Consider the following 72,089-nt stretch of genomic DNA (forward strand, 5'->3'; position numbering starts at 1 on the left):
AGAAAGTGCAGCTTTATGGTTTCATGGACAAAAGAATTTGTGGCTGCGATATGACGAGCTAAATAACCGGGGCTGCACATAAGTGGTCCGCAGGTGCGCATTCGCTGTCAAAATAAAAAACGCGCACAAGATAAGAAGTTGCAACGTGTGTTTGTGTACATAAGATTTTCAGGAGGAGGACAGACATTTGTTTAGAACTCTTAAAGATGTCAAAGAAGCTCCTTTAAGCAATTACTTTGGTTTTCCTCCACCTCCAAACAAATGTCAGAAGGAGTCCGAACCACAAAAGAAGCGCGTATTCTCGGAAAAGTGGTTGCAGGAGGTGAGCTGGCTTCAAACAAATGATGAACGCACAGAGATGTGGTGCAGAATGTGCCGTGAAAATCCCACTCTAGCGGACAAAAACAGTGCTTTTTATATGGACGCAAATGCGCGTTGCAACTTCTTATCTGGTGCGTCTGGTGTGTCTTTTATTTTGACAGCGAATGCGCACATGCGGACCACGTATGTGCACCCGTGTAAATAACATAATGTTCTGCCGGGTGTGTTGTTGGTTTTCCCTCGATTTCTGAGTCGACAAGCGCCTTTGTTACTGGGACCAGTCATTTTAAGAAAGGCCTCCATTAGAACCTGTGAGAAATGCAAGAAATGCATTATTGCTCAGTCTGCAATATCTTTTCCAGAACAAACACCAATTGCAAATAACATACTAAAAATAAACCTGAAAAATCTGTTTAGAACAGCGTACTATGTTGCAAAGAGTGAACTACCACTGGCACAATTTAGCAGTCTTTGCAAACTTCAAAAAGCAAATGGCCTAGATCTTGGTTCCACTTGCCTCTTACCCAAGGCTGGACTGGGACAAAAAATCGGCCCGGGCATTTTGACTAGAGACCGGCCCACCAGGATAAAGATTGAAAATGTGACGTCATTCAGGGGTAAAACCGCAAAGGATTCTGGGAACTTGTGGCAAGAGGTACTAGCGCACGCAGGCTTTCAATTGAACTCAGTTACACAGCGATAAAAAGAAACACAAAAAATGGCAAGAAGCTGTTGTATTATTAACTGCAATAGCCGGTGTTGTGCCAAAAAGTGATTGTCTGCCAAAAACTGATTTCCGGTATTTGCCAAAAACTGATTGCTCGTATTTAAACTGGTATAAGTAACTTGTTGGCCTATAATATGTGAAACATATGTCAAATGCATCCCTCATGGATGACACAAAGTCATATTGAGCCACAAACAACATTCGTGTAACAAGGTAGAAGCCGCAATCAGTTTTTGGCAGCGACTTTTATAGAACCTTTATTTATGCAGTTAAAAAAAATCTCATTAACATTAAAAATGTCTTTTGTAAGAGTAAGACAGCAGAAATGGCAGCAAATATTACAATAGTTCTGTAAAAATATTGTAAGTGGGGAAAAAGGACCGGATTGGTTATAATGTGAGTACAATAACACAGAGTTATAAAGATACTTGAAAAAACAGATAATCTTTTAATTCTATATATAACCCCTTTGTAAACGCTGTTCACCGAAGTCTATTTACCAACATACGTAAAGATATTACACATAAAAAATACACGGAAACATTGGAAATCACTTTTTGGCAGGCAATCACTTTTTGGCACAACACCAGTCGCATGACAGCCACGGGAAGCCGACGGGTAAAGAGATCGTTTTTTTTTTTTTATCGGATTACGTCGTTGAAGAGAAATTTTTTTAAGCCATGTTTCCGAAGTAAGAGCCGACGGATGGTCTGGATATACCAAATATAACGTCCCAGAACACTCCAGCTCACAGGTTAGTCTGCTCCAAGCATTCCCACAAAGGTCAGTCTGCTGTTAATGCGTCATTTTCATAACATAATTGGTGATATAGGTTACAAGCACGTCTGGCGCTGAACAGAAATTGTCGCGCTATGCTCCTTTGTTTATTGTGCATAAATAGTGAATTGTCCTGACACAATATTGCGTTTCGCTTGTTATTACCATGGTACATTGACAAAAACATAAACTTTTATTCACAGGATAAAACTGTTGTTTTGTATCACTAATTGTCCAGTGCGATTACAGCATACAATATTATTGTCACTGCTACATTTCTGTAATGCTACCAGAAATTATTTCCACTACTAATTAATTACCATTGAGCTCAAAGGTTATATTAATAAACGGTTAACGAATGTGTATTTATGACAATGATATGTGAGACTGGTAAACTTACCTTTGTTCGTACGATGGTCTTTCGTTCTACACGGTGCATTTCAAGGTCCTGCACCCATCCGTCGGTAAACTGTACCTGGTCTTGTTGCAGTGACCTGAAGTTACTAAACTTCATGAGTGTATGCACTCACTCAAAGAACCGTATAATTATAAATATGAGCGTGGTGAAAGTTGGGCAGCACGCTAACGTCTTTTGTCCACTCTGTGTGCACGTAAGGGTCTGACCCTTTCACTCCTTTGATTTTTTTCCTCGTATCTTTTCTTTGTCTTTTCGTCGCGTCTGTCTTTGTACGGACCGGCATTGTTCTCCTTTTGTTTTGTACATTCCTTTTTTGTGCGGCAAAGAAAAAACAAGAAGGTATTGGAATCGGAGAATGAACGTTTTGCGGTGCTGCAAATGCTTGCATTTGATGCGGTACTTGGATTGTTTTGCCACGAGTTCCCGGCATGCAATGCGCGAAAATCACATGATTGCTAAACAAGGGGGAGGGTGCATCCGGCCTCCTCGGCTGTAATTGGTCCAGCCCAGAGTCGATCATGACCAATTGGCCAATCCAACACCTTTCATTATATATACCCTTCCTAAAAAAATATTAATTAATTAATTAAAAAAAAAAAATCCATCGGCCCATAAAAACAAAAAATCGCCAGCGGCCCACCGGGCAAGTGCCCGGTATGCCCGATGGCCAGTCCAGCTATGCTCTTACCCGTGACTTCAGTGGAAATTTCAAATTCAGGATCTGACACAGACTGATTCATGTTCTACACAGTTTTTACAAGTTCATAGAAATTTCTGTTCAATTAGAACCAAGTATTTGAGTTGATGATTGTAATTTTTATACAATGTTGTAATTTGTGTTTCAACAATTTTTTGATTAATGTTTTGTTTCCGTTACAATACTATACTTTAATGTATAATATTGTAACAGAAACAAAACAGGAAACAAAACATCAATCAAAAAATTGCTCTTTTTTATTCGGGCTACTTAAATTTATTTTGGGCTACCAAAAACTGAAGAGTCTCTGCCCAAAGGGCCACCAGGGATTTTGAAATTTTGCGAGCCCTGCATGGTGATCAGTGATGGACATTATACCAAGTGTAAAAGTGGAGTTGTGACAGTAATGAACATTTTACATGTACTTAATGAAGACAATGTTGGAAAAAGGGCAGGAAATGTTAATAAGGTTGGACTGCTCCCGATATTCACAGATATATGATAACAAACATAGTGAAACTTCATCAAACTTACTCCACAATTCCTCTTTCTCTACTGCCCAACTGGTGAGACATTCCTGATCATGTCTAACACCTCCACAACAGCACTGACATACTCATCCTTCAAGATTATCCATACACTGTTTCTCTTCCTACCTACACTGTGGTAGAACAGCTTTAAGCTACCTCTGATGGTCATAGTTGTGCTTCCTTGCTATGTTTTTTTTAATGCATACACAACTCATTTACCTATACTCTCTCAATAATATCAGCACTTTACCAGTCATAGCTGCTACATTTAGTCTGTATTCTCATCTCCACATGGATGCCTCTCCTTATCTCTCACTGTGCTTGAACATGCCTTCCCCCTCCCTTCTTCCCCAGGCTTGAGGTCAGCACTAGGAGGGGACTGGATTGTGACCCTCCTAGTGGCTGCATTTGTCCCACGTAGAGAACGTTATCTGAAACTCAGTTTGTAGAGCAATCTGTAGTCTGAACTTTGAGCTCACAGGGATTACATACACTAACCTTATTATTTAAAAATGAACATTCACAAGGTGAACAATAGGAGATATTTGACAGGAAAGAAGGAAAAGCAGAAAAAGTCCACTTTAAACATAATGAAAAGTGAATTTGAAATAAAATCATTTTCTTTTCTTTCTCACTCAGAGTGCAGACATGTCTGCTGCCAGCTGTCTTCTATCGAAAGATCGGTTTCTGTGCTCCATCTGTCTGGATGTCTTCACTGATCCAGTCTCCACACCATGTGGACACAACTTCTGCAAAAGCTGCATCAGTCAACACTGGGATATCAGTGACAGGTGTCAGTGTCCTTTGTGTAAAAAGGTCTTTCAGACCAGACCTGAGCTGCACATCAACACTTTCATCTCTGAGATGGTTTCTCAGTTCAGACATGAAGCTCAGCAGAAAGTCAGCAGCAGCAGCTCAGAGCAACAAGCTGCCAAACCAGGAGAAGTTCTCTGTGACATCTGCACTGGAACCAAACTGAAGGCTCTGAAGTCCTGCCTGGTGTGTCTGGCCTCCTACTGTCAGACTCACCTGGAGCCTCATCTGACAATGAAAGGTTTGAAAAGACATCAGCTGATTGATCCTGAGGAGAACCTGGAAAGCAGGATGTGTATGAAGCATGATAAACCTCTGGAGCTGTTCTGTAAGACCGATCAGACATGTGTCTGCATGCTCTGCTGTGTTTTTGACCACAAGACTCATGAGTTTGTTCCTCTGAGAGAAGAATATGAAGTAAAGAAGGCAGAGCTGGTCAAGACTGAAGCTGAAATTCAACAGATGATCATAAAGAGACTACTTAAGATTCGAAAGATCAAAAAGTCAGTGAAGATGAGCAAAGATGCTGCAGACAGAAAGAAAGCAGAAGGTGTTCAGGTCTTCACTGCTCTGAAGGAGTCTGTTGACAAACGTATGAATGAGTTCATAAAGGAGATCGAAGATAAACAAGAATCAACAAAGAAACAGGCTGAAGGTTTCATCACAGATCTGGAACAGGAAATTTCTGAGTTGATGAAGAGAAGCTCTGAGGTGGAGCAGCTCTCACGCTCTAAAGATCACCTCCATCTCCTCCAAAGCTTCTCATCCCTGAAAGCTGCTCCAACCACCAAGGACTGGACAGAGGTCAGTATCCATCCACCATCATATGAGGGGACTGTGGTGAGAGCTGGGGTGAGAGCTGTTAGTCAACTGAAGGAGACACTCAATAAAGAAATGAAGAAGTTGTTTGAAGCTGAGTTGAAGAGGGTCCAGCAGTATGCAGTGGATGTGACTCTTGATCCTGATACAGCACATCCTAAACTCATCCTGTCTGATGATGGGAAACAAGTACACTGTGGTGAAGAGGAGAATGATCTTCCAGACAACCCAGAGAGATTTTCTGAATTTCTCATTGTTTTAGGAAAGCAGAGTTTGTCATCAGGCAGATTTTACTTTGAAGTTCAAGTAAAATACAAGACCAAATTGATGTTAGGAGTGGTCACAGAGTCAGTCAACAGGAAGGAAAAATTCACGGTTGAACTGAACCGAACGAAAGGTTACTGGATTGTAGGAGTATATAAAAATAATTATATAGCTCTGGAGGGTCTTCCAGTCTGTCTCTCCCTTCAGTCAGATCCTGAGAAGGTGGGGGTGTTTGTGGATTATGAGGAGGGTCTGGTCTCCTTTCATGATGTAGATGATGCAGCTCTTATCTACTCCTTTACTGGCTGCTCCTTCACCGGGAAACTCTACCCATTCTTCTGTCCCTGGAATGTTGATGATGATGGTAAAAACTCTGCACCTCTGATCATCTGTCCTGTGATGATAGGTGATGGTGATGGTGATGAGGATGATGATGATGACCATGATAATTGATCATCACCTGTTCTGTCAATCAGTCAATCAGATATTGGAGTGCAAAACTAACACCAATGGAAGATGGACAAGGAAAGGTCAAAGCCATGATAATAGACAGTGGGCAGACAGTGTTCAGCACAATATTAATTAGACATTAATTGGAAGAGGTGTATTGCTGATTTGTCTCCTTTACGAATTATAATGGCTGTTTGTTAGCCGTTTGCATACTATGCATACTCTCTTTCTGTGTGTGTGTGTTTGTTTATCTGTTTAAATTCAGTATAGTTCCGACAACAGTTATCACAATAAAATATGTTAATGCGCAATCCTTAATATGTTTTATATGTGTGTGTGTGTGTGTGTGTGTGTGTGTGTGTGTGTGTGTGTGTGTGTGTGTGAGGGGGAGGTGGGGGACGCACCAGAGGGAGTGTTCACCCAGGGCACCAAACAGGCTAGGACCGTCCCTGTGTGGAAGCATATTAATGTCAAAAGTCACGCCACAAAAACATAATCATGAGCAAATAACTTCATGTCACCACATTTTCAGATTATCTGGCATTTTAGAATAATTGGTGTTGGTCAAACAGATATGCTTTTCAGGAGCCGCAGACAAACCAGGAAACAAACACTGGATATATCTGTGACATTTGTGTGGTTCAAATACAGTCTGTCAGTTTAGGTTATCGAGAATCTTGCTGTCTTCATCATTATTCTTCTAAAATTTTATTACTCTGATCTGATTTCAGCATTGTTGCCTGCGGACTAAAGCATGGACTTTACAGTGTCTGCACTCAAAGTGAGTCCAGTCCACTAGTGCCGCCTGTGGCCATGTGTCATAGCCTACAAGCAGAGTAACTTGTGACACATCTGCACCTGGCTCTGTCAGCACATTGAGTGGAGGCTGAGTGGCTGCACTCACACCTGAAGCATTCAAATCAACCCACAAACATGTTTAAATATTCAATGCCAGTACATTGAATTATCAAGACTAAAATCAGTCATTAAGCATGAATCATTTATTTCTGTTTATTTAAAATGTGTCATAGTTAATCGCCTTCTGCAATCCGGTCTTTAAGTGATGACGTGATGAATCCTGCTTCCGGTCCCAAAGTAGTCTGCATTTAATAAGGCTGTAGTGTTTTTAACATGTTTTAATGCTTTTTATCTAGTTCTATTTAATCTCAACAAGCCCCTAAAAACAGCCAGTGGTCACTCTCAGCTTCTCTCGGTTTTTATTACCGCTAATCACTTTAAAGCTCAGTTTTTAAATCCTTACGATGTAACTACAGCCCAGCCCATGCAGCAGTATATTAATAACTAACCTCATATTGTGGATGGATTATCTCGGTGGTTCTTCTGACTGATGATTGGTCCGTTTACAGCATCCTGCCATGCGATTGCATTTGTCCCTAACCATTGGGAACCCTCACATAAACTTTTATCGAGTGGAAAAAAGTCCTCCGTTTGTTAGCGTTCGTCCTCCAGCTTTACTGTTTATGTTATGCTAACATAGCTTTGTCGCGCTAGCGATCACTTAGCACATAATATACCAGCTAGCCCAACTTCAGTAACCCTACAAACGTCACTGCTGTTTACTTTCCTGTCTTCATTTATGTTGGAAGTGATAGCAGAGCTGTATGTCTTAATTTGTTTCTTAAATCCCTCATTCTGAACATGGTATATTATATTTAGAGGGAAGCAAGCGAGCTAACTCCCTGCTAACTTCTAACTCGGTTAAATGTCATAAATTCTATTTTCATGGATGCCTGGATGTTAAATTTAATTGTTACACCTGGTAGAGCAGCCACAGTGATCATTTTATTACAGATGAAAGAATTTAGACGGTTTTTCAACTCTCAGTAATGCTGAAGTGATCATTTGACTTAGGGACCTGCAGCAGAGTTTGGGCCCAGACATGGCTAATAACGTCAGAATTAAAGACCGGATAGAGAAGTCCATGCACACTGTGTGGGTCTTGTGTGGGACTTTCCACAGCAGATGCATTCAATCTGAAGAGAGAAACATTTAATGTTGTCAGTCATTCATTTAAAGTCAGTTTGTTTAATGAACCAACTAAAGATGTGTAAATGTTCAGTTACCTCAGAATTCTGTGCTTCAGTCTTAGGTCTGGATTTCATTATCTTACCCACTCATCAGTTTCTGCACCAGAGCTTCTCTCAACACAGCAGAGCTGGTAAAGATGATCTGAAAATATATGCAACAGTGAGGATATGCATATAAATATTTTAAATTAATATTGAGAGAGCCGTTTCTGAAGCATACCTGAGAGAGCACATGTCCAGTCTTAGCCTGGCAATCCCCTCTTGGTCAACAGGAAACTATTGTTGTATGTGATAGGAGCTGAGCATTTCATGTTAATTAAAGTTTGTGCTTATTCAAGTGCAATACATCATGACCATTATAGCTACCTTGCATACAAAGACACCGCAGGATGTAACATCCTGCTCTTCGAGATGGGCAACAGTTGAGTATTTCAATTTTCCAAGGGTTGGAATTTTCCTCCTAACCAGAGCTCTGTACAGAAACAGATACTACAGTTTTTGAACTTAACTCAATGCAAGAGCCAAGTCACCTTGTACCTTTAATCTTGCCCCTTTTTTTAAAATTTGCAACAGGGCCTTTATCTGTTTTAGATACAAAGTCTTCAAAAAGTGAAAACTATTAAACCCAGGAATTTAATTTACAGGTTTCATGGGTGTGTCCAGATTGCTGTGACGGACTTAGTTGAAAAGCAGGATCAGTCCCAGGAATTATTATGAAAAGAGGGGTTTCCTTTATTTAATCCTAAAAATTACATTCACCAAAATAATAAATGTCAATCTAAAAAAAGAGGTCAAAGAAACCAGACTGAATTCAGGCAAACAAAATGAGGACTCCACATCCCAAATGACTGCCCAAACAAACTAAACTGACCTAACCAGGGAGATAAGGTTATATATAATGGTTGATAGACCACTATGAAATAACAGGGGTAGTTAAACACAACACAATCACAAAACACAAAAAAACAATCCAATCCAGTCCAGTTTTTTAAACAGTAAAAAAGAAAAAAACAAACCTCTAAACTTGAATCAAATGGTGAGTCCCAGATTTAAGCCCTGTGGGAGTATCCCCCCAAGAGGACCCCCTAATGACAGAATACAGTTACTCATATTTTGTATTTTAAATACATAACACCGGTACATGTATTCCATTACTCCCCAACACTGGCTCAGTTCAGACATGAAGCGCAGCAGAAAGTCAGCAGCAGCAGCTCAGAGCAACAAGCTGCCAAACCAGGAGAAGTTCCCTGTGACATCTGCACTGCAACCAAACTGAAGGCCCTGAAGTCCTGCTTGGTGTGTCTTGCCTCCTACTGTCAGACTCACCTGCAGCCTCACCTGGCTGCTTCAAGTCTAAAACAACATCAGCTGATTCTGATCCTGAGGAGAACCTGAAAAACAAGACCGATCAGACATGTGTCTGCATGCTCTGCTTTGTTGTTGACCACAAGACTCATGAGTTTCTTCCTCTGAGAGAAGAATATGAAGGACCGAAGTCAGAACTGGGGAAGACTGAGGCTGAAATTCAACAGATGATCCAGAAGACATGGCTGAAGATTCAGGAGATCAAAGAGTCAGTGAAGATGAGTAAAGATGCTGCAGACAGAGAGAAAGCAGAAGGAGTCTGTTGCCAGATGCCTGAATGAACTGATAAAGGAGATTGAAGACAAACAGGAAACAACAGACAAACAGGCTGAAGGTTTCATCACAGATCTGGAACAAGAAATCTCTGAGCTGATGAAGAGAAGCTCTGAGGTGGGCCAGCTTTCACGCGCTAAAGATCACCTCCACCTCCTCCAAAGCTTCTCATCCCTGAAAGCTGTTCCAACCACCAAGGACTGGACAGAGGTCAGTATCCATCCACCATTATATGAGGGGACTGTGGTGGGAGCTGTGGATCAGCTGAAAGAGATATTCAGTAAAGACATGAAGAAGCTGTTTGAGGCTGAGCTGAAGAGGGTCCAGCAGTATGCAGTGGATGTGACTCTTGATCCTGATACAGCACATCCTAAACTCATCCTGTCTGATGATGGAAAACAAGTACACTGTGGTGATAAGAAGAAATGTCCAGACAACCCAGAGAGATTTTCTGAAGAGATTGTTGTTTCCGGAAAGCAGAGTTTCTCTTCAGGCAGATTTTACTTTGAAGTTCTGGTTAAAGGGAAGACCGAATGGGCTTTAGGAGTGGTCACAGAGTCAGTCAACAGGAAGAAAAAAATCACACCGAGTCCTGAGAAAGGTTACTGGACTGTAGGAGTATATGAAAACATTTGTGTAGCGTTTGAGGATCCTGAAGTCCGTCTCCCTCTTCAGTCTTATCCTGACAAGGTCGGGGTGTTTGTGGATTATGAGGAGGGTCTGGTCTCCTTTTTTGATGCAGATCATGCAGCTCTTATCTATTCCTTTACTGGCTGCTCCTTCACCGGGAAACTCTACCCATTCTTCTGTCCTGGTGTTAATGATGATGATAACTCTGCACCTCTGATCATCTGTCCTGTCAATCAGTCAGTCCGATCTTTCTCCATGAGGAAATCAGATCAAAATCAGGTTAATCTCATCATTTAAGCCAACATAGAGAAGAAGTCCTAAAAACAGAGCTGCGCAAACTGCACCTGCTGTTGGAGACCAGGTTATATGGTTAGACTTTGCAGAACAAGCTACAGTGGGGCAAAAAAGTATTTAGTCAGCCACCGATTGTGCAAGTTCCCCCACTTAAAATGATGACAGAGGTCAGTAATTTGCACCAGAGGTACACTTCAACTGTGAGAGACAGAATGTGAAAAAAAAATCCATGAATCCACATGGTAGGATTTGTAAAGAATTTATTTGTAAATCAGGGTGGAAAATAAGTATTTGGTCACCTCAAACATGGAAAATCTCTGGCTCTCACAGACCTGTAACGTCTTCTGTAAGAAGCTTTTCTGTCCCCCACTCGTTACCTGTATGAATGGCACCTGTTTGAACTCATCATCTGTATAAAAGACACCTGTCCACAGCCTCAAACAGTCAGACTCCAAACTCCGCCATGGCCAAGACCAAAGAGCTTTCGAAGGACACCAGGAAAAGTATTGTAGACCTGCACCAGACTGGGAAGAGTGAATCTACAATAGGCAAGCAGCTTGGTGTGAAAAAATCAACTGTGGGAGCAATCATCAGAAAATGGAAGACATACAAGACCACTGATAATCTCCCTCGATCTGGGGCTCCACGCAAGATCTCATCCCGTGGGGTCAAAATGATCATGAGAACGGTGAGCAAAGATCCCAGAACCACATGGGGGGACCTGGTGAATGACCTGCAGAGAGCTGGGACCAAAGTAACAAAGGTCACCATCAGTAACACACTTCAACGGCAGGGAATCAAATCCCGCAGTGCCAGACGTGTTCCGTTGCTGAAGCCAGTGCATGTCCAGGCCCGTCTGAAGTTTGCCAGAGAGCACATGGATGATACAGCAGAGGATTGGGAGAATGTCATGTGGTCAGATGAAACCAAAGTAGAACTTTTTGGTATAAACTCAACTCGTCGTGTTTGGAGGAAGAAGAATACTGAGTTGCATCCCAAGAACACCATACCTACTGTGAAGCATGGGGGTGGAAACATCATGCTATGGGGCTGTTTTTCTGCCAAGGGGACAGGACGACTGATCCGTGTTAAGGACAGAATGAATGGGGCCATGTATCGTGAGATTTTGAGCCAAAACCTCCTTCCATCAGTGAGAACTTTGAAGATGAAACGAGGCTGGGTCTTCCAACATGACAATGATCCAAAACACACCGCCCAGGCAACAAAGGCGTGGCTCCGTAAGAAGCATTTGAAAGTCCTGGAGTGGCCTAGCCAGTCTCCAGACCTCAACCCCATAGAAAATCTGTGGCGGGAGTTGAAAGTCCGTGTTGCTCGGCGACAGCCCCAAAACATCACTGCTCTCGAGAAGATCTGCATGGAGGAATGGGCCAAAATACCAGCTACTGTGTGTGCAAACCTGGTAAAGACCTATAGTAAACGTTTGACCTCTGTTATTGCCAACAAAGGTTATGTTACAAAGTATTGAGTTGTATTTTTGTTATTGACCAAATACTTATTTTCCACCCTGATTTACGAATAAATTCTTTACAAGTCCTACCATGTGGATTCATGGATTTTTTTTTTCACATTCTGTCTCTCACAGTTGAAGTGTACCTCTGGTGCAAATTACTGACCTCTGTCATCATTTTAGGTGGGGGAACTTGCACAATCAGTGGCTGACTAAATACTTTTTTGCCCCACTGTAATAACCTGACCTGTATTTCATTTTTTTGTTAAACTGCTTATACTGTTTACCCAAAAAGTCCAATCTGTCTTTCTCTCAAACTCTCCTTTTCTCTTCTTTCAGTGTTTAAAGACAAATATCCTGATTGTTAATTTTTGCTTCAATCACCTGCACTACTTAGAAACGTGCACACATAAATTTAAAAGAATGTTAGATGGCCAGTTGCAGACACGATAACTGGCACCTGATATCAGTCATGACCACTTTTTAGCAATTCCTGCAATACAAGCAGCTTCTCTCCACCAGTTTTAACCAGTCAAATAGATGCACGCTCTCATATAAAACTCTGTGAAGTGCTAAGAAATGTTACTCTCTTTTGGGAAGTTGGCTGCAGCTGATTGCTCACAGAGTGTAGCTTCCTGAACATTGGGGGGTCCATGTACATGTTCATATCTGATCACCCAACTTTTTATGTGACATTTATATGAACAAGATTGCTTTTTATGCAGCACTGTTTAGGCTAAAATCAAGGTTGATGTTTGAATTGTTGTAGTGACATGAAATAATTTCCCTTGAAGTCAAAGTAACCAAAAGGGGGCTGGTGACACAGGACACCTATTAAAGGCTTGCTGTTGCCAGCCTGTGGAGCAGGAGCAGCCTCCTCAAGGCCAGAACCGACTGATGGGTCGGCCAAGCTGATGGGTGTTTCTCAGCCTGTGGCACAGCAACATCAAGGCTCACTGACTGGTGGCAGCGGACCCACTGTTGCGTCCCTGCTGGGAGCCCCCCACAAACCACTTAAAGAAAATCAGATTCAGAAGCCCTTCCACTTTGTGTGACTGTAGCCATCTGGCCACTGCATCACTCAACCACCTGGCGCATGTAATGTGGTTATCCTCCAACCCCATCCAACCCCCTGGAAGCGTCAGCATTAGTCCTTGAGCACAAGGTCCGGGTGGTCCATTATTGCCTGGTTGACATCCTCAAGATGGGCCATCACCACTTTGGGCAGATTGAGGTCGGTTGCCTAGGCTAGCCCCAACAGCAGAAGCATCCATCCGGTGAAGCATCATCACCACTGTAGCTGAGTGAAGCAGCTTATCTGGTGCTCAGCCTGGTCCCATAGCCAGTTGAACTGATCTTGATGCACCACCCCCAGCTCCCGGAGCATGGCGGCTAGCTCCACCAGCATCGTCCAGTACTCCTACTGGCTGCACTGGTCATGGATCTGTCATCCTACAACTCAGTTTTAGGCACCATTGTGACACAAAGTCCCCGACACATACACATTGTTACAGGGCTCATGACATTTATTTACAGCATTCTCTTGTTCAGGTTGCTTTGTGCAGCTTTCTAGCTGACTTATTTCTGGCACAGCCCTCCCTTCGGTCCCAGCTGGCTACTGAACTAGCAAGTACAAGACGAACCAAACAGCCCTGGTTGCTCTGCCAGCCTCCTGGCACTGCGCTGAGTCCACTGCACCATCAGTCTGTCCACACTCCCACCACAAAGCTGATAGAACTATGAAAATGCTTGAAAATTGTCTCACTGATGCTCAGCAGAGAAAGCTGCATGGCGTGGCATTCTGTAATTCATCCAATTTTCAATAAAATTGATCACTATTCCTTTTAGAGTGAAAATGTTTGGAAAGATTCTGATATATCGAGATCTCAATGAGCAGTCTGAATCACGACATAAAAATACTGTCGTTTTAAACTGTAATGAACATGTAATGGCAGCACACTAAGATGTGTAAAAACTAAGATATACTGTTCATCCGGTTCATCTCAGGTTGTCCTTCATCTGTTTTGTGACATGACTGATCTTTAAATAAGACTTTCTACTATTTCAAGGAAGATAAATAAAGGCGTGTCTTTTACTTTGGGCTCCTGGTTTCAGCTTTTTAAAAATCTTGGTTGTGGCTCAGGTGAACATTTCCAGATTGAACTTGTTGACTGGCTGTTTGTAGCCTGTGAGCTAAAAAAGATTTGACACTTCGACCTAAAACTGTTTCCTGTCATCTGCAGACTGAGGGATCTTACAGGGATGGTGATGCTGTTTTCAAGAGATATGATTTTTCAATAGGCACTGGTTTCTGGTCCGGAGGAGTTTAATGTTCTGACACATTGAAGGATCTGTCAGGTCACAAATTTTGAAGCCAATACGATAACCTTATCCCACCAACGCTGTGGAGGTCAAGCTTCCTCCAGACTCATAATGATTCTCTGGAAAAGAGTAGAATTCTTAGAACAGAGTTTATTAAACATTGTCATATGAACAGCAGAACAGTACATTTAAAAGCAGAAATAACACATAAAAAGCAAGCAAACGAAAAGTGAAGCAACTCTGGGGTGCAGAGCCTTAAAACACAAAAAGAAAACACACACAAAAGACAGACAGGAAAGAAGCAGCAGAGAAAAGCTACTCAATGCATATCAGACTCATGTTATATAGGGATAGTGATTCCCCCCTCCCATCATTGGGTACCCTTTCATACTTTGTTTTTCTTTTCATCTTCCACTTATGATATAAACAACCCTACACCATAACTTCTTGCAAACCAGCATTTCAGCCATCATTGCATTGGGTTCTTTTGTCAGTTTTATGGCCAAAGTGAGTCTAAAAGTCTGCAGAAAGGCTGTTAATCAGTAAATCCATTCAACAATTTTGTTGGGTGCGCATGCCAGACATAAAGTGCTATCCATGCTGAGTAAGGGTTTACTTCTTCACCTTCTGGTGTTTGAGACGAGAACCAGAGTCCCAGGTGCATGCCCTGCAAAGGCCAGGTTATTTACTTATAGAGATATTGAAAGGGCTGTACTTCTGCTTTACAGTCATTTAAAGAGTTGCCTGCTTTGGCTTTACAGTCATTCACAGAGCTGTATGCTTTTGTCTTGCACCCGTTTAAGGGGCCATACGCTTTTATCTTACAGCCCCAGAAAGGGCCACAGTCATTTGCTTTACAGCCTTTACAGGGTCCTATGTGCATACTTTAGCAGTGTCAAGCTGAATTAACCTTTTGTTGGACCAGTAACAGTTGGCCATAACACTATCAAAGGTTTCTTACTGATCCTCATTGTTACAATTTTAAACAGTATTAATCTGCATGTGTTCAGAGAACAAATAGCAAAAAATTTTCTTAATATAATGGTAGATATATTTAACCTAAATAAATGGGCCATGTGATGTGAGCATGCAAGTTAAATGCTTAACCCTTGTGTGGTGTTCGTATTTTTGTTACTCAGCCAATGTTCATGGGTCTGGTGGACCCGCTAGAGTTTTGGCTTTCCAAATTAACACTATCAAACAATTTTATGTTAAATTACTCAACAGATGTTTACTTCATCCCAATTACAAGACATATGAACAGCAAACATGGTTAATTTTTTCCCTTTACCTTTGTTAGATCACATTTATGAATTAATGTGCTTCTCGTTTTTCTTTTATATAAAATGTTATAAATAAATCAGTTATAATCAAGTGGAGTGAGTGGAAAGACACAACACATTTACACGTGAAAAAATAATTGTTTAATTTTTCTTTTGAAAAAAACTGAACACGGGTCTCACAGACCCGAACACCATACAAGGGTTAACACAGTGACTCCACTATAAACACTTTATTGTGAGTATGCACAGTGTCATGAACCAAAGTTCCGTGCGCAAGTTGGACCCAGAAGCAGAACTCACACACCAGGGTAGGAGAGAATAAAGAAACCAAATTTTATTATAACTAAAGGTGTCCCGTGAGGGTAGCCGGAAAAAACAACGTGTGGAACAAGAAAACACCGAAGGACCGGGGAGGTGAGTCGCGCAGGGAACGCCGAGAGCAGGGCTGTGGGAGGCTGCAAAAAAAAAAAAAGGAGAAACAAGATTACTGGGGTGCGGAAAAATGGCAGCATACGAGGGAAGGGGGAGTATGCATCTTACGGTGATAGCCGGGCAGAGTGAACCAGAGGGGGGGCTCCAAAAGGGGTCGAGGCGGCGGGGCTGATCGTGATCCAAATCTCAGGCGGGCAGGTGGACAGGCAGACAGGCAGGTGGCTCACAAAAAACGCCGAGTTGTGATCGCTGAGAGACGACTACGGACTGGCGTGGAGCAGCAGGTAGGGCAGGATTAAATAGTCCACCTGGTGATCGCCTGGGATGGGATGCAGGTGTGGGGTTAGCAGCCACGCCCGTGGGCGTGGGCATCCCATCAGCACCCCGGACGCCGGGCCGCGGACCATGACACACAGTATACATGAGTATATATGATTACACACATTTTATGAGAGTAACTATGATTACATGTCTAGTGTGTAGAGATATATATGTCATAATAGAATCCACAACAGACCAGAGCTAAATAATAAGCCTGTTCATCTGTTATTCTGTAAAACTTTAATAATATACAATATTTCCACATGATCTGATTCTTTTTCTGCTGTTCAGGTTTCGTTCCTGCTGTTCGAACATCTTTTTAAAAACTACTACTAATAATTTCTGACAGTGTAACCCAGTGTTAGTCATCTGATATGTGATGTATACTATGCAGTTCCATTCAGTTCTATGCAATACTAAAGTATTATGATATCACTGATTTATGACTGTCACCACAACATATGAGCTCACATTTAGCTTTGAGAGAGCAGACTTGTGTGAGTCTACTGCAGGAAATATGACTGTAACGCTGCTGAAACCAGTGTGTTTTCACATTTTTTAAAGGGATGAAATGAGAGTTGATTTAATAGCGGCACTGATCAGACTACATTTATTTGCTGCTCCCCCTAAAATATTAATAACAATCCATGAAGCAGTCAGGTAATAGATCCTGGATCATTAATTCAAACCAAACATATGATGTAAGTGATGTTCTTGTAAGTGACGGATATACCAGGGATGTTGAAGTGAGACAACATACATAATTCTTATATGAAGTTCAGTTTTATTTATACAGGCGCCAAATCACAACAACAGTCGCCTTAAGGCGCTTTAAACTATAAGGCAGACCCTACAATAATACATAGAGAGAAAAAACCCAACAATCATATGACCCCTTATGAGCATGACTCATAAGGGGTCAGTGGGAAGGAAAAACTCCCTTTTAACAGGAAAAAATCTCCAGCAGAACCAGGCTCAGAGAGGGGCGGCCATCTGCTGTGACTGGTTGGGTGAGAGAAGGAAGACAGGATAAAAGACATGCCGTGGAAGAGAGCCAGAAATTAATAACATATGATTAAATGCAGAGGTTTATTAGCACATAGTGAGTAAGAAAGGTGACTGAAGAAGAAATGCTCAATGCATCATGGGAATCCCCAGCAGCCTACACCTGTTGCAGCATTACTAAGGGAGGATTCAGGGTCACCTGATCCAGCCCTAACTATATGATTGAGCAAAAAGGAAAGTTTTAAGCCTAATCTTAAAAGTAAAGATAGTGTCTGTCTCCCAAATCCAAAGTAGAAGCTGGTTCCATAGAAGCTGGCCTGAAAACTGAAGGACTTGCATCCCATTCTACTTTTAAATACTCTAGGAACAGCAAGTATGTCTGATGTGCGAGAACAAAGTGCTAGAGTTGTACTATAGGTCATTAAGATAAGATGGGGCCTGATTATTTAAGACCTTGTATGTGAGGTGCAGGCTTTTGAATTAATTTTTGGATTTAACAGGGAGCCAATGAAGGGAAGCCAATACAGGAGAAATATGCTCTCTTTCTAGTCCCTGTCAGTACTCTTGCTGCAGCATCTTGGATGACTTAGAGAGATAGGTTGATCATATGCATATGTAATGTAAGGTGTTATGATGACATCAAAGGAAGCTTCAACTAAACCAGATTTACGGTGCTGTGCAAAAGTTTTAGCCAAGTGTCGAAAAAATGCTGTAAACAAAGAATGCTTTCAAAAATTGAAGTGTTAATCATTTATTTTTATCAATCAACAAAATGCATTGCATGTGTTACGGGTCCCAGATGTGAAGACCACAATAACAAAAAGAATACAAATCTGTAAAAATAAAGGTAGAGTCTCAGAGAAAGAATCACAGGAGCACTCGTGTCTTTTCCCGAATTGCATCTCTTATTTCAGATCAACAAATATAATTTACATCCAGTGCTTTCACTTGTCAGATATGCTCAATAACTGTAAAAGGTAAATAAAAGGCATTTGGCAAATATATGCATCTATGGTCATTACATTTCTCCAGTTTACACTGTTAACCTCACTATTCCTTCACTCATTTACATCAGCAGTGCAGATAGCATATAATGCCTTAAACGTCTTATTGCTCTTTCTCACATATAGGGCAAACTCAAAATAGCTTATCCACAAATCTGATATAAGTGCATAAATCTTACTAGATTAGACAAAACACACCTGGATGTATTACTTTGCAATGTAACAACATAAATGTACATTCATTCTTAGCTTATTCTTAACATTTCCACATCACTTGAACCATAAAGTATATATAAGATATTTTAATCTCGAATAATCTGATGTCAGGGCCTTTACAGTTAAATTGGAGCACCACACACACATATTTGCTTGTTAAATGGAGTTTACCAAGTTTAAATACATCCCGCGGGCTGGCGAACTCTCGCGGGAACTCTCGCGGGAACTCTCGCGATAACTCGCGGTAACTCTCGCGAGACTTGGGGCTGCGCGGCTCGGCTTTACCACCGCTGCGGTGCCGCGCTTCAGTAATTTTCAACTAAACCCCACTTAAGGTTACATCGGCGGTGTCAACATAACTCTCAGTAAACACCGAAGTAGAACAAGGCACAAAACCCTCATACACTGTATTTTTAAGACGATACTGACCTGTAAAAATAAAGGTAGAGTCTCAGAGAAAGAATCACAGGAGCACTCGTGTCTTTTCCCGAATTGCATCTGAGAGGACAGGAAGTTGGTCCGCTCTAGGCAACCGCGGGCGAACGACTACAGTGTCAACAGTTCCGCTTATTATTTCTCACTTTTACTCTCCTCAATTGTTATGGACTACACGTAATGAATGTAAAATAATAATTGTCTTAATTGCTGACATATGTTTTTCTTAAAAATAATAAAATTTCCCAAAATGTGGTAGCACATTTGTGTTCACCACACATGAACACAAGAGAAATCTAAATCAAATCAATATTTGGTGTGACCACCCTTTGCCTTCAGCACAGCATCAGCTCTTCTAGGTACACTTGCAAACATATTTTAAGGAACTCAGCTGGAGAACTAATCCTTCTGTCTCTTCATGTAATCCCAAACACACTAGATGATGTTGAGATCAGGGCTCTGTGGGGGCCATACCATCACTTCCACTACTACTTGTTCTTCTTTAAGCTGAAGATAGTTCTTAATGATTTTGGATGTATGTTTGGGGCCGTTGTCCTGCTGCAGAACACATTTGGGGCCAATAAACAATGATTTATATTTCTGAAAGCATTCTTTGTTTACAGACTTTTTTCCACACCTGCCTAAAACTTTTGCACAGTACTGTATATCATATCCTTGACTCAGCATAACACTACATGATGTCAGAGGACATCTGAAGATGGTGAAATTCCCATCTGCCGAAGCCTTTGATTTCTCAAGGCTGAAGCAGTGGCCTGTGTTGCTACGAAGCTCAGCCTAGTGGAAGGTGATGTCCGGGTCGCTACACTGCTATATTCACTTGGGAAAGAAGCAGAGCAAGTGTTAAAGACCCTCACATTTGAAGAAGGGGAAGATGAAGGTGAGCATGAGACAACTATTTCATCCCCAAAGTGAACACAATACATGAAAGAGCTTGTTTTCATCAGCACACTCAAAGGTTGGGGGAAACCACAGAGAAATACATAAGAACACCCCATGTGTTAGCAGACACCTGTAATTTTGGCTGTGTTAAAGAAGAAAATACCCTTGAATGATTGGTCATTGGAATACTCAACAAAAAGATATCAGACAAGCTGAAAAAGATGCCTGATTTAACCCTCAATAAAACAGTGGAGCTTGTGAGACAGCGAGGGGCTAGTGCTTGTGCAAACCTAAGTTAAGTTGCTTACAAAACCCAGCTACACAGGGACAAGCAGAAGCACAGTAAAAGCCATGCAAACAAAGCACAGAACACAGGAGTCAAAGTGAAACAGTACCAAAATGTGAATAAATGTCACAAATGTACAAGATATAGTTGAGTACATCCAAAGAACGATAAACGTCAGGGCAGAAATGTGAAACGTGGTAGCTGTAAAAAGCTGGGCCATTTCACGTTTGCTAGTCGCTCCCGTGTGGTCAATAAAGTGTTTGCACCACACAAGAAAGTGAAAGTAATGCGACCTACTTTCTACGAGGAATCACAGATGTGGAAGATTCTACAAAGGGATGGACTGTAAAACTACTAATACAAGGTTCTCAAATAATCTTTAAGATTGACTCAGAGATTGATAGTGTTATACCAACAGACAGCATCTGATAAACTTGCCTGTAAGCCAAAACTAAGAAATAAAAAACCAGTGAAGCAGTTATACAGCCCTGGAAGCAAACTGAACTGTGTAGGTAGTTTATTTTATAGCCACCACAATGAGGAAGGAGAAAAGAATGAGGTTTAAAGTCAACATGAATAAAGCTTCACAAGGCATTCACCTCTCAAGTCACAATGTTGCAGCTACCATGGGCCTGATAAAACTCATGGAAGAAATAGGAGCTTCAGAACAAATCTGTGAGGGGAGGTTGAAATCAAACCCATCAGGATCACACTCCGAGAGCGTGCACTTCCTTACAGTGTGATGACTGCAAGGATAATGTCAGTATCCATGTTACCAAAAGTGAAGAAAGAACTGGATCATTTGGCAAACTGTGGTGTGATTCAACCAATTCCAGAGCCAACTGAGTGATGTGCTCCGATAAATTTCTGTTGGAAACAAGAAACAGATCAGAATCCGTGTTGATTTGTAAGAGCTGAATAAGGCACCATAAAAAGAAAAATATGTTTTACCAACTTTTGATGACATTTTGCCTAAACTTGCAGGTGCCAAAGTATTTTTTCTGTTAGATGCTGCAAGCAGGTTCTGGCCAATACCACTTTATATGGACAGCACCAAACTGACAACTTTTATAACCCCATTTGACAGATACTACTTCAGCAGGCTACCATTTGGTATTCCCAGCACCCCAGAAATCTTCCAGCGCGAGGGGACAGAACTCTTGAAAGGACGTGAAGGAGTAGCGGTCTATCCTGTCAATATACTGATATATGTGATATAAAGTGACCACAAGTGTGTTGTGTTTCCACAGTATTTAACCGTCTTCCCAAATACATCGCACACAACATACTGTCTATATGCTGAACGTAAACTCAGTTATGATCTGTGAACAAAGTCAAGATTGCGTGTTTTGTGGTCTAATGTTTTGTGCCTCGGATTTCTCATTGGCTCGCACTCTTGCAGAGCATAGTACACACATAAATGAGAGGCGATTGTAGTTCCTATTAATAGTGTATTACTGACTATCCTGCTAACTGGCGAGTTTGCTTTTGTCTGTATGTCATATTTACAATTAAAAATAAAAAAGTTACAAATTAAAAAGTTTAATCAAATTGGATATTGATATTTTCATATGGGAATTGATCCTGCAACATGAAAGGCTGGTAATGGAAATATAGATATTTCAGGATCGCTCCTCACATCACTACCCCTCAGTAAGTGAATGCGATGGTAGACAGCAGTGAGGAGGAGAGTGTGAGTGCGTTGCAAAATATGACTGACACCCATAAATGAAGCAGCATCTGACTGCAGTTAAAAGAAGAAGAAGCAGATACTGTCATGATCGGAGGCAATAAGACGCAGGGTTCTCAAGCATGAACCGCTTTTATTGAATTGTAGCAGCAGTGTACGTGGCTACATCAATTTCTGAAAAACATATACACACCAGTATTCTAGTGACCTCTAGTGGCTGCCCCCATGGTAGCCTTACTAGGACAACATAAACAGATTTCGCAACACTAACTAAGAGGAGGAACCGCATCAGCCTATCAAAGCTGAGGCATTTGATTTTTCTGAATGTTAACCTGCACTGAGGACATACTGTTTGGCTACTGAGTTTGGTTCTGCTTTTGTTCTGTGGATTTGTTTACAGTGTTTGTTTTTGTGTTAAATTAGAATTCAAAGTTTGATTAAAATATTAACGAGCCCACTGAGCCCAGCCCATCAGTCTGAGGATGGTAGATGCTAGTCCGAATAGATTTAATGCCCAGTAATTCTTACAGCTCAAAGTGCGAGACATGAACGATGTGCCCTGGTTAGTCAGTATTTCTTTCGGAATACCGACCCGGGAGATGACCTGACGGCTAACCGCCGGATTTAACCTATGCGTTTTGCCCCTAAATTTTAGCAGCAGCGACGCTACCGGATTCTTGTGAATATCCCCGTGCACACATCTCACCTCCACCCACTCTGCTTCCAACAATGCCCCGGGACGAACCAGGCTCTTGTGCACCAGGGTCTCCGTGCAGCCCGTGTCGACCAAGGCATGGCTTATACACCCTTGACACCTTACCGGTATGTGGTATGTCCCTCCTGAACCGGGGCGGGTGCTGGAGTCCCAGCGACCAGGAACACCTGCCTGACCTCCTTAAGCAGACACTCCCGGCGCAGATGCCCTGGCCACCCGCACTTCCAGCACTCCGGCCCCGGCGTCTGTGCGGGTCCTCTTGGCTCCAGGGCGGCACCAGCCGCTACTGGAGTCCCAGCTGGAAGCAGCGGTAGGAATGGGTTTCTAGAGCTCCACCTTGTGTTCCTTTCCGCCGCGGCCGCCATCCCCCCCTCCAACCTGCCACCCCGGGCAGCCGCTATGACGGGCCCCGGCTGTTCTGCCGTGGCTCCTCCCGTGCAAGTCCTGGGACCGCTGCTAGATGGTCCTCCGCCAGCGTGACCACCGCCGTCAGAGTCGCCGGGCGGTGGCAGCGGACCCAGTGAGCCGTAGCCTCCGGCAACCCCTCCAGGAACTGCTCGAGGACAACCAGATTGAGCAGCTGAGCTTCCTCTGGTGAAGTCCCGGCCGCACCCACCTAGCTGCTGCATCCTCCAGCTGACGAGCCTAAGCAAATGGCCGCTCCCCTCCTGTCATCCTGCTGGCTCGGAACCACCGCCGAGAGGCCCAAACAGTCCAGGCCCATTCATCCTCCGGCCATTGGCAGGCCAACGCCGTGGCCTGGAAAGCTTAGACCAGCAGGTCTTGCCCCTCCACCATCCGGTTTAACGGCCACAGTCCCCAAGAGCTGCCCCGGGGCCGCGGTCTGCTGCTCCGATTGTTGGCATAGCATCGCCAACTGCTGACCCTGAGTCGCAGCCTGACGAGCCACCATCGCCGCCATGTCCTGCATGATCTGGCCCAGCATCTGTAGCGGTTGGGCAGGCGGCTGGGGCGCCGGAGGAGCAGGCGGGTTGGGCTGGAGATGCGACATTGCGGCCTGAGTTTCGGCACCACTGTGATGTCAGACCCCAACACATGCAAACAGACCGTGGGTATGGTGACAGCACACTTATTTTATTATCACTGTTGTTCACTGTGGTTTCAGCTTACTACACGGGACACAGACACTCCCGCTCAGCGGTCACTCCGCTCTCCCTCCTCGACTGTCACTGAAACATAAAAAGAGTCACAATCAGTCACTTGTCCCCAACACCTGTTCAGCCCCGCCTCCATGCCGCCCCGGGAGCTCACCGTGCCACCCCTCCTCTGCAGCCAGCCAGAGACCACACCCATGCCACAAAGTTAAAGCTTGATCAGCTGTTTTTTGAATTTATTTAATATTACTTTCTAATATCAACTGATGTTTGCTGGAGCCACAACTGTAAAACCTGCTGGTCATGATATCGGTTTGGATATGTGGTGAGAGGGAAACATGAAGATGAAACCAGGAGATGTCCTTACTGAATCATCAGAGCTGAAGAGGTGATGGAGAAACACGTTTACCTTTTAGGTGACATGAATGGGTTGAAGGGAAGCTATGAACTGTTTCTGAGAGACAAATAACACCAGCTGACAGGTGGTAACTGTGCAGGGGCGGCTCTAGCAAAGTTTTGCCAGGGGGCCAGGTAGACAGGGAAAGGGGGGCACAAAGAAATACTTTTCTTTCTTATTCTTATTTAAAATGTCTAGCTTTTACCAAAGTGGTCATCTGATGTAAAATGTATAGAAATCATATATATATATATCCCAACAAGACAGTGTACATCACTGTCACAACAGCGTTTGTTTTCATTTAAAGGCTTTATGGCTTTTCCTATAATACCTGGTGGGCTGGTCTCTAGGCATGCTAGGCGGGTTTTTTGCCCCAGTCCAGCCCTGGTATTTCCACACACATTTCTACCCTGTGCTAAATTATTTTTTATAAAAATATGAACATTTACCTTCTTCTGATTTATTTATGTATTTTTAGTGCATATTTATGTCAAAAGTCACGTGAAAAAAAATATTATCACAAGCAAATATTTTTTTATGTCACCGGTACAGATATTCATTGTTACTCATGTAAATAAATTCTTTGTGCCTATTCTGGTTGTGTAAAGTTTAATGAGTCAACATTTTCATGGAGTTTGAAGTAAATTTTAATGCAAACCAATTAATAACTCAATAAAAACATGAGGCTGAAATTAAAATAAAAATGGTTTTAAAGCCTAATTTCACTGAAAAAATAATCATAAACTGTGTGAAACTGAGTGTTTAGAGCTGTCTGAAGTCTGAACTTAGAGCGCACAAGGATCAGTTTCAAAAACACTCACCTCATTATTTGAAACTTTGGTCATGTTTAACATGAACATTCAAAATTGGAATTGTTAATAAAATCATTTTCTTTTCTTTCTCACTCAGAGTGCAGACATGTCTGCTGCCAGCTGTCTTCTACCTGAAATTTAAGGCTGTGGCAGTGTAGACTTCGTGGCCCAACATATCCCAGAATGCATAGCGCGGCGATGGGTGTGGATAAATTTGCAGAAAAAAACGGCGGATGAGGGGCGGCCGAAGAGTACACTTTAAGTACGGAATATTATGTCACTTATTTATGTGCAAATGTTTAATAACAAAGAACATTAAACATTACTGTTGGCCACATGTCGGCAAAGTTATGTGACATTAGTGATGTTTGTACTAACTTGGTTTTAAAGCCTTTACTTTAAAATATACGCCGTTCAATAGCTGACCTTAATCTTACAGAGAATGATCAAAGCTCATGTAGCACGAAACAAACAAATGAACAGAAGATTTTCTCCTTCATTTCTGTCAAACAAAGCTGTACGACACGTTTCCAGTGGTTAGTATCATGGTTGCTAGGCAACCTGGGCAGTGCAACAGAGGCTTTTTTTTCTTTCTTTTTTTTAAAACTTTATTGACAAACAACAGTATCAGCGCAACGGAGGATAGGCCGTCCCATTACACAAGCCTCGCACTTCCGGCCTTAGCGGTCTTTGAGTACGCGGCCCTTCAGGATCGTTGAGGCTGCGTACTTTAAGGCTGCAGACCCTGAATTGGGAGACAGCCCTTTTCTTTACTCTTCACTGCTTCTTCCGGTTTTCTCCTGCTCTCCACCTATGTGAGCGTGGTCTTCGGAGCGTCCTATTGTCTTTTCTTTTCTTGGCAATGAAGACGTTGCTTTTTTCTCAATTTCTTAAAAGATACAATAATAGTTGACTGAACACGAACTGTGATCACGTCCATCAATACGCATCCACGCACTGCTGAGCCACCGCCTCTCAGAGGCGGAGCAACATGCTTCAGCGTCAGAGTCCAGAAGTGAAACTCACAGTAAAGACAGCAAAACTTGTTTCTCTTCACAGGAGCGTCAAACTGAGCTCTACAGCCTTTCTGAGCAGCACAGCAGAGCGTCTTCCAACACGGGTAAGTACAGATGATCACGATCACACTGTTTTAAAGTCCACATGTTAAGCCTCCTCTTTGTAACCTGCAAATACGGTGCAGTTCACCTGCTGGTTGGGGTATTTCCACACACGTCTCTACATTTCTCTCCTCTTATAAATTCTTTTTATAAAAATATGCAAATTCACCCTGTTCTGATTTTTAGCGCAGTGCAAACAAATGGTAAACTTTCACTTTCAGTAATCCTGATCTGCAGAGATGATGCTGCGTCATCTCTGCTGCAAACACTGTGCGATTTTTTTCAGTCGCGCGATTCAGCTCCTGCTCAAACTGCACGATTGACTCGCAGGGGTTAGAAGTTGGTAGGTCACGATGCAGGGTCTCACACTATACCGCCCGATGCTCTGATGCGACCTGAGTGCTCACACTGTGCGTCCATAAAAATGAAGGTTATAACAGAAATTCTGTCGCTCGCTCTCCCTCTCTGTCTTTCACTCACACAGACACGCCACCACCATCAACTTTGCTAAATTTCTAATGAAAAATATTGATCAGGCAGCTGTGATTGAGCAGCAGTATAGATCCAACTATTTTCACGGTTGTTGTGGTCGTGATAATTTTGTGAGGCCACACCGAAAAGGCTCGGATGAGCTTTCCAAAGCTCTACAAGTTGTGCCTCCATCGCTTGTGTCCAGATCACACGCTGCACAGCCGTGCTGCTCCGTGTTTTTCGCTGACATTTGTCTTTGCGCGTGCGCAGTGTGACAAACTACGGTGACACCCTCACGACTCTCAATCGATTGATGATCGGGAGCGGGTCGTGAGGTGTCAATCGCTTCTCGTTACCCCACGTATACTACACGATGCACGACGCACGATGAAGGCCAAAATCGGGCCGATCGCCAAAACGGTCGCACGACTCAAAAATCGGCTCAAAATGGGCCAAAAATCGCACAGTGTGAGCCCAGCATTAGATGTGGGGACGATCCGGAGCTGTGGAAGCAAATTTATGCCAAAACTCAGGCGACAAAAACATAATCATTAGCAAATAATTTCATGTCAAAGGTGTTTTAGATTTAATGATGTTTCACATTAACTGGTGTTCAAACAGATGTGTCGCAGATTCGCTTTTCCGGAGCCGCTACAGACAAAGCAGGAAATAAACACTGAAAAGGATGTCAGTGACAGTTAGTTCAAACCCAGTCTGTCATTGTTGTTGCTCTTGACCAAAAAAATATTTAACATGCCCTTAAGTTTATCTGGTAATAATCCCGTGCACGAGGCGACTGTGAAAACTGCAAACAAAACCAAACCGATGCTGTTCAGAATACCATGAAAGTTACCAAGAATCTTGTTGTTTTTGTTATCAGTTTTACCATATTTTATTACTCCCATGTGATTTCCTCGTTGTTGCCTGTCTGCACTCAAATGTGGCCCAGTCCACTAATGCCACCTGTGTCCAAGTGCCATAGCCTACAATCAGATTAACTTGTGATACATCTGCGTCTGACTCTATCAACACATTGAGTAGAAGCTGATTGCACTCACACTTGAAGCATTTAAATCGACCCACAAACATCATTTTCAAAGATGGTTTGTTAAGACTGAAATCAGTCATTAAGCAAACAACAACAAGGATCATTTATTTCTGTTTATTTAAAATGTGTAACATCTGTAATCGCTCTCTGCACAGGGGAAGTCCACGTGGTTTCACTTTCCACAGCAGGTCCATTCAATCATTCCATTAAAAGACGCAACAAATGAAAAACTTCATAACGAGGATCAGGAAAGGAAGTGTGCCTCAGGACCTGGCAATTATAATTTGGCCAAAATACCTTCACCCATGAAATATAATTATTTGCTTGTATTCATTTTTTTCCTCGCATGCACGATGAGGCTAACTAATAATAAAAAAGGATTAATTAAAAAAGTTAGTATTTTAAAAAAGGCTTCACAGCCTAATGTCATTGAAATAAATTATTATAAACTGTGTTTAGAGCTGTAAGAACTTTGACCTCAGTATTTGAAACTTGGGTCATGTTTAACCTAAACATCCACCAGTGGAATTAATAAAATCAGTTTCTCTTCTTTCTCACTCAGAGTGCAGACATGTCTGCTGCCAGCTGTCTTCTATCTGAAGATCAGTTTCTGTGCTCCATCTGTCTGGATGTCTTCACTGATCCAGTCTCCACACCATGTGGGCACAACTTCTGCAAAAACTGCATCAGTAAAAACTGGGATATCAGCTACAGGTGTCAGTGTCCCATGTGTAAAAAGGTGTTCAGGATGAGACCTGAGCTGCACATCAACACTTTCATCTCTGAGATGGTTTCTCAGTTCAGACATGAAGCTCAGCAGAAAGTCAGCAGCTGCAGCTCAGAGCAACAAGCTGCCAAACCAGGAGAAGTTCCCTGTGACATCTGCACTGGAACCAAACTGAAGGCCCTGAAGTCCTGTCTGGTGTGTCTGGTCTCCTACTGTCAGACTCACCTGGAGCCTCATCTGACAGCTTCACGGCTGAAAAGACATCAGCTGATTGATCCTGAGGAGAACCTGGAAAGCAGGATGTGTATGAAGCATGATAAACCTCTGGAGCTGTTCTGTAAGAACGATCAGACATGTGTCTGCATGCTCTGCTGTGTTTTTGACCACAAGACTCATGAGTTTGTTCCTCTGAGAGAAGAATATGAAGGAAAGAAGGCAGAGCTGGGGAAGACTGAGGCTGAAATTCAACAGATGATCCAGAAGACATGGCTGAAGATTCAGGGGATCAAAGAGTCAGTGAAGATGAGTAAAGATGCTGCAGACAGAAAGAAAGCAGAAGGTGTTCAGGTCTTCACTGCTCTGAAGGAGTCTGTTGCCAGACGTCTGAACGAGCTCATAAAGGAGATTGAAGATAAACAGGAAACAACAGAGAAACAGGCTGAAGGTTTCATCAAAGATCTGGAACAGGAAATCTCTGAGCTGATGAAGAGAAGCTCTGAGGTGGAGCAGCTCTCACGCTCTAAAGATCACCTCCACCTCCTCCAAAGCTTCTCCTCTCTCAAAGATGCTCTAACCACCAAGGACTGGAAAGAGGTCAGTATCCATCCACCATCATATGAGGGGACTGTGGTGAGAGCTGTGGATCAGCTGAAGGAAACACTCAATGAAGAGTTTGAAGACTTGTTTGAGGCTGAGCTGAAGAGGGTCCAGCAGTATGCAGTGGATGTGAGTCTTGATCCTGATACAGCACATCCTGAACTCGTTGTGTGTGACGATGGAAAACAAGTACAACGTAGTGACAATAGGAAGAAATGTCCACACAACCCAAAGAGATTTTCGAAGTTTGTTTGCGTTTTAGGAAAGCAGAGTTTCTCTTCAGGCAGATTTTACTTTGAGGTTCAGATTAAATACTTGACCAAATGGATATTAGGAGTGGTCAGAGAGTCAGTCAACAGGAAGGAAGCCATCACACCGAGTCCTGATGAAGGTTACTGGACTGTAGCGGAACATAAAAACATTTGTGTAGCTCTTGATAAACCTCAAGTCTGTCTTTCTCTTCAGTCTGTTCCTGAGAAGGTGGGGGTGTTTGTGGATTATGAGGAGGGTCTGGTCTCCTTCCATAATGTAGATCATGCAACTCTTATCTACTCCTTTACTGGCTGCTCCTTTATGGAAAAACTCTGCCCACTCTTCTATCCCGGTGTTAATGATGATGGTAAAAACTCTGGACGTCTGATCATCTGTCCTGTGATGGTGGGTGATGGCATCAGTGATGATGATGAGGATGATGATAACTGATCATCAGTCAGTCAGTCTGATCTTTTTTCATGAAGAGATTGCATCAATTAAAGATTAATCGTAACATTAAACCAACACAGAGAAGAAGTCCTAAGAACAGAACTGAGCAACTCAAACCTGCTGATGAAAACCATGATATTCAGTCAGAACCGGCAGGTCAAGTCAGCACGCTGAACTTTAATTGATTTGTTTGTTTTACTGTTTTCAACCTGATAACAGTATAACCCATTTGTGTAATTTCAGTTTGAAAAAGACCTTTCCTTAATTTTCTTCCAGTGTTTTAAGGCACAGATGTTGTGAAATATCAAACAACAGGATTCAGAAACTCTTCTGCTGTTTTAAGGTGTGCACTTAAATAAAAATAAAAAATAAAAATCTGAACTTTTGTTTTCTCCTTTCATGTTTTTTGATGATAATCAGCTGCTGAACTCTAGTCTTCTTCCCTGTAATGTGGCAGCAGCATATGAGGTGAACAGTTTGGGAACAGGTTCGTGTCTCTGTTCTCATGGAGAAAATGATCCATTTGAGGAAATTTCATTCTGAGAATGCCGAAACTCTCTTCTTCTTTCAGTTTTTACGAGTGCAAACATTCAAACATATACTGTTCACAAATATGAGTACAAATGTTAATATTTAATTATTTTCAGGCCTGCAGTCAAACAGATTCATGTCTTTGTTCTCCTCGTCAAATTCCAAATCATCATTAATGAAGCAGATTTAAACGTTACATTTAAATGGGAAAAAATAGCTTCTAACTGTTAGTTCAGGTTTTATCAGGTGGCACCAACACATTCGTCTGAAACACATTGACGTGTTTATGATTTGTTCCTGTAAATCTGTATTTCTTATTGATGCTCAGATCAGACAAGCCCTACAGGATAGCTTTCTATATTTCATCCAATATTTCAATAAAATTGATCTCTGTTCATTTTAAAGTGGTAATGTTTGGAAAGTTTGAGATATTTCCTAATGTTGATGAACAGTTTGAGTCTTGAAGACATAAAACTATTGTAGTTATAAACTGTAATGAATGTTTAATGGCAGCAGAATCAGATGTGTAAAAACTAAGATGTACTGTTCATCTGAAGATATCTCAGACTGTTCTTCATCTGTTTTGTAAATAAGACTTTCTACTGTCTGCTCTGTTTCAAGGAAGATAAATAAAGACTCGTCTTTCACTTTGGGCTGCTGGTTTCAGATTTTTAAAATCTGCTACTGTGATGCTACTTTCCAGAAATCTGATTAGTGAGTTGGTCTGGTTTCTGCTCTGGAGCAGGTTAGGTCCACCGTATAGGGATTAAATCTGAATTTAGGGTAAATGGAGAAAAATCCCACACGTCTGATATGTTTTTACAATATCTTTTTATTAACTCCAGTTGCGATTTATTATCAAGAAGTGTCAGTAAACTAATGAATGTACTAACCAATTAAAAATTAATTCAAGTCCAGTTTAGTTGACTGTCTTCATTAGAATAAATGTGTATTGAGTCTCAGTCACTGAATAAGGTGACTCCCTTTAACGTAAAAGATTAATAAAGTTTAAAATGCAGAGGGAAGCCCGGTGTCGGCGTGCTGATGCCGCGCCCGATCGTTTTTTTCTGACCTGGTGAAAAACCAAAACGAATGACTCGAGACAGACTTCTTCAATTCAGTCAACTTCTTTATTTCAACCCCTGCACAGGAGGGAATCAGGTCAGCATAAAGTCTCTTGCAGATTCAAAGGGCAGTCCTTCTAACTGTTACATTTATATTATTCCAAAGTTCCTTATTTACCTCCCACCTTTCCTGTTATTCTGATATCACGTTCACCTATACGACATACACAGTTTTGATCAAAACAACTTCTTCCTCATCTGTCGTCTTCTACCTTTCCTTTTAAGGTCTTGCATCTTTAACCCCATTCTTAAATGCATGTCTTAATTGTTTATGTGTGTGTGTGATGTACATGTCTGATCTGCAATGTGTGTGTGTGCGGGTCATGTCAAGTGTCTTGAGTGTGCGCTTTGTAGGTGTTAAGTGTGTTGCGCCCGGGGTTTACGCTCTCCTCCTTAGTTCTGCTTTTCTAGTCTATACTTATCCAAAGTGTTAGACTGTTCTTAACGCTGCCCTTTGTCCCCCCCCTCCCGTTATCTACTGCAACTTCTGTACTATTTCTTAGTATCTCGCCTATGCATCTTTTTCCTGTGATGTTGTTTCAACTATTGTTGCTCCTAAGGTCACACAGGGGCCTGCTTAAAAGTATAATGTTTAAACAGCATAATGCTAAAAAGCTATATAATGCTACAGTGGGGCAAAAAAGTATTTAGTCAGCCACCGATTGTGCAAGTTCCCCCACCTAAAATGATGACAGAGGTCAGTAATTTGCACCAGAGGTACACTTCAACTGTGAGAGACAGAATGTGAAAAAAAAAATCCATGAATCCACATGGTAGGATTTGTAAAGAATTTATTCGTAAATCAGGGTGGAAAATAAGTCAGCCGGAGAGGCACTCTGTGTGCGTTTGTTCTCCTTACATTTGAGGCATTAGTGACACAAACATTTGAAAAGTTATGTCTGTAAGTGGGCAGAAGGGATGTTATGTGGTCATTCGCGGCTCAAGAGTTGGCAGTTCGTCTTGTAATCAGAAGGTTGCCTGTTCGAGCCCCGGCTCCGACAGTCTTGGTCGTTGTGTCCTTGGACGCCAGTGTCCGGCAGCCTCGCCTCTGTCAGTGCGCCCGGGGGTGGTCTGATGAATTTGTGAGACCACACCCCCACACCCCCCCCCCCCCCCCACCCAAAAAAAACAAACAAAAACAAAAACTGCTCAACATAACTGAACTACCAAAGAAACACATAAAATCAGATCTGTAGGGAGAGGCAGAAACTCACATGCGTAAGAAAACACCTGACTTGTTCCTGGCTGATAATCACATTAAAAGTCTCTGCTTAGCCACCAGCTCTCACCTGCTGACAGAGGCAGAACGAAACCTGAAAAAAACTGAACTTTAGGGTCAGAATTCAAAAAGTGAAACTGAAAGAAATTTAAAATCTTTCTTTTAAACAAGAATCAAACTGAGCTCATCCAGCCGTTCTCAACAGCACGTCCAAATGTTCAGTTGTTGGGTATTTTTTAAATGACATATATACCTGTACACACTGGACATATACTCACATATATAATATAATCATATATACTCGTAACCATTATATATATACCTACACTGGAGAGGTTTTTTCTTTTAAATAGAATCACTGTGATAAGCAGCTAACCTACATGTTCAAAATCACAAGACCCACAAATATTATCCACAAATCTTATTCACAATTATATTAATGAAGTTTGTGCCCCTGTTGTACGAGCAGATGTTGATCAGTACTGTTTGAAATGTAATAATTAGGATCAATAAGTAACCTCTGATTGTGTTATGACCAACGGTGACAAGTCCAAACATATAGGGTTAATTCAGCTTGGCACAGCTACGTGTGCACCTGGGACTCTTTCTCTCTCTGCGCTCATTTTCATTTCCTGTCTGTCATTTTGTGTGTCTCTGCTGTGTGTGCTTAAAGTTATCTACACCCTGGGGTTACCTTTGCTTCACTTCGCTTGCTTTCTATGTGTTGTTTTATTGTAAATGCACAGGGCATGTTCATATGACACTGTTTAATCAACTCAGTTCCAAGAATTCTACTCTTTTCCAGAGGACCTTTTTCAGTGATTTAATTTTAATTGAATCTGAAAAGCTGGACTTCCACAGCGTTGGTGGGATAAGGTTATCTGTCGGGGGAAAACTCTGTAAAAAACCCAGGAGAAATAAAGACACAATGAGACAAAGTTACTTTCTTTATCAAACGTGTACACGGGTGAGCTGCTAAGAACAACTCACACCATGCACAGTGGCTTGGTAATTTTTATAGGAAAGACAGTGAGAACAGGATAAGAAAATACAAAACAAATAAAATAAACAACTCCATATGTGGCGCTAGTCTCGTCAGCAGAGAGCTGGGAGAAGGCTGTGAGAGATAAAACAATCTAAAACAATATGTCCCAAAACAGTATGTCTTTGCTGAGAAAGTCTAAAAAGATAATTCTAAACTAATCTAACCATAGACAAAAGGGCATGCTTGCACATTTAAAAGAAGGTAAAGAAACATAGAAACATTTTTCCTGTAACATTCCCTCCTGTTTTAACTTATTTTAAATGTATACAACAATTGTCTGTGAAGGTTATTTATTAAGTATCTTAAGCAATGTTTAAATTTTCAAAATGTCAGCATAGCAGAAATGGAAGTCATTTGGTCTAAAGAATAAAACAAAAGAAAATAATACAAAGAAAAACATAGTAAATGAAAGTCATAGTAAATGAAATAACAAGTGGAATAAACAAGAAAAAATAATAAAACTAAAACTACAAAAAATAAAGGATAAAAACCTTATATTTTAAAACGAAAACTTACAAAAAATAAAAGGGTGAAAAGTAAAATGAAAACTTTATATTTAAAAATGATGAAAACCTAATATGTAAAATGAAAACTTCAAAAAATACAAGGATGAAAACCTTATATTATAAAATGAAAACTTCAAATACAAGCATGAAACCTTATACTTAAAATGATGCAAACCTTAAATTGAAAACTTTATATTTAAAATGAAAAACTTTATGTTTAAAAGTCAAGACTTCAAAAAAAATAAAAGCATGAAAACTTGCATAACCTACTAATGTTTTAATCAGTGCATGATCACTTGACAAGTCATTTTTAATCACCACGTCATTTATTAGCAGCTAGTACAAGTTCTCCTCTAACAGAATTGCAACGGGATGTTGTTCTTCTTCAGGCACGGCAACATAAGCAGTCATTGTAGTTGTTATCATCTGTGAAATCATTACTCTTAGGCATGGCAACACACACAACACTAATATGAGCAGTGCTATCATGATGAGACCTAGAAGGAAAAATGGCTTTGCTACAACAGCCAGCCATGAACCGCTGAACAGCCAGTCCAGCCAGCCTTGTGCTGTAGCTGCTCCAGGTGTGTGTTCAGTGACATATTTTTGCAGAGCGGTCAAATTCTGCAAAGCTTCATAAATGTCTCCTCCAGTTTCGTATCCATCAGGGATAAAAGTGCAACATGTTTCCCCGATCAGCTTGCAAACTCCTCCTTGTGATGCTGTTAGCAGGTCTAGTGTCAGTCTGTTCTGCAGCACCATCGTTCTGATGGCCTGCTGTTCTCCTGCTAAGGCCGTTCCCAGGGCCTTAGTTAAGTTGATGTGTCGTAGCAGAGCATATCGGTTGATTTCCACGTGATCCCGCACCTCGGCAACTCCAATGCCGGGGATCAAGCTCTGTAAGAATTTCACTCTTCCTCCCCAGATGCGAAACTCTCCCGGCACTCCAGTGTCCACAGTAATGCCGAAAGAATTGGGGGAGGTGATGTCCACTTCACGTCTCTGCCGGCTGCTTGGGTGATGTGCAACACTTTGCATGAAGAAAACGTGATCTGATAATTGCACCAGGGCGCACAGACCCCCCCAACCTTCAGGGAGTGACAGATAAGCCTTGTTGCCACATAGGAAGTACCAGTCAGCCAAAACTCTGGTTCCTCTGCTGCTGGGTGCCGTCCGTGCACATCCTGTCTGGTACTGAGTCTTTGTTTGTAGTGGCATTCGGTAGCTGTAGTCGGAGCGACAGTTTAGGCCCATCAGCGTCGTGTTACTGGCACAGGTGGCGTTGATTGAACAGGTCATACACTTCCTCTCGTTCCTTGGTGGGCAGAAAGTGTATATGTATTTGCATAGCAGTCAGTTTTATTATTCAAGTAAGCTGTAGTGTTCATAAACTGCCACCAGAAATTAGTGGCATAGCCATGGGGAAACTTGGTGTACTTTCCTTTGTCATACAGTGTCTGCCTTTTCTTCATATAGCGTGACTTATTGTCCCTCACGGAAGCAAAGGTGAGGAGCCCGGCCATGGTCAGGGCCGCTGCAGTTGTTAAGAGCCACCACCTCATGACGACGGGACACACCCTCCTGTCGCGAGTAGACCCCCCGGCCAGGAAAGCTGACCCCTCCACCGGGCGAGATCACAACAAGTGGGCAAGCCTGCTGTCAGCTGTGTTTAGATGGCTTCACTTACTGGCTCTGATGGATGCAAGATGGTCGTTCCGCTATTTTGCAAGCTCCAGTTTTTCCTTTGGAGCACTTTGATCAGAACCCAGTCACCGGGCTGTGATCTGCAAGACACTTGATAGACATCATTACATTCTTCGTCATTTACAATCATCTCTTTATTTTCCTACAACTTAGACATACATTTTGCTACTGAAATTGCCTTTTTCACTGGGTAGATTTCTGGCCACTTTGAGAATACATCTATAACCACTAGGGTGTATTTTTACCCTTGGCATTCATTTAGCTCAATAAAGTCCATATGGATTGTGTGGTCTCAGGTTTCCCTGAGCATTATATTTTTGACACGTCATGCACGTTCTGACAAATTGTTTTGCTGAGGTTTCAAAATTTACAGTGTAGAATTTACAGTGTAGAATTTACAGTGTAGAAATGAGAGTTGACAATACTGGTCAGTCCCCCCGTTGACAAATGCGTACAGCCATGAGTCACTAATGCCGCCATTTTGTGGAGGAATTTTGGCAACACTGGCTTGCCATAACACATCATTAAGTCGTTTGTCAGAACTGCACCGTGTTTTAGCCATTTTGCCTGCTCTGCTGTGCTTGCTGCTTTTGTTCATTTTTCAACACATCCAGTGGAATCTGATGTGTGTTTACTGCCATCAATGTGATGTTTGTGTTTTGTGCCGCCTATTTTGCTGCTCTGTCGGCAAAGTTGTTGCCTGTAGTAATGAAAGAGTCAGTAGGCGTTGTAAGAGGTTGGCATGCTGAACCAGGTTTCCAGTTGGTGTAATCATCCCTCTGTTATGCCAAATTTTTTGCAAAATGATGTACAGCAGAGAAAACATACTGGCTGTCTGTATGTATATTTATTAGTTTGTCTTTGTGTATTTCACTTTCGCGTATCACAGCTATCAGCTCAGCGCTCTGTGCAGAACACGAAGAAGAAAGGGGTTTTGCTTCTATTATTTTACTATCTGTGGTTACTGCGTAACCTACACAATTTCGGCCTGTGCTGTAAGGTCAAATGCTGTTCTCCTAGCTTCCACACTTGCTGATCATAAGGTGGATCTGGGTCTGGAGTTTGTTTAAATCTCAGAATGTTGTGATACTCGGTCGGTTTCTGGAAAGTGGATGTGGCGGGTGTCATTTAGCATGCACTCAGGTTTAATACCAGAAAAGAATGGCATGACTGCTATCTTAAGTTTTGTCAGAGCGTCTCTACCTAGCAAATTTACTGGACACGACGGGTCATATGCATTTAATAAAGCACCTGCGGCCACTTGCTGTGTGTACTAGTTCTAAAAGGGCAGTTAATTGTTGTACAGTTGTGTGGCCTGAAGCTGACTTTACAACTAATTTGTCCTCTACTCCTACAATCTCGTGGGAAGTGACCTTCCTCTCCACGGTTCTAGCAGGCGTTGTCTCTATGTTATCTGCTGTTTCTGCATGGCTGTCTGCGGCCTTGGTGTTTGTGACTTTGCTCGCCTCTCTGTTCCTGATAGCCACCTGCGGATTAGTGTTTTAGTCTATTGTCAACAGTCAGCCTTATTTTGAAGTTACAGAAAGCTTCTTCTTTTTTGTTTGTCTTGGTTTGGGAGAATAGATGCAACACTACATTTTCACTTAAGGCAGTTTTGAATAATTTCTAGTTTTTCAAACAATGCATGGATCTCACACATTTCAAACTTTCAAGTTAGGGTTGTTTCCCATTTATACATATATATATATATATATTTAACTTTGCATTGCTCACAGCTCATAGCTCACAGCTCTAAACCTAGGCATTTTTCAATCATATGCCTAATCACTATGTGTCACTGTGATTCTCAAGTATTGTCACAAGTTCGTTTAAATTCGTTTCCAAAACCAACAAAATAATCAAACAAAAACAAAAAACATAAACGTGTCAGGACACAAAAGAAAAAAGAAAAATGCTGCCACCCGAACAAGGCAGAAGTCTCCATATGTTGGCTTGTAATAGCATGCAGCTTGTAACATGGTAGACTAATGTGCCTGTGTTAATTCAGCTCCATATTATTGTGTGAAGTTGCACTGGGTTGGGAGTGGTTTTGTGTGTGTCACATTTTTGGTGAGCCAATGGCTGGAATGGGGTTGGACTAATTAGAGGCAGGTGTACTTGATTGCACTGATACACTGGTGTTCTTATAGCCCACACTACAAACACTGCTGTGTTGTTTTGTCTCTCTGTGCAGGCCAGGGCCTATTATATGCCACAGCCTAAAGGCAGTAGGGTTGCAGAGGCTTGAGTGACCACTGACTATATGCTTGCAGGGTGGTGGGTCTCCAAGGACAACTTCTAACCCTGTTAAAGGCAACATGTGGAGTGCAACTTGGCCGTGTGGCATAGCTGGCTCTGGCCTTGGGACTGTGTGTTTTTATACAATTCATAAGTGGGACACTGGACTGTTTTGTCTTTTATCTCTTGATATATTTTTCGTCAATAAATTATCTTTTAGAATTTTATTGACTGTCATCTTTTTGCCCACGACTGAGACGGTTGGTCAGACCTAGAGTCTTTCTTTGGGTGTGTTACAGCAGCTTCTGCTCTAAAAGAAACAAAAAAGAAAAAGAAAAGAAAATGTGGAACATGCTCATCAGCTTAGCAGTGTCTACATATTTAATTCAGCTTCTCAATCCTGTAGTTTTAGCTGTTGTCTACAGGGTTTTGCTTATTGGTTGTTATTATAGGTGTGCTCTATATCTCAGCAATGTGTCATTCTAGGATGATAGGTTTCAAGCTGGTCAAGTGCCTCTATGCACTTCATTAGTTTAGTTATTCTCTGTATTGTCTTCATCTCACATGTCATTACACTGAGTTTCAGCAAACCTTAAGCTTGATGCAGACTACTGCTTAACAATTATCCACCTCACATCATAACCGATTAAGGTGCCTCTTCATATTAATATTATGTCATTGTTAATATTATCCTCTTTGTCTTATATAACAGCAATAGCATATTATAATGTTTTATTAGTGTGTACCATTATACTACTCCTGAGCCAATTTGTTAGTTAGGATCATCTTATTCAGCAAACAGATAATTTTGAATTCATCCAATCTGCGGTCACATTTGTTCTCTCTGTTGCATGGCGGACCAGGCAGTTCTATTATAATATATTATTTATATTTTATTTTGTATCCATCAAGGGCTTCAGATGACCTGCAGAATCATCCTTTTCCCAAGGTGGAGACAGTTACCTTTTCACACACTCTCCTTGGCTGAACAATGACACAGCCTTAATATACCTTATTTATTTTATTAAAATATTTTCGTGTGAATTATTTGCTTTATATTCATTTTATACATGCTGGGCATGGTCATCATGCCAACTGTGTTTCATTGTTAATATCACTTTACAGGTTGTTATCCTTGCTATTATTAATTTCAAATACTCTAAAGATAATTTCTACTGTAATTTTCCCTTTGTTTATCTTTATTTCGTACTTTTTATATTTATATCTACTCAGTGGGGTCTGTTTTCAACCCTTTTAAACTACTTCAAACTACTGTGATCTCTAGTTTTCACTTAATAAGGGATTATTATGTTCTTCCTGATATGGGTGTTGCTGCAGATGCGGCTGCAGGAGTGAGTGATGGTTTACTAAAAGGATTGTGGGAACTGCACAGTGTCTCGTCTTCTGGTTTTACTAAACTGGCAGTTGAGTTCTGTTCTTCTGACTGTTTATATTTTGTTTTCTTAAATCTCTCAGTTTACAGACACTGTTTTTGTCCGGCGTCTGGACTTTTCTTTTCTCACCACTGCTCGTCAGCAGGAGTGAGTTTTAATTTCACTTGCTTGATTACCCATCTTATTTATGTATTTACTTATTTTTGTTTAAGTAATATATACACAATACAGCTGCTATCACCTTCGCTGGTATTAGAGACGAGAGTGGTTGCTCACACGCCCTTCTACTTTCGGACTATTTCCAAAAGCGGTGTGAACTTTACGAGACGGAACTCGACCGTTCTCTCAACTCACCAGCACGTCAGTGAATAGCAGTAAAAGAAAAACACAGTAGGAGCAGCTCAGTCTCTTATTGGACCGTGAAAATTCAGCTTGCTCCGTTAATTAAAACAATACACACACACATTCACATTCACACCTATTCGCGCGATCGGAACCCTTATAATAAGGGGAGCTGCCAGTCTTTCTGTAGACGAGCTACTTATTCCCTTGACCCAGCTGGGGGAGCTACCCAGAGCTCCAAACCTAACCCACAAGAGTGGGGAGCTTCCAGTCGACGAGCTCCAAGCTACCAGCCGACGAGCTACTTTAAACCCACAGAAGTGGGGAGCTTCCAGTCGCGACGAGCTACTTTCGCTATTTTAAATTCCCTGAATTTAAAATACGTTTTTACGCAAGATTGTGTCAGTGTGTCTGTATCTACCTGGTCAGTGTCGCCGGGTCTGGTCCACCTCGATCGGGCCCCACCACCGTGGGTCGCTTTCTAAGAACGTTGGCCAAGACTCGAATTTAACGCCCTTGGTCTTTGACCACACACCTAGTGTGTGGGCTGTCGACAGACGAACAACGTGGACTGGTCACGGAGATGGGACACGATGGAGGCGCTCCGGCTCCGAAGGACCAAGAAATGTCGGGGGAAAACTCTGTAAAAAACCCAGGAGAAATAAAGACACAATGAGACAAAGTTACTTTCTTTATCAAACGTGTACACGGGTGAGCTGCTAAGAACAACTCACACCATGCACAGTGGCTTGGTAATTTTTATAGGAAAGACAGTGAGAACAGGATAAGAAAATACAAAACAAATAAAATAAACAACTCCATATGTGGCGCTAGTCTCGTCAGCAGAGAGCTGGGAGAAGGCTGTGAGAGATAAAACAATCTAAAACAATATGTCCCAAAACAGTATGTCTTTGCTGAGAAAGTCTAAAAAGATAATTCTAAACTAATCTAACCATAGACAAAAGGGCATGCTTGCACATTTAAAAGAAGGTAAAGAAACATAGAAACATTTTTCCTGTAACATTATCATATTGACTTCAAAGTTCGCGACCCCACACAGTCTCATCTCTTTATGACGTGGATTACTTCTACATGAACACTGGATTACAGACTAGGAGTAAAAACAAACAAACATAAAGGCTAACCACAATTTGCTGCTTTGACAACTGTGACTCTTCTAATTAAAAAAAAAAAAGAATTAAGATTTAATAAAAAAATAAGAGTTTCTTATTTTTTCTGGAGCTTTGATTGGGAGAAAAAACATCTTCTGTTCTTTGGCTGTTGAACCCTTTAAGACATGATGCAGTGCATGCTAAATGTTGGACTGAAGTTCTGAATCTCTTATTTTAACTTTTGCATTAAAATAAAACTCCAACTGTTTCTGAGAAGGAATCCAACCTGACAACAAAGAAGCAGAACAAAAGTCTGGATGGATCGCATTCCAGCATTTATCAGATGAAACTTTTTGTTTCACAGCTGATTCAGTGGGGAAAAAATCAGTCTGTCCTCAAAGGAACCTTAAACTGAGCTCATCCAGCCTTTTTCAACAGCACAGCAGAGCTTCTATCCAACACTGGTGAGTTCAAAGCATCACAGTCACTCTGTTTTAAATTTAAACTCTCTCTGTGTCAGGAAACATAATTATAACACTGCTGAAGCTGGTGTGTTTTCATATCACCACTCTCTCCCACTGGGGACACTCTCTGCTATTTCATCCAAGTTACTCCAGACTTCCTCTTTCTCTTCTAACTGACATCCAACCTGTGAGGCATTCACACTGACAACATTCAACATGACTCCTTTGATTTCTAGTTTCAAACTCATGATGCCGTCTAACACAAGATGGCTGGTATTGTCATCAAACTTGGAGTAAATAACCTGTGAAACAGTGTTCAGAGCACACTGAAATGTGAACTTTGGGCTCACAAGGACTACTTTCACATACACTGACCTACTTATGAGTATGAATGTGTATGAATATTAGATAGAAAGCACTTAAACAGAAAGAGCATCGAAAAAATACTTGTATGAATGGGGGAATGAGGCAAGTTGTGTAGTGCTTTAATTACTATATGAGTACTATCTGGTTGTTAAGTGATGACGTGATTATCTCAGTTGTTCTCCTGATTGAAGTTTGGTCTGTTTACAGCGTCCTGCAATGCAGTTGCATTTGTCCCTAACCACTGGGAACCCCTGCGTTAACTTTTATTGAGTGGAAAAACGTTTGCGTTCATCCTTCTTCTTCATGTGTTTACATTATGCTTGTCACGGTCAGTGGGAGCTGACTGTATGTAGAGTGAATAGTGGGACCCAATTGCAGACATGGAAGGAGACGTAACTTATGTTAAACACAAGGCGAGCCATTTATTGAGGCTGAAAAACATGAAACAGAAAACAAGGCTCAACCAGGGGAAAACTAAACTGAAACCTAGACAGGGAGAAACTATGGTTAACTATGACACGGTGACATGAACACGAGTATGCGAGAAACTATGAGGAGGTAACAAGAACAAGAAACATGAAACCTGAGCTGAGTCATGAAAGACTTAATCCTGACATGACGTGGTGGGAGGTAACACAGACGACCAGACAAAGACTGAACAAAAACATGTAGACTAAATACACACAGGAGGTGATTAGGGGAAGTGGAAACACAACCATTCCCAACCATTTGGAGCCACTGCACATATTTCACATTAGAAAAATTACAGGGCACACCACCAAACAAAAATGTCACAAAAAGGCTATTGATAATTTCCCCCCACGCACCAGATATAGTGGGATTGGCTCAGTTTGTCCCCAGTATACCGTTTTTTGCTTTCTTCTGACCACTACTCATGCTAGGGCCTTCATCTGGATTGGAATTTTCATAATCATAATCTTAATTCTAACCAATATAGAAATTATCTATTAGATTACATTAGTCTTGATACAGCCTCTGCCACCACATCAGATCAATTGCTCTGGGCTCCTTTGATCAGCTCCATCACCTAGTGGGGGTGGGGGGTCATAGTTTGGTCCCGCCTTCACTGTTGTGATTGGTGTGGGGGTAGGGACAGGCTTAGGGCGTCGGGGGGTTCCCCGGAGGCATTTTCCTTGGGGGGCTCAACCCGGGGTAGCGGTCATGTCCGGTTAGGGGCTCTGTTGGCTCTCAGGTGACTGTTTCCTCGCGGCTGCGTGCAGCGGGACTAGGGGAGGGTCTGTGCTGACGGACGTGGGTTACTGACCTGGTAACCTGGCTGCCCCTGGGTGGGTCCGGGATGGGCGTGAGGTTCTGGGGGCGCTCCGTCTCTGGGCTGGGGCCCGGGCCGGGCCTCGGGGGCTTGGGTCCTGGTTGGTGTGTTGCCGGGGTTGTGGGCGGGTGGGTGCATGGGGGCCCAGCCCTGGAGCAGGGTGCCGCCGGTGCATCGAGCCACCTGGGGAGCTCTTCAACTGGTGGGGAAGATTGTCACATCTTGCAGGAGCTTTCCTCTCCTCAGGGGCTCTCTCTACTGGAGGGGGAGATACAGGAGAGGTGGAGGAAGATCTCAGCCTGGGTGTTTATTGTCTTATGTAGTCTGGAAGAAGAGTGGATGGTGGGGTGGGTGCAGTTTTCTCTGTGGTGGGGTTGGGAGGACTGTCCTGGGCTCTGTGGGGCCGGGCGGCGCTGCTGCGCTGGGCCCCGGTCTGGATGGGCCTGGGCCCCCTTTCCCTGGCGGGTCGCGGAGTATGGGGGTGCCTACTGGGGTCAGCGGGGGAGCTGGCCCCAGGGAGGGGTCACTTGCCCCTCCCTTCCTTCCCTCCCCATCTCCAGCTGCCTCCCTCTTCCCGCTCCACCACAACCACCCACACATGCAGGACCTTGGAGTAGGGGTATGTCACCAGGGTGCAGAGGAGGCAAGGCGCTCCACAGAAAATCTCTCTGCGGCCTGCTGGAGCGGGAGGGCTAGTAGGAGGAGTTGGCCGTCCGACTGCGGTCTGGGGTGTGGGGCCTCCCTGCTGCTGCGGAGTCGGGGTGGTCTGCCTCTCCCCACCGCAGGGAAAAGGGTAACACCACCTGGGTCTGGGTGCAATTCCCCCCTCCAGGGGCAAGGGTACCTAGACCCGGTTTGTAGAGTACGCTTGGGGAGTGTGATCGTGTGTACAGCGTCTCTTTATGTCTGTCTCCACGTTGGTTGAGTGTGGAGTAAGTGTATATGAGAGCATGAGGCTGGGAATGGATGTTTGTATATGTGTGTGCCTGTATGTCTGTGTCTATATGTCAGGTTGGGTGTCAGGCGCCACCTCTCTGGGGACATCTTAGGCCCTCCAAGGTATGGAGGCCTATCTCCCCCTACCACCACTTCCCCTGCCAGTGGCGGACTCCCTCAGACATCGGTGCGTTGGTGGTTCTTTGTGTCCGGGGGTGGGCGTCCAGGTACACACCGGCTCACTCCTTGGCGGCCGCTTATCGGGGCCTGGAGCCTGGGGCTTGCTCGGGCCACCTCGGAGGTGGGGTGCCCCCGGCCTCTCGGCCTGGGGCTCGGTCACTCAGGCACGGCTGGCTGCTGGCGGAGCTCACGGGCGCGTCACTGCAACTCCCCCTGGCTTCTGCTCCGCGGCTGCTGAGTGAGCCCTCATCTGGGACTCTCCTCAGCTCTTTCTGGGACAGTGGCGCGGCTGCCCCTCTGTTGGTCTTCCTTGGTCTCTTGTGTTCTGGGGGCCTCTGGATGTCTGGAGTTTTGATCTCCTCCATACCTGCTTCATGCCCTGGAGGACGGGGCTGAGGCCCCCCCACACCCTCTAGCAGATCATTACATGAAGGAACCTTTTAAAAAACAACAACAAGCGCGTCCATGCTCAGAGATGTACACACGGGTGATCACACCCACAAACTACACCCTTTTTGGCTCCTACCTCAAAGCACACTGTGTTCTGTTGATCTTATGTGCTGCACAATAATGTTTAACATTTAGTATTTACTGTCATATTCCCATATATCATTGTGATGTTGTTTATTCTATTACTCTTGTTCTCTTCTGCTTGTTTTCTGTTTTCTTTCTCAGCAGGTGACCCAGGTGATTGATATATGCATTTTTTTTCTTCTTTTTTTTCTTTTTCTGCTCATTCTGTTGGTTTTTGGTTTTTGCCCTTCTCCCCCGTCCCTCTTCTCAGCTGTTTCTCTTTCCCTCTTTCTTTCTCTCCTTCTTTCCCCCAGTCAAGTCTGTCCCATATTCAGTAAGTGAAAATAAAATAAACAATAAAAGGTGAATCAAATGGACCATTATGGCAAGGCTGGGATGGTCAATTTGGTAAAGTAAATCCGTTGGGCATCTTTCTTTGCCTTTAGACAACAATTCTGATGGCAAAAGAGCCAAACGGGACAGGCAAAAAAAAAAAAAAAAAAAATGGATTGGAATTTTCTCCAGGACCCGGGTCAGGATGGCTACTTTTTCTTTTCAAATATTTATCTATTGCTATTACACGCTGTGTTGTCTGACTCGAAGAAAGACTATTATGTAATTTCTTCTTCATCTTCTTCTGTTTCACTGGCAGGTGGCAGCTCATTTAATTAGAGCAGGTAGTTACTGCCCCCTAGTGGAGAATGTAATTGTTTTGCCAGTTACTCATGCCTGTCACTTAGAGCAGCGGTCCCCAACCCCTGGGCCTCGGACTGGTACTGGTCCGTGAGTCGTTTGGTACCGGGCCACGAGAGTTGAGGTTCAGGTGTGAAATTTATGGTTTTCAGGGTTTTTATCGGTTTTCAGCGTTATTTTGTTATCGTTTTTATCGTTAACTCTATTTTCCTGGGTCTTTTCACATGTGTTATGAATAAATCTTCTTTTTTTCAGTACCGGTACTAGTTTTATTTTGTTGTATTTATCCGCGACACCTTAAAGGCCGGTCCGTGAAAATATTGTCGGGCATAAACTGGTCCATGGCGCAAAAAAGGTTGGGGACCGCTGACTTAGAGTGCTAATCAAACGGAACCAGATAATCTTCCAAGACACAGCTGATCATTTCTTACAGCACACCAGGTCGCAGTGGTTGGAAAACACTGACAAAGGGAAACAGCTGACACAAATGAACCTCATGATACCACAGAGAAAAGTAACAGGAAACATGGAAAGACGTAGACATAACATCACTGGCTTGACAACATGAAACACACAGACAAGAAATACCTGACATACTGACACAGGAGACAAGAACAGATTTACACATGAAAACCTAAACTGCAATAAAAATTCAACTAAATCCTAACCAATAATACCAACACAAGAACTTTTCATACTTTCAATATAATATAAGAAATTAGAAATACAAAATGAACTCAAAATGCTCAGTCATAGACCCAGCCCATGACAATACTAACCATAGCTGTGTAGCTAGCCACATTTCTATATACCAGCTAGCCCAACTTCAGTAACCCTACAAACGTCACTACTGTTTAGTTTTCTGTCTTCATTTATGTCGGAAGTGGTAGCAGAGCTGTACGTTTTAATTTTTCAGAAATCCCTCAGTCAGAACATGCTGTATTATGTTTAGGTGTAAGCTAGCGAGCAAACTCTCTACTGACTTTGAAGTCCATTAAACTTCATAAATTCTGTTTTCATGGATGCCTGGATGTTAAACTTAGTGGTTACACCTGGTAGAGCAGCCACACTAATCACTTTATTTAAGATGAAAGAATTTAGACAGTTCATAGCTCTCAGTGATGTTGCAGTGTTCTTTTGACTTTGGGACCTGAAGTGGAGTTTGAACCCGGAAACAGCTAACGACATCAGACTTAAAGACCGGATATATAGCTGTATAAAAACAGGTACATTTACAATTATTTGAAACTCTGGTCATTTTTAGCGCGAAAATCCACCACTGGAAAGGGAGATATGTGACAGAAGAGAAAGAAAAGCAAAATAGGTTCATTTTAAATGTGACTGCGATTTAAAATAAAATCATTTTCTTTTCTTTCTCACTCAGGGTGCAGACATGTCTGCTGCCAGCTGTCTTCTATCGAAAGATCGGTTTCTGTGCTTCATCTGTCTGAATGTCTTCACTGATCCAGTCTCCACACCATGTGGACACAACTTCTGCAAAAACTGCATCAGTCAACACTGGGATATCAGTGAGAGGTGTCAGTGTCCTTTATGTAAAAAGGCATTTGAAGTCAGACCTGAGCTGCACATCAACACTTTCATCTCTGAGATGGTTTCTCAGTTCAGACATGAAACTCAGCAGAAAGTCAGCAGCAGCAGCTCAGAGCAACAAGCTGCCAAACCAGGAGAAGTTCCCTGTGACATCTGCACTGGAACCAAACTGAAGGCCCTGAAGTCCTGCCTGGTGTGTCTGGCCTCCTACTGTCAGACTCACCTGGAGCCTCATCTGACAGCTTCACGGCTGAAAAGACATCAGCTGATTGATCCTGAGGAGAACCTGGAAAGCAGGATGTGTATGAAGCATGATAAACCTCTGGAGCTGTTCTGTAAGACCGATCAGACATGTGTCTGCATGCTCTGCTGTGTTTTTGACCACAATACTCATGAGTTTGTTCCTCTGAGAGAAGAATATGAAGGAAAGAAGGCAGAACTGGGGAAGACTGAGGCTGAAATTCAACAGATGATCCAGAAGAGACGACTGAAGATTCAGGAGATCAAAGAGTCAGTGAAGATGAGTAAAGATGCTGCAGACAGAGAGAAAGCAGAAGGTGTTCAGGTCTTCACTGCTCTGAGGAAGACTCTCAGGAGATGTTTGAAAAAGTTCATAAAGGAGATTGAAGATAAACAGGAAACAACAGAGAAACAGGCTGAAGGTTTCATCACAGATCTGGAACAGGAAATCTCTGAGCTGATGACAGAGGTCAGTATCCATCCACCATCATATGAGGGGACTGTGGTGAGAGCTGTGGGTCGGCTGAAGGAGACTCTCAGTAAAGACATGAAGAAGCTGTTTGAGGCTGAGCTGAAGAGGGTCCAGCAGTATGCAGTGGATATGACTCTTGATCCTGATACAGCACATCCTTATCTCATCCTGTCTGATGATGGAAAACAAGTACACTGTGGTGAAGAGGAGAATGATCTTCCAGACAACCCAGAGAGATTTTCTGTGGAGCGTCTTGTTTTAGGAAAGCAGAGTTTCTCTTCAGGCAGATTTTACTTTGAGGTTCAGGTTAAAGAAAAGCCTGACTGGGTTTTAGGAGTGGTCAGAGAGTCAGTCAACAGGAAGGAAGTCATCACACCGAGTCCTGCGAATGGTCTCTGGACAGTAGGAGCATATGAAAACATTTGTGGAGCTCTTGAAGATCCCACAGTCCCACTCTCTCTTCAGCGTGGTTCTGAGAAGGTGGGGGTGTTTGTGGATTATGAGGAGGGTCTGGTCTCCTTTTATGATGTAGATGATGTAGATGTGATCTACTCCTTTACTGGCTGGTCCTTCACTGAGAAACTCTACCCATTGTTCTGTCCCAAAGTTAATGTTGATAATGATGATGAGAACAGTTGTGGTAAAAAAATTAAACCTCTGATCATCTGTCCTGTCAATCAGTCAGTCTGATAGTTTACCATGTGGAAACTGGACCATATACAGAATCATCTCAACCTTTCAGCTGACACAGAAAAGAAGTCATAAAAAACATAACTGAGAAAACTGCAGCTGCTGATCATGATCATGATATACAGTTAGAAGCTGCAGATTCGAGTCAGTTGAGTTTTTGTTAAACTGTTTTCAAGTTGAAAAAAAGATTACAACATAACAAAATAGAAACTCTCCTTTTCTTTTGCTTTCAGTGTTCAAAGGCACAGACATTAAAGCATATACTGTACACACGTTTGAGGAAACATGTTAATATTTTATTATTTTCATTCACCTTTTCTTAAATATCAAAATCAGGGTTTCTGAAAATATTTTTTTAATATGTACACCATGCTTTTTCAGAATACAATAAATACAATTCTAAACTTTTATTTCTTCTTTGATGATTGTTAAGGTTCACATATTGAGGAAGGAGAGTACAAACAACTATGGTCCAGAGCTTGGTCAAACAATTGATTTTAATGAATGCATGCGTGGGAAAACCAGTCTGTACGCAGACAGGGATTGATCTTCGACTTAATCAAAGCATACACAGATTTTTATAGCATCAGGGTTTGAATTAATGACGCCCATTCATACGTCACAGACAGAATATATACATACGTCCAATTAAAACCACAATGCCTTTTAACACGGTTTAAAAGAACATCGTCTGGAACATGAGCCCCACATCCTGCCAGACGCTGTTCCTCTTTCCAGAGACAAACATGACCAACTTCTCACCTATAAATGAGTCTAACTAATGTATGTGTGTGTATGTGTTGACCTTACATGCTCTCTCATCTCACCCGTTGCACTTCTGACCTTTCACCAGAACAGAGGCTCATCCTTATGTGTAACAACCTAACTGAAACTATATGTACTATATTGAATAAATGTTTTAATCAAGAACCTCTACTAAAAGCTTAATAAAAGAATATAAACGTATAACAGACAGTTTGAATAACCCAGTAATTCAAATAGCCTCGTCTAACCTGCTCCTCAGAATAACTTAGACTCTGCTTTCACTTCTGCAAACTCTCTGCAACTTCCTGTCAACTCCTGCCTGCAACTTAGTCTTTCTGAAAGACACACACTGTTTAAACCTCTGAATGCAATATCAATGAAAGACATCATTTTACAAACTATAGACCAGTGTCAATACTCTCCCAGTTCTCTAAGATACTGGAAAAACTCTTCATAAAAAGATTTGACAGTTTTGTGGAAAAATATGAATTAATGACAGATAGTCAGTATGGGTTCAGAAACAACAGATCAACAGCTTTGGCACTGATAGATTTAATGGAAAAGATAACGGAATGTATGGATAATAAGAGGTATGCGCTCGGAGTTTTCTTAGATCTAAAGAAGGCGTTTGATACTGTTAATCATGAAATTCTATTAAAAAAACTGGAAAAGTACGGGTTTAGGGGAGTGGTTTTGGAATGGTTAAAAAGCTATGTAGGGAATAGGCAACAATATGTACAAATAAATGAATATAAATCTAATTTGATGGATATAGCTTGTGGAGTACCTCAAGGTTCAGTACTGGGTCCAAAAATGTTTATTATGTACTTTTAAAGTTTGTAATATTTGCAGATGACACAAATATACTGTGTTCAGGTGTGGAGTTGCCACAGGTTTTGGAAATGATCACACAGGAATTAACGATATTAAAGAAGTGGTTTGATATAAATAAATTATCACTGAATCTCGATAAAACCAAATTTATGTTGTTTGGAAACCAAAAGAAAAATATCGAAGTAGAAATATGTGTTGACAATGTATATTTAGAAAGAGTAAATGAAATAAAATTTCTTGGGGTGATCATTGACCACAAGCTCTGTTGGAAGCCACACATTACTTATGTTCGGGGGAAATTGGCACGGGGCATTGCCGTCCTGGGGAAAGCAAAGCATATGTTGGATCAGAAAGCACTGCACATTTTATACTGTGCTTTACTACTGCCATATATGAGCTACTGTGTAGAGGTCTGGGGAAACACATACAAAAGTAACACACAAACAATAACTATAATACAGAAAAGGGCCATTAGATTAATAAATAATGTAGGGTACAGGGACCATACAAATGCACTCTTTGTCAAAATGCAAGCTATCAAATTCCAAGACTTGGTGAAGCTTAAAACAGCGCAGATAATGTATAAAGTAAGAAATAAACTGCTTCCCAAAGAAATCTGTAAATTGTTCATAGAAAGAGAAGGTGGGTATAACTTAAGAGGGAGATGGAATTTAAAAATACAAAGTGCTAGAACAACTTTAAGAACTATGTCTATCTCAATTGCAGGAGTTAAATTATGGAACAGTCTAACAGAAGAAATAAAAGACAGTCAAAACATAAAACAGTTTAAAGTAAAATATAAAAACCTAATTTTAAATAAGTACAAGAATGAAGAAAACGGGGTTAACCCAGGACGGTAATGTTGCTGGAAATGGTGTTGCGGTTCTTTTTTGTTTGTTTTTTTGTTTTGTTTTGGTTTGTTGTTTTTCCATAACTTGTGTATATGCAAATATACACATTCTGTATTTTTTATATGAAAGAAACTATACTGTGGTGGGGCTTGCTAATTTCTTGTTTTGATTTATGTATGTTATGTTTTGTTTTACTTCATATGTTTCATATGTTTCATATGTTGTTTGTTTAATTTAAGACAAAAAAAAAATTAAATGAATGAGAGGTAAAACTTGAGGGGGTAGGGACAAATAAGTAAATACTTCAGCCTACTCCTTTTCAAACAAATAATGGAATGATATTTTGTAATGATTGTGAAGGCACATGTTTGAAATGTTTGAAATAAAAATGAACTGAACTGAACTGAATGCTGCAGATTATATTATTAATACAATAGTAATGATGATGATTATTTACCAATAGCAGTAAAATAATTTCCCTGATCCACATGATAATCAGCCGGTGAACTTCAGCCTTTTTACCTCTGAAGTGACAGCAAGACCAGTTCTTTTAGAAAGACCCACATTTACGCCAGTAGCATGAAATCTATCATACATGTCATAAATAAATTTGGAAAATGCAATTCTTTAGTTGCATCTAGTCAGCTAAGTTTTCATTATTTTTTCTCTCTGATGTTCAGCCCGGATTAAGATGACAAAAATGCAGCACTTTAAGTGAAAATGCAGCAGAGGGCGCTCTTAGCCAGGCCCAGTTCTTTATTTAAAACATTTAAATCATTGTGTGTGTTTGATTAGTGATGATTCAGCTCATCAGAGCTGCTTCAGTGTTTCACTCTGTTTTTTCTTTATTCCAGCTTCACTGTGCAGCACATGTTGGCTTTATTTTGGAATTATTTTCTCTTCTCCTCTAAGACATCTTTGAACTAATTTTTGTGTTTGTCATGGTTTATGTCCTAGTTCTATATTAGTTTTTCTTCAGCTCAGTTTTCCACAGTATAGTCTCTGTCTTTCAGCCTTCCCGGTCACAAACCCATGACTGTCTGTTTTCTCCCTAGTCCCAGTGTCAATCCCACGTGTCTTAGTCATGCTCTCAGTGTTTGTACTTCCTGCTTTGTTAATCTTCTATCTCATGTGTATCCGGTTGTTCAGTGATGACGCGACGAATCCTACTTCCGGGTCTAAAGTAGTCTGCGTCTAATATGGCTTTTGTGTTGTTAACATGTTTAATGTTATGTATTTTCTTCTATTTGATCTCAAAAAGCTCCTAAAACAGTCAGTGATCCCTGTTGACCTCCCTCGGCGTTTATTACCGCTAATCATTTATTTAAGCTCAGTTTTTAAAGCCTTAGGATGTAACTACAGCCCAGCCATGCAGCAGTATATGAATGACTAACCTCGTATTGTGGATGGATTATCTCAGTTGTTCTCCTGGCTGAAGTTTGGTCCTTTTACAGCATCCTGCCATGCGATTACATTTGTTCCTGACCACCGAGAACACTCACGTTAACTTTTATTGAGTGGGAAAAAAAGTTCGCTTGTTTATATTATGCTAACATAGCTGTGTCGCTAGCGGTCACGTAGCACATCATTATATACCAGCTAGCCCAACTTCAGTAACCCTACAAACGTCACTGCTGTTTAGTTTTCTGTCTTCATTTATGCTGGAAGTGATAACAGAGCTGTACGTTTGAATTTGTTTCCAAAACCTTGCAGTCAGGACATGTTATATTGTATTTAGATAGAAGCTAGCGAGCTAACTTCCTGCTAACTTCTAACTCCGTTAAATGTCATAAATTCCGTTTTCATGGATGCCTGGATGTTAAACTCAATTATTACACCTGGTAGAGCAGAACGCTGATCATTTTATTAAAGATGAAAGACTTTAGACAGTTTTTCAACTCTCAGTAATGCCATAGTGATCGTTTGATATATGGACCTGCAGCGGAGTTTAGACCCAGACACGGCTAGTGACGTCAGCCTGAACAATCGGATTCTGTTCAGTTTTGCTTCCCCTGCGCCATCATTCAGTTTAGTGTCAGCTGTGTTCCCACCTGTGGCCTGTTCCCTTGTAGTCCTCTTTGTGTGTATATTGTCTGCATTTCTCTCTGTTGTGTTCTCACTCATGCATGTGTTCTCTCTTTCAGTATGTGTTTCATGATATCACAAAAACATGACTGGTTAACCTACAGGTTGATGTAAGAGAACAACCACAAGTGAGATTGTTCGGCAATCAGCTGAGCCAGCTTCATATTTTGCTGGACCAACTGGACCTGAGAATTAAATAAGTTACTAACTTAAATATTTGAGTCATCAAAATTTCTGTCAGCTGAATATTTTGAATCGTGAACATGGTACAAAAAAATAAATTTAAAGTTCCATTAATGTAATCGTTTTGCACCCCCCACCAACCCCTGTTTTTTCCCTTTTACTTTCACTTCCACCAATCCTGATCTGTGACAGCAGAGATAAGGCTGGTTGGGGGGAAGGTCTGAAACCGCTCAATTGCAGCTGTTTCACAGTAGCAAGTGTCGTTAAATAAATAAACGAGAAATAGACTTCAAGAATCAAGAGACTCAGAAAAAAAAGACAACAAAATAGAAACAATCCTACTGTGTGTCAAACACTTCCTTAGCTTCTGCATTCAACGTGTAGAATTGCAGCTCTGCACCTAGGCTGCCACAATCTGTAGAATGAAGAAAGTGCATGCATGGTTCGCTGGCTTTGCAGCTGATTTCGGATCAACCGTGATCCGTTGCACCTCTAATATCTGAGGTGCTTCTGCGCTACCACAGGGACACGACTTCATCAAACCTCTTTAGCAGTTTTTAAAGGCTCTGACTTTTTAAATAAAGGCTGAAATATCTCCATCATTGAATCCTGCTATTGCACAGAACAGAAATTTATAATTTAATACATCTAGCAGTAACATATGGTCAACTTATGCTATGCAGGTAGTGCTGCTTCTCTGTGAGGATGCGTCTGTGTGCGTTTGGTCTTCTTACATTTGAGGAAATAGTGACACAAACATTTGAAAAATTATGGCTTTAAGTGAGCAGAAAGGATGTTATGTGTAGTTTTATACATTTGTACGCAGAGAAAGTTTAATGAAAGAGAAAATTATCAGATTTGTGAAGATGAACTTAATAAATTGTGTGTAACTGATCAGTGTTTATTTGGGTTTGGATGTATACATTTGTAAAAGAAGTTTTGCATGTGCTCAAATTGCTTTGCATTTATGTGTGGATTTAAGCATGTGTGAGAATCCTCTAAAGTTAAACACACATCACTGCAGTCATTTGTCTTAGTTTACACTCATACTTATTTGTAACACTGTTGAGACAAATTTTGCTATAAAAAAAATCCAGGTTTAGTGTTTCTAAGGTCTTTTTGCTCTCCGACATCTCGTGTAAAGATTTGAGGAAATGATTAGTTGCACAAATCATGAGAGAATCTGTTTGGTTTCTTGACATGATGGTGCAGCTTTAGAGCTGAACAACATTTGAGAAGTCAAAACAAACAGAAAATGTGACAGCAAAAATTTCCCTTCACGTTTGAAAAACAACCCAAACAAAGCTGCTCAACATGACTGAAATATCAAAGGAACACATGAAGTCAGATCTGTGTGAGAGGCAGAAACTCACATGCGTAAGAAAACATCTGAATGTTTCTGGCTGATAATCACATTAAAAGTCTCTGCTTAGCCACCAGCTCTCACCTGCTGACAGAGGCAGAACAAAACCTGAAAAACCAGAACTTCAGGATCAGAATTCGAAAAGTGAAACTGAAAGAACTTTAAAATCTGTTTCTTTTAAACAAGAATCAAACTGAGCTCATCCAGCCGTTCTCAACAGCACAGTAGAGATTCTGTCCAACACTGGTGAGTACAGACGATCACACTGTTTTAAAATCCAGATGTTCAGTCTCATCTCTTTATGACTTAGAATACTTCTGCATCAACACAGGATTACGGACTAGGAGTAAAAACAAACAAATATAAAGACAGTAAGTGAAAGTAAATTTTTGTTTCACAGCAGTTTCACTGCGGAAAATCTGTTTCTCCTCAAAGGAACCTTAAACTGAGCTCATCCAGCCTTTCTGAGCAGCACAGCAGAGCTTCTGTCCAACACTGGTGAGTACAGATGATCACGATCACACTGTTTTAAATTTAAACTCTCTCTGTGTCAGGAAAAATAACTGTAACACTGCTGCAGCTGGTGTGTTTCACATTTTTTCTAAATGATGACATAGGAGCTGATTTAATAGCAGCACTGAACAGATTACATTTGTTGTACAGAGAAAAAGAAGTTTACATTTAAAACCTTTCATCTCTAATGTCAGGGTCTGAAGAGCTCACTGCTTTGTGCCTGACACACCTGCAGGGAGAGGCGGAGATTCAACTGAGTCTATCAGGTTTTCCTCAACAACACAACAAACAGCAGTGAGTGCAGCTGATCACGTTCATGATTCAATGCTCTGTTCATGTCATTCTGACTCTTTTTGTTAGAGCCATCGTCTCCAAGCTTCTTCTTGTACATGGTCACCACAGCCATTTCCATCCTTTTGGCAAAATGCTTCACCATCTGTCCTTCCTCGTTTCTCTCATTAACACCATACCTGCCCAACACCTGATAACCTCTGCCTCCTTCACCTACATGTCAATTAAAGTCTGCTCTAAACACCACTCTCCTCCCCACTGAGGACACTCTCTGCCACTTTATCCAAGTTACTCCAGAATGTCTCTAACTGACATCGAACCTGTGGGGCACTCACGCTGACAACATTCAACATCACCCATTTGATTTCTTGTTTCAAACTAATGATCCTGTCTAACACAGATGGCTGGTATTGTCCTCATATGGATCTAAGAGTAAAAAAACCCTGTGAAACTGAGTGTTGGTCGTGTTTAACATGACCATCCACCACCGGAAGAGGAGACATGAGACAGAAGGAAGTAAAAGCAGAACAAGTCCACTTTAAATATGAGTAAAACTGAATTGTGCATAAAATAATTTCATTTTCTTTCTTTCAGACATGTCTGCTGCCTGCTGTCTTCAATCTGAAGATCGGTTTCTGTGCTCCATCTGTCTGGATCTCTTCACTGATCCAGTCTCCACACCATGTGGACACAACTTCTGCAAAAACTGCATCAGTCAACACTGGGATATCAGTGAGAGGTGTCAGTGTCCTGTGTGTAAAACGGTGTTTGAGATCAGACATGAGCTGGGGGAAATCTCTGAGCTGATGAAGAGAAGCTCTGAGGTGGAGCAGCTCTCACTCTCTAAAGATCACCTCCACCTCATTCAAAGCTTCTCATGCCTACAAGTTGCTCCAACCAGCAATGACTGGACAGAGGTCAGTATCCATCCACTATCATATGAGCTGTTTGAGGCTGAGCTGAAGAGGATCCAGCAGTATGCAGTGGATATGACTCTTGATCCTGATACAGCACATCCGAAACTCATCCTGTCTGATGATGGAAAACAAGTACACTGTGGTGATAGAAGGAAGCAACATCCAGACAACCCAGAGACATTTTTTAAAGGTGTTTGTGTTTTAGCAAAGCAGAGTCTCTCTTCAGGCAGATTATACTTTGAAATTCAGGTTAAAGAAAAGACCAAATGGTTTTTAGGGGTGGTCAGAGAGTCAATCAACAGGAAGGAAGACCCCAATCCGAGTCCTGCGAATGGTTACTGGACAGTAATTTTAGGTAAAAATAGTTTTATAGCTCTTGACAACCTTCCAGTCCATCTTCCTCTTCACCGTCCTGAGAAGGTGGGAGTGTTTGTGGATTATGAGGAGGGTCTGGTCTCCTTTTATGACGTAGATCACGCAGCTCTTATCTACTCCTTTACTGGCTGCTCCTTTACCGAGAAACTCTACCCATTCTTCTGTCCCGGTAATAATGATGATGGTAACAACTCTGCGCCGCTGATCATCTGTCCTGTCAATCAGCCAGTCTGATCTTTTTACATGAGGAAATTGGATCAATTATAGGTTAAGCTCATTATTTTAACTAACACAAAGAAGAAGTCCTATAAACAGAACTTGGCAAACTGCACCTTCTGAAGATTATGAGATTCACTCAGAAGCTGCAGAAGTTCAACGTTAGTTGATTTCTATTTATTTTTTAATCTGTTTACAAGTTGAAGAAAATGATCCATTTGAGGAAATCCAGTGTGAGTAAATAGAAACTCTCCTTTTCTTTTTCTTTTTTCAATGTTTAAAGGCACACGTATGAGTACAAATGTTAACATTGTATTATTTTAATTGACCTGGTGTTATATCAATATCAAAGTCAGGATGGAGACACTGTTCCTCTGTTCTACTACAACACACTTGTTCATAATCACATAAATATAAATCTGAACTTTTATCGTCTCCTTTGATGATCATCAGCTGCTGAACTTTAGTCATCTTACCTCTGAAGTAACAGGACTATGAGCTGCTGTTTTGAATCAGTAATATTATTTTAACTATCATACACGTCATAAATGCATTTGTACCATCATTTTTATGTTTCGTTTCAAGACTGCGATACTTGATCAGCACACAATGACACCCACGGCCCACTCGTCCTTTTTCCTTCTCAACCCTGTCCTTCGTTCATGATGCTAATGTAAAGTTGTGGTATTGGTACTTAAACATTTAGCTAGCTAAGTCTTAAATCATTACTCTTTCTCTCTGGTGTTCAGCCTAAATGTAAATGTTAATGCAGCAGTTGGAGTAAAAATCCAGCAGAGGGCGCTCTGAGCCAGGGCAGCACTGTCACTGCTGCTGTGCATTATTTAAACCATTAAACTCATGCGTGTATTTGATTAATGATTATTCAGGTCATCAGAGCTGTTGCTGTGTTTCACTCTGAATAAGATGATGCCCTCTAAATTAAAAGCATAATAAAGTTTAAAATGCAGAGGGAAGCCCGACCTGCTCTCTGTTTTCAGACATTAGTTTTGTTTCAGTGGAGAATAATGAAATAGTTGCTGTAGTTCTTTTCTGCTGTTGCTGTTAGCGCTCTCATTTCTCACTGAGGCCCTGACTGTTAAATACACTGAATGAAACAGCACCTCAGTAAATACTGTGTGTATAATAAGTGGTGAAACGCAGTACTGTCTGAGAGTCGATGCTGAGTTTGTCTCAAAGCTGTTTCAGCTCATTTTAAATGCTGTCATCGATGTTCTGACACCCCGAAAGATGAAAACCAAACCAATAACTCTGTTAATCTCTTATTGTGTAAAACTTAATTAATAAAATATTTCCACGTGATCTAATTCAGTTTCTCTTGTTTAATACTAACAATTATATTGGTGTTTTGTGGGGGAAAAAGAAAAATTAAAAGAAGAAATTCATGGTCTTTGGTTAGATTAAAAGTCTTTGACAGTCAAAATTATCATACACTTACAAGAGACAGTTTGTAGTAGATGTATCTATCTGATAGATACATCAGAGAGAAGAACCAGAGAATCTTCCTCGTCTTCCTCACTTTTCTCATGGTCAAGTTTGATTTGGCTCCACCATTATAATGCCCCAAACCGAGAGCTCTCTGCACAGTACACTACCATTTCATGTTTTTGTTACAGAGCACAGTGGTGTTTTTGTGTAGCTCATCTGTGTAGCCAATTAAAACAAACAAACAAACATAGATAACGTTTTATTTCATAGTGTAATCTTCAAGGCTTTTTCTGTAGCACAGTCTCCTTTGATTCATCTGCTAATTATATTCACAACATTCATTCATTTTGTCTATAGGATTCACTAGCAGTATGGCTTCTTCACCTGTCCCTCTTGTACTTTCCTGCTCAGTGTGTCAGATGCTTTGCTACTCCTTGACTTCCTTTAGTAATAACAATACTTGTGATAAATATAACCTGTTTGCAGCGCTGCAGGCCAGGATCACTGATTTGGAGTCCTGGCTTCACAGCCTTGAAATACCTGTAGCTCGCCAGGCTCCTGTAGTCTGTGCAGTTGAAGGTAGCATAGCAACCATTAGATCTCCCACAGCAGGGTGACAGTGAGGAGGAAGCATGGTCTAAACAGAAACCACCGGAACACCACCATCCCGTCTATTGCTCTACACTGCTACACACCCACAAACAGCCAAAATAGGCTACACTGAGGGCAACCTAACACTACTGGCTAAGGGTAAACATAACTTCCATAAAATTAAAATTCACATCAGCAGTAATGACACCTGGTTACAACAATGACTAAAAATTAATATTGAATCCTGTGTAATTTTGCCAAAACAATGTCGGACTTGGTTGGTTTTCCTGGTCCCCTTCCCAGAGTGACATGCTTGGCCGCATGGTCTCCTTAAATTGCTGGCTGTCTGAGTGGTGTCCAGAAAACAATGTGGGCTTTAAAGATAATTGGCAAACTTTCTGGAGGAAACGTGGTCTTGTGAGGAGAGACAGTATCCGTCCCACTCTGGGTGCAGCAGCTCTCTAAAACAGTGAAATGGGATTATCAAACATTAGGTCTCCCTCTTCTAAGTGTCTGTTAGTACATGAATTAATAAGTAATTAACAAAGTGATTTACTCTGCCTGACAGAAACCTGGGTACAGCAGGATAATTATGTTAGCTTAAATGAATCAATACCCCTGAGTCATACTAATTCTCAGAATCCTCGAAGTGCAGGCCGAGGAGGGGGTGTGGCAGCAATCTTCCACTCTAAGATATTAATCAACCACGAGACCCAGACAGAGTTTAAATTTATTTGAAAGCCTGACACCCAGCCTTGACCACTCTATCTGGAAAACTCAAAAGTCTGATTTCTTCTTTGGAACCAGCTTCCAGTTTGAAATCAGGAGACAGACACCATCTCTACTTTTAAGATTAGGCTCAAAACCTTCCTTTTTGATAAAGCATATAGTTAGGGCTGGATCAGGTGACCCTGAATCCTCCCTTAATTACGCTGTAATAGGTCTATGCTGCTGGGGGATTCCCATGATGTGTGAAATGTTTCTTCTTCAGTCACCTTTTTCACTCAGTATGTGTTTATACACCTCTGCATTTAATTATTAGTTATTATAAATCTCTGGCTCTCTTCCTCAGCATGTCTTTGTCCCAGTCTTCCTCCCCTCACCCCCAACTGGTCACGGCACATGACTGCGCCTCCCTGAGCCTGGTTCTGCTGGAGGTTTCTTCCTGTTAAAAGGGAGTTTTTCCTTCCTCCTGTCACCAAAACACTTGCTCACATTGGGGTCATATGATTGTTGGGGTTTTCTCTGTTTTCTTTGACTTATTGTAGGGTCTTTATATTGTGATATAAAGCATGTTGAGGCAACGTTTGTTGTGATTTGGCACTGTACATTTGAAACTGAATTGAAAAGTAATATTTTCTAGTGTTTGTTTGTTTTTCTAAGTTGGAAAAAGGGACACAGTTCAAATCACATTTTTTAGAGATTTAGAGGAAACTGATTAGTGTAACATTCCTGATGTACACCAATACAGCCCATAACACAAAAATAAAAACACATTACACAATATAACCTGTTCCTGTACAATTACAGTGTATTTACAACATAAGAGGGAGAATTTCTGTTTGTTGTTGTTGTTGTTTCCACTGAAACCTGAAATTAATTAATAAATTATTTAAACACTACTTAAAAATTACTCAGTCCCTACATAAAATGACTAATAGTATCATTTCTGTTTGCTTTCCTGTAAAATACTCAGAAGTTACGTACTACTTCATTCATTTTTTCATTCATTTATTTGTTCATTTCCAGGCACAACAAATACCTATATTGAACATAAAATGCACAAAACAAAAAACAAAAATTGCCTGAAAAAGGAGTGGGACGAAGAAAACTTATTAAATCCCACCCCTATACTCACTCACTTAAAATTGCTTATTCACTCCTTCTAATGGACAGAACACAGAGAGTCAGCATTATGCAGTATAAGTAATTATTAGCCCCTATTTTCAGTGTATAAACCACTACGTTTTTCTAGGTACAAACAAGTACATTGTAGTTTCAAGTAAAATACATGGAAATTCCACTTGATTCTAGGGAAATTAAACCCTTTGTCATTGAGCGTATTATAAAGTGTTACCTTACCCACCACCTGTCAGAGGTGGAGCAACACCTGAAAGACGAGGGCTTCAGTGTCAGAGGCGAGACCTGAAACTTAAAGCGAGAGCTGCTGCTCAGCAAATCTGTTTCTCCTCAAAGGAACCTTAAACTGAGCTCATCCAGCCTTTCTGAGCAGCACAGCAGAGCTTCTGTCCAGCACTGGTGAGTACAGATATCATGATCACGCTGTTTAAAACTTAAACTCTCTCTGTGTCAGGAACAATAACTGTAACACTGCTGCAGCTGGTGTGTTTCACATTTTTTCTAAATGATGAAATAAGACTTGATTTAATAGCAGCACTGATCAGATTACATTTGTTGGACAGAGAAAAGACGTTTACAGTTAAAATCTCTAATTTCAGGGTCTGATAAGCTCCCCACTTTGTGCCTGACACACCTGCAGGGAGAGGCAGAGATTCAACTGAGTCTATCAGATTTTCCTCAACAACACAGCAGAGTCTCTACAAACAGCAGTGAGTATAGCTGATCACATTCAACACTCTATTCATTTCATGCTGACTCGTCACAGTCACACTGGTTCCAATAGAAACGTGATCATTCATCTACGGATCGACTGTGCAAACATTTAGCTCTGTCACTTCTTTGGACTTTGGAAGTGAATTGCATTTGGACTTCAGTCTGCCTGCTTTATTACTGCTTACTCATCACTTCCTGTACTCATTGTTTCTATTTGCTTTAGCTGTTTTGCAATAAAAGCAAAGCAGCGGATTCATTTTATTGTGAAGAAGTGAGAGGAAGTACAGTGTGTACAGTAGCTCTGCATGACTCACAGTTTAAAATGATCCTTTATTTGATCTGGGCTTAAATTTGTAATGTCATATTTTTGAGATGTGGAAACAGCATCACACCACATGCCAAACCCTAACGATGATCAGATTATAGTCCCCAAACACTAACCTGACCCTAACCTTAAAGTCCCCCCAAAAAAGGCTTTTTATTTAACCCCAAAACAAATGTGGTTAAATTGAGGGCGTAGATTTGGTTTTGGCATTGGTGGGGACGGATGATTCAACCACCGAACCCTGCCCTGTTTCTATTTTTTTTTCCTTTTTGTCTTTGCTTCTTGATAAAAAAGGAGAAATATACTTCCCTGCATATGCTATTCTACATGCTTTTCAACCATTTAAACTTAAAATTCATAGTTTTGTTAAATTAGTTAAATTACTATTAAACAAATGACTGACTAAGTATTTTAGACTTATGTTTACTTCAGCCATATTCCATATAAATCAGGTATCATACAAAAATAAAAATAGCTTCAAATACATCCATCCATCCATCCATCCATCCATCTTCATCCGCTTTGTCCGGGGCCGGGTCGCGGGGGCAGCAGCCTAAGCAAAGAGGCCCAGACCTCCCTCTCCCCAGCCACCTCCTCCAGCTTATCCGGGGGAATCCCAAGGCGTTCCCAGGCCAGCCGAGAGATATAATCTCTCCAGCGTGTCCTGGGTCTGCCCCGGGGCCTCCTCCCGGTGGGACATGCCTGGAACACCTCACCCAGGAGGCGCCCAGGGGGCATCCTTGTCAGATGCCCGAACCACCTCAGCTGGCTCCTTTCAATGTGGAGCAGCAGCTGCTCTACTCTGAGCCCCTCCCGGATGGCCAAACTTCTCACCCTATCTCTAAGGGAGAGGCCAGCCACCCTTCGGAGGAAGCTGCAGCCCCAATCCGTCTGTCGATCTCCGGCTCCCTTCTCCCATCACTCGTGAACAAGATACTTGAACTCCTCCACTTGGGGCAGGAACTCATCCCCGACCCGGAGTGGGCACTCCACCCTTTTCCGGCTGAGAACCATGGCCTCAGATTTGGAGGTGCTGATCCTCATTCCCGCTGCTTCACACTCGGCTGCGAACCGTTCCAGTGCGAGCTGGAGGCCCTCACCCGATGAAGCCAACAGAACCACATCATCTGCAAAAATCAGAGATGAGATTCTGAGGCCACCAAAGCGAAAGCCCTCCGCCACTTGGCTGCGCCTAGAAATCCTGTCCATAAAAATTATGAACAGAACCGGAGACAAAGGGCAGCCCTGGCGGAGCCCATCACCCACCAGGAACGAGTCCGACTTATTGCCGGCAATGCGAACCAAGCTCTTGCAACGGTTGTATAGGGATCGAATGGCCCGTAGCAATGGGCCAGACACCCCATATTCCCGCAACACCTCCCACAGGACACCCCGAGGGACATGGTCGAATGCCTTCTCCAAGTCCACAAAACACATGTAGACTGGTTGGGCAAACTCCCATGCACCCTCAAGTATCCTGGAGAGGATAAAGAGCTGGTCCAGTGTTCCGCGACCAGGACGAAAACCGCATTGTTCCTCCTGTATCCGAGGTTCGACTAGCGGACGAACTCTCCTTTCCAGCACCCTGGCATAGACTTTCCCAGGGAGGCTGAGGAGTGTGATCCCCCTGTAGTTGGAACACACCCTCCGGTCCCCTTTCTTAAAGATGGGGACCACCACCCCGGTCTGCCAGTCCACAGGTACTGCCCCTGATCTCCACGCAACATTGCAGAGGCGTGTCAACCAGGACAGCCCTACAACGTCCAGAGCCTTCAGGAACTCGGGGCGGACCTCATCAACACCAGGGGCTCTGCCACCAAGGAGTTGTTTAACTGCCTCAGTGACCTCGCCCCCGGAAATTGGCGGGTCATTCCCCTCATCCCCAGACTCGGCTTCCTCCTCGGAAGACGTGTCAGTGGGATTAAGGAGGTCCTTGAAGTATTCCTTCCACCGCCTGACAATTTTCTCAGTCGACGTCAGCAGCGCTCCGCCAGCACTATACACAGTGCAGGTAGAGCACCGCTTTCCCCTCCTGAGACGTCTGACGGTTTGCCAGAATCTCTTCGAGGCAGTCCGAAAGTCTTTTTCCATGGCCTCTCCGAACTCCTCCCACACCCGAGTTTTTGCTTCAGCCACTGCCCGAGCCGCATTCCGCTTGGCCTGTCGATACCTGTCGGCTGCCTCCGGAGTCCCACAGGCTAACCAAGCCCGATAGGACTCCTTCTTCAGCCTGGTGGCTCCCTTCACCTCTGGTGTCCACCATTTGGTTCGGGGATTACCACCACGGCAGCCACCAACCACCTTGTGGCCGCAGCTCAATGCAGCAGCTTCGGCAATGGAGACGCTGAACATGGTCCATTCGGACTCAATGTCCCCAGTCTCCCTCGGAATGCTGTTGAAGCTCTGCCGGAGGTGTGCGTTGAAGATCTCGCGGACTGGGGCCTCTGCTAGACGTTCCCAGCACACCCTCACTACGCGTTTAGGTGCACCAGGTCTGTCCAGCGTCCTCCCCCGCCACCTGATCCAACTCACCACCAGGTGGTGATCAGTTGACAGCTCAGCCCCTCTCTTTACCCGAGTGTCCAGAACATATGGTCGCAGGTCTGCTGATACGATTACAAAATCGATCATCAACCTACGGCCTAGAGCGTCCTGGTGCCACGTGCACTTATGGACACTCTTATGTTCGAACAGGGTGTTCGTTATGGCCAAACTGTGATTAGCACAGAAGTCCAATAACAGAGCACCGCTCGGGTTCAGATCAGGGAGGCCGTTCCTCCCAATCACGCCCCTCCAGGTCTCGCTGTCGTTACCTACGTGAGCATTGAAGTCTCCCAGCAGGACAACAGAGTCTCCAGGTGGAGCACCCTCCAGCACCCCCCCCCCCCCCCCCCCCCCCCCCCCCAGGGACTCTAAGAAGGCTGGGGATTCTGAACTGCCACTCGGCGCATAGCGCAGATGACAGTCAGGTCCCGTTCCCCGACCCTAAGGCGCAGGGAACAAACCCTCTCGTCCACCGGGAAAAACCCCAACGTACCGGCAGCAAGCCGAGGGGATATTAGGATACCCACCCCAGCCCGCCGCCTCCCACCAGGGGCAACTCCAGACTGAGACAGAGTCCAGCCCCTCTCCAGGAGACTGGTTCCAGAGCCCAAGCCATGTGTAGAGGTGAGCCCGACTATATCTAGCCGGTACCTCTCAACCTCACGCACTAACTCAGGCTCCTTCCCCACCAGAGAGGTGACATTCCATGTCCCTATTGCCAGTCTTGGCAGCCGGGGGTCAGTCCGCCAGGGCCTCCGCTCCTGGCCGCCACCCGGCACACAATGCACCCGACCCCTATGGCGCCTCCTGCGGGTGGTGGGCCTGCGGGAGGATGGGCCCATGTCTCCTCTTCGGGCTGTGCCCGGCCGGGCCCCATGGACTAAGGCCCGGCCACCAGACGCTCGCCCTTGGGCACCCTCCCCGGGCCTGGCTCCAGGGCGGGGCCCCGGTAACCCTATCCCGGGCAGGGTAAACTGTTCCCTCGGTGTCCTTTTCATAAGGGTCTTATGAATCGCTCTTTGTCTGGTCCCTCACCCAGCTTCAAATACAATCATGATAATAAAAGAATATGACTTTAAGGACTTAACAGCATTACTTCAGTTATAGTACACCAACATCTCTTATATACATTAGCACTAAGGGAACACTGACTGACCTGGTGGGTTTTGTCCATCTAAGATGACCACAAAGTAAAGGATCTCTCGGCAAAATTATGCAACATTTTAGGCACTATTGCCCCGATCAAGTCAGTGAGCTGGGATGTTTTATTCTAAACATGAACTACTGTTACAGCAACAGACATGGACTACATGTCCCACACAACAACTCAATGTCCACAGGAGCCAAACACATGCCTTCTCCTCTCGTTAACTGAGATAAACTGCTGGCATATTGGTTTTACATCTATACTGTCCAGTCTCTGGTGGACATACAGCAGCATTGTTTAATCTCATTTGAGTCATTGTTAACCTTAGCCATCTTTTTAGTCTTCTGAGAGCACTGAAGCTTCTTTCAGCCTCAGCCGAGGATACTGGGATGATGGGATGATGATAATAAATACTAGTTAATCTATAGCACCAAATCATCAGTCAGTCACCTGTGACCTCGCCTCTTCACCTCTGTCCGAGCTACAACATGGCAGAGCTGCCTCTGTCACCTGATAAATAACAGTGAGGCATTCCAAATACATGCAGTCACACATGTGCTTCAAATACAGTCATGAACCAACAAGTCATCATCCAACTTCACCTGTGATCTTGTGTCACCATTGCTCTCTGAGCTTTGTGTTGGTTCTTCTGTCACCTGACAAATAGGACATACATGACAATAAGAATAAAATGAGTAGCTGCTTCAGTGTTTCTGTCAATTTGTGCAGATCTTGACTCATCAGTAATGTTTGTAGGGTGAGTGCATTTTTAAAACAATTTGTGCAAACTGCACTACAAGGTGGAATATTTGCACAATCATGACTACCTCATGATATTTTGTCTCAAAAATTAACCCTATGAATATGTCAGTACCATTAGGATGAAATTATTGTGTCACCAACATTTTAACGTTAGACATATAATTTTAACAGGCTCTGTAAACTAATATCCTGGCTTACTCAAGGCTGCCGTTTTCTGACAGTTTCAATCACAATTAGAAATGCTACTCTGGGAGACTGAGATAACTAACAGTGCTGCCTGTTGTGCAGTTAGTTTTCAAAACACGTTATTCATGGTTACATAAAATTTTAGACTGATGTGGGCCAAAGCCTAGCATAGCCTGTAACGTTATTATGACGGACACATTTTATGAGTTAACTTGGCTTTAAGTGACTTACAGGTTTCTTTCTTATATCCAGGATCTTCCTCTTTGCTGCCATCATCCTCTACTCCTTGCAGCGCAGGCTTGCCGCTGCTAAAACTAAACAGAGCTCCCTGAAAGGCACAGCCAATCACATTGGCCATATTTGTCACATGAGGTAGGACTCCAGTAGAGGACGTAATTTAGCTCTTTCTGCACCGCTGGGTGAATGAGACGGTGACAGATCTTTTTTTTTCTTCTTTCTGTCGGGTTTGTTTTTCTTTACTCGAAGAGATCAAATTATTGGTGGGGACAATTCAATAATCGCTGGACATGTCCCTTCCGTCCATGCCAAATCTACGCCCTTGGGTTAAATTATACAGTAAAATCTAAATCTTGGGCCAAAGTAACAGAACACTATTCAAAAGCTGACAACAAACAATTCTACTAACTCAATACCTAAACAAAACTTAAATAGTGCACACACAAAAAGAGGTAGAACACACAAAACCTTATTGAAACTAACATAACAAATTGATCCAGAGTTGTGGTATGACCCAATTTGCAGGTCTCCATATATGCTTGCTCCGCCCCTATTCCACCTCTTAGCTCATCAACCAAGGGTCTTGGAGCAACTGCCACTAAGGTAACTCAGAAAACACAGAAAGATTAAATCATAAATATAACAGGAAAAACTAAAATGTGCAAAATTATTTTAGAATACAGTATTATGTGATTGTATGAGTTAATTAATTCTAAACCAAGAGCCTGTAAATCCTATATTTAAAGAAAGAAAAATATAAGTGTAGTGTTATGTGAATTAATAAATTTAAAAATGAACAAATTTTCTTTTTTTTTCTTGTTCAGGGTGCAGACATGTCTGCTGCCAGCTGTCTTCTATCTGAAGATCAGTTTCTGTGCTCCATCTGTCTGAATGTCTTCACTGATCCAGTCTCCACACCATGTGGACACAACTTCTGCAAAAACTGCATCAGTCAACACTGGGATATCAGTGAGAGGTGTCAGTGCCCTGTGTGTAAAAAGGTCTTTCAGACCAGACCTGAGCTGCACATCAACACATTTGTCTCTGAGATGGTTTCTCAGTTCAGACATGAAACTCAGCAGAAAGTCAGCAGCAGCAGCTCAGAGCAACAAGCTGCCAAACCAGGAGAAGTTCCCTGTGACATCTGCACTGGAACCAAACTGAAGGCTCTGAAGTCCTGCCTGGTGTGTCTGGCCTCCTACTGTCAGACTCACCTGGAGCCTCACCTGACAGCTTCACGGCTGAAAAGACATCAGCTGATCGATCCTGAGGAGAACCTGGAAAGCAGGATGTGTATGAAGCATGATAAACCTCTGGAGCTGTTCTGTAAGACCGATCAGACATGTGTCTGCATGCTCTGCTGTGTTTTTGACCACAATACTCATGAGTTTGTTCCTCTGAGAGAAGAATATGAAGGAAAGAAGGCAGAGCTGGGGGAGACTGAGGCTGAAATTGAACAGATGATCCAGAAGAGACGACTGAAGATTCAGGAGATCAAAGAGTCAGTGAAGATGAGTAAAGATGCTGCAGACAGAGAGAAAGCAGAAGGTGTTCAGGTCTTCACTGCTCTGAAGGAGTCTGTTGACAGACGTCTGAACGAGCTCATAAAGGAGATTGAAGAGAAACAGGAAACAAAAGAGAAACAGGCTGAAGGTTTCATCACAGATCTGGAACAGGAAATCTCTGAGCTGATGAAGAGAAGCTCTGAGTTGGAGCAGCTCTCACGCTCTATAGATCACCTCCACCTCCTCCAAAGCTTCTCATCCCTGAAAGCTGCTCCAACCACCAAGGACTTGACAGAGGTCAGTATCCATCCACCATCATATGAGGGGACTGTGGTGAGAGCTGTGGATCAGCTGAAGGAGATATTCAGTAAAGACATGAAGAAGCTGTTTGAGGCTGAGCTGAAGAGGGTCCAGCAGTATGCAGTGGATGTGACTCTCGATCCTGATACAGCACATCCTTATCTCATCCTGTCTGATGATGGAAAACAAGTACACTGTGGTCAAGAGGAGAATGATCATCCAGACAACCCAGAGAGATTTTCTGAAGAGCTTGTTGTTTTAGGAAAGAAGAGTTTCTCTTCAGGCAGATTTTATTTTGAAGTTCAGGTTAAAGAAAAGACTGAATGGGCTTTAGGAGTAGTCAGAGAGTCAGTCAACAGGAAACAAGAAATCATACCGAGTCCTGAGAAAGGTTACTGGACTGTAGGAGTATATGAAAACATTTGTGTGGCTCTTGAGGATCCTGAAGTCCATCTCCTGCTTCAGTCTTATCCTGAGAAGGTGGGGGTGTTTGTGGATTATGAGGAGGGTCTGGTCTCCTTTTATGATATAGATCGTGCAGTTCTTGTCTACTCCTTTCCTGGCTGCTCCTTCACCGGGAAACTCTACCCATTCTTCTGTCCCGGGGTCAATGATGATGATAATGATAACTCTGCACCTCTGATCATATGTCCTGTCAATCAGTCAGTCAAATCGTTTTCCATGGGGAATGTGGATCAATCAAAGTTTAAGCCAAGCCAGAGAAGAAGTCCTATAAACAGAACCCAGCAAAATGCACCTGATGAAGACCACAAGATTCGGTCAGAAGCTGCAGAACAAGCTGAGCTTTAGTTGATTCCTGCTTTTAAACTGTTCCGAAGTTTAAGAAAATTATCCATTTGAGGATAAATCCAGTCTGTATAAATAGAAACTCACCTCTTCTTTCCTTTTAATGTTTAAAGGCACAGATATTAAAGCATATACTGTCCATGGACATGAATACAAATGTTAGAATTACATTATTTTCATTCACCTGGTGTGAAATATCAAAAACAGGATGGAGAAACTGTTCTATTGTTTTAACAAGTACAACACACTTGTTCACAATGAAATGAATAAATATCAGAACTTCTATCATCTTGTTTGATGGTTTCTTTGATGATGATCAGCTCCAGAGCTTCAGTCTTCACTTCACTTCAGGTTTACAATGGCTCACTTCAGAATTAGCCATTGTAAACCTTCTGAGAGATGCAAGTCATAAATACATTTGTAAGAAGTTCTTTTTTTGTTTGTTTGTTTTGGTTTTTTGGGGCAGATTGAGATAATTGATCAGAAGATAATGACATCCTACTAACACCTTCAACTCGTCCTTTTTCCTTCTCATCCCTGTGACTCGTTCATGATGCACATGTAAAGTTTTGGTTTGGGTACTTAAGTTTTGATTCATTATTTTTCCTCTCTGATGTTCAGCCTGCATTAAGACAGCTGTAAATGTAAATACAGCACTTTGAGTGAAAATCCAACAGAGGGCGCTCTGAGCCAGGGCAGCTCTGTCTCTGCTGCTGTGCTTTATTTGAACCATTTAAACTCGTGTGTGTATGTTTGATTAGTGATTATTCAGCTCATCAGAGCTGCTTCAGTGTTTCACTCTGAGAGTTTATTTCAGCTTCACTGTGCAGCACATGTTGGTTTTATTTTGGAATTATTTTCTTTGCTCCCCTTTTTTCACTCTTTAAATAAAAATCCCCATGATGCTGTTTGCGAGGCCACTGTGGAGCTCAGCTTCATTTTCTCCCACAGTAGAAGTCACAGGATTAATCCCCTGAGGATCCCTCAGTTCTGGTTTGAGACTTTTCACTTTTGTTAGTCTGTATTGTTAGGGACTGACAGCGTCATTGATATCAGCTGATATTCACCTTGTCTACCTGGTTTCATTCTGGGTTGGAAGTTGTGTGAAGCATAATTGGTATAAGGAGTGGTGAGTTTAGCAGCTCTCTGTTTCAGTAAGGTGTTTGTAAAATGAGGCAGGATCCTCATGAGTCCAGCAAACCACCTCCCTCATGGTGTCAAAGCTTCTCAAATCTATAATAACTCTGAGTGTGCTGAGATCAAATAGTTTTTTATTCAGTTAAATTCAGGTGCTGCTGAGATGTTTTCTTATGGCGTGCTACACAGTTTGAATCGTGTTCTTCCAGCTCCAAACCCTGCAGAACTAAACAGTCAAATTCAAGGAGGCCTACATGCTGGTTTTATATCAGCTAACACTTTCAAGGCTCAGGTGTTGTTTTAGACTGAAGTCTGCTTTAAACAGAACAATGAAAATGTTTGGAAATAATTTTGCAGCCAGAAGAAATAAAAACAAAGAAATAAAGTTGCTCCCATGGATCTTTATTCCTTATTGATGCTCATTAGAGGAAGATCAAAGGAATTCATCAAATCCATCCAATATTTCAATGAAATCGATTTCTGTTCCTTTTGGAGTGAAAATGTTTGGGAGGTTTTAGATATTTCTAGATGTTGATGAGCAGTTGGAATCATGAAGACATAAAAATACTGTTGTTATGAACTGTAACAAACATGTAATGGCAGCAAACTCAGATGTGTGAAAAGTAAGATTTACTGTTCATCTGAAGATATCTCAGGCTGTTCTTCGTCTTTTTTGTGGCATGATCATTAAATAAGACTGTACTGTGAGGTATATTTTTAAAAGCATGTCTTTGACTTTGTGCTTCGGCTTTTTAAAAACCTTTTTAGAATGAACTTCTCATTGTTGCTTGTAGCCTGCAAAGTAAAACATGTTTCACACTTCTCCTTCAAACGGTCTCCTGTATTCTGACGGATCTTCCAGTGACGGTGATGCTATTTTCCAGTGATCTGATTTGTCAATAGGTGTGCTCTTCTGCTCTGCAGCAGGTTAGGTCTGTGTCTTCATAGCTCTGAAGCAGGATTTGAGCCTTAGTGAGCTAACTTTAGGTTTAATCCCAAGTTTTCAGAGTACAGACCTGAGGCTACCATCAGCTTTGAGTGCCAGGCTAAACTTTCAATACTCCTATTTCTAAATTTGATCTGCCTGGTAAAGATTTTTTAAGCCTTTCCTCCAGTGGGTTTAAGAAGGTATCTGCCTCTATATTCCCTGCAGCACAGCTTGTACTGTAGTCACTGTATGTGGCATCTCCTCGAGCATCCCTGATGGACTGAAAAGTCAGTCAGAGTGGTAAAGAAACAGACAGATTTTTGCCACTGAGCTCCTCCTTTAGATGGAAACCCCTCTGAGGTGGATGTTTTTGGATCTGATGGGTCATATTGGTAGTTACAGCTGATCTACGGGGCCTAACTCTTTAGTTTACAAGCTCCACAGTGACACAGCATAAATATTTAAACACATCCCGTGGATCACTGGCTCCTAACGGAGCATTTCATACATGGATCAAAGCGAGGCATGGGGATGAGACTGACTGCCCGAGTCTTCTTTCTGCCATCAGACCTTGAAGCGGTTGCACTGGCATCTCTCAGGCCCGCCTGTTTCATCAGTATGCACATGCTGCTGGAAATTAATTTGATTAAAGGCCCTCTGTTTGCACCTCCACCCGCCCGGCTCCTCCTGTTTAAAAGCCCTCATAGTGTATGATTAGCGCGCATTTCCCCAACCTGGCTGGGAGTGGCGGCTGGGTCGGGAGGTCGCACAAATGAAAGAGAACAACTTCATTGTGAGATGACTGGCCCATAAATCATCGGCCGTTTTCTATAAATCACGGCAGATGGCAGGGAGCGAGCCGAGGCTCATGGGAGCTTGACGCAGCC

The 72,089-nt window shown here is 42.3% G+C and overlaps 2 protein-coding genes and 1 pseudogene across 3 annotated transcripts; all 3 read left to right on the forward strand.

Annotated features, from left to right (window-relative positions):
• The first annotated feature begins 4,118 nt into the window (after nucleotides 1–4,118).
• LOC308393694 lies at nucleotides 4,119–10,429 on the forward strand (annotated as a pseudogene). The gene is made up of 3 exons: nucleotides 4,119–5,784; nucleotides 7,921–8,024; nucleotides 9,038–10,429. The product of its transcript is annotated as an uncharacterized misc_RNA (transcript).
• Nucleotides 10,430–25,543: 15,114 nt separating this feature from the next.
• Nucleotides 25,544–57,563, forward strand: LOC308393695 (uncharacterized protein). The gene is made up of 4 exons (XM_080877653.1): nucleotides 25,544–25,947; nucleotides 28,027–29,700; nucleotides 46,752–48,297; nucleotides 55,800–57,563. Exons 1-4 carry the CDS (start codon nucleotides 25,819–25,821, stop codon nucleotides 56,729–56,731), a joined length of 4,281 nt encoding a protein of 1,426 aa, XP_080733779.1. The 5' UTR covers nucleotides 25,544–25,818; the 3' UTR covers nucleotides 56,732–57,563.
• Nucleotides 57,564–66,589: 9,026 nt separating this feature from the next.
• On the forward strand, nucleotides 66,590–69,140 carry LOC308393343 (E3 ubiquitin-protein ligase TRIM21-like; the record flags this gene model as incomplete). Its single annotated transcript, XM_080877036.1, has 2 exons — nucleotides 66,590–66,660; nucleotides 67,350–69,140. The coding sequence occupies exon 2, from the start codon at nucleotides 67,359–67,361 to the stop codon at nucleotides 69,138–69,140; it is 1,782 nt and encodes a 593-aa protein (XP_080733162.1). The 5' UTR covers nucleotides 66,590–66,660; nucleotides 67,350–67,358.
• Between the last annotated feature and the right edge of the window lie 2,949 nt (nucleotides 69,141–72,089).

The sequence above is a fragment of the Rhamphochromis sp. 'chilingali' genome (assembly GCF_963969265.1).
Source record: "Rhamphochromis sp. 'chilingali' genome assembly, chromosome: 3".
NCBI classification, from domain to species: Eukaryota; Metazoa; Chordata; class Actinopteri; order Cichliformes; family Cichlidae; genus Rhamphochromis; species Rhamphochromis sp. 'chilingali'.

Coding starts and splice junctions, on each gene's coding strand:
- LOC308393695 (XM_080877653.1), top strand. CDS start 25,819: ATGCTTCAGCGTCAGAGTCCAGAAGTGAAACTCACAGTAAAGACAGCA. Junction 25,948..28,026: donor CAGAGCGTCTTCCAACACGG/GTAAGTACAGAT, acceptor TTTCTCACTCAG/AGTGCAGACATGTCTGCTGC. Junction 48,298..55,799: donor AATTAAACCTCTGATCATCT/GTCCTGTCAATC, acceptor TCTTTCTTTCAG/ACATGTCTGCTGCCTGCTGT.